This window comes from Triturus cristatus, chromosome 1_2 (assembly GCF_964204655.1).
Source record: "Triturus cristatus chromosome 1_2, aTriCri1.1, whole genome shotgun sequence".
Taxonomy (NCBI): domain Eukaryota; kingdom Metazoa; phylum Chordata; class Amphibia; order Caudata; family Salamandridae; genus Triturus; species Triturus cristatus.
This window is the reverse complement of record NC_140580.1, coordinates 465,323,259-465,395,347: the sequence shown is the minus strand read 5'-3', so window position 1 is coordinate 465,395,347 and position 72,089 is coordinate 465,323,259.

Sequence of the window (72,089 nt, the reverse complement as noted above, 5' to 3'; positions counted from 1 at the left end):
TAGCGTTGGGATCTATAAGGACAGGGATGCAAGAGGAGGGTGTGGTATTAATCTCACAGTGGCCGCTAAACATTTTAGGAACGTTCCTCGAGAAGTTGGAATAGCAGGGTTGCCAGTACTATACTGTACTGACTGGGAATATACGACAGATGCTTACACCAGTTCTGACTTGAAGTCGATAATGTTGTCAGTCAATTGATTTTGCTAAGCGATGAAGACCTAGTTTCCACCGCTGAGAAATGTTGAGTGCTAGGAGAGTGACTTGTGCTGGTGTATTTGAATTGAATGTGATATTGGTATGGGGACAGGTCCCAGCATTTAGCACATACCAGGTTTTGTTCCAGGTCAGTGTCACTAAGCGTCAGCTCTATCCTGTCAAACCTAGCATGAAGGCCTACAGATCTTTTGACATGTCGAATCAAGTGGATGACTTAGTTTTTAAGTGAATATTCCCTTTTGTCAATGACGTGAAATACCATATGTGAGATGTTTATCATCAGGATGAAGTCAAATGGAGCATGCCTGCTGGTACTTGTAAATTCAGAACGATTAGAATTGCTGCCACGAGTTGCAAAGATCATGAGGTTTGCGTGAATGATGCAGTCTTAAAGTGAAAGAGCTCTTGATGTCTCGTGTGTTGGCCCTAGGAGCACTTGTCCTGTACGTGTAAGATGAAGGGCGTCCTGTGGGCTGTGAAAGAGGGCCCACTTTAGGAGGACCAGTCTGCGTGTTAGGTACAGTAGTAGGAGAAGAGGATGAAACTTGCATGGGTCGATGTGGTCTTGCTTTGGAGGGGGGCTAGCAAAGGGAGATAGAGAAAGAAGAGGGAGACCTAGAGGGATTAAGGAGTGAGTCTTGAGGGGAAGATGAGGGAGGAGTAGGCCTGGGCGAAAATTTCGTTCCGTTCGCGGAAATTGCGATAATTTGACATTTTCGCGTTCCGCGGAGAGCGCGAAAATGTCAAAATTTCCGGTTTCCGCAGCTTGGCGATAATTTGTTTCTTGCTCGCGCTGTAAAATAATACATTCTCGCGCGCGATCGCCTTACCTGAATCCCTGCATTCGCCGACAAGTTTTCTTGATCCGGTCGCGTTCTCCATGAGATGTTGTATTGTTTTTAGCCATTTGCGCTGTCTCGCGACAGTTCGCACCCGCAGTGACGTCATGCGTCGCGCGATCATGTCTTTCTTCTCGCGATCATGCACCGCGAGAAAACGTCAAAACAAGATGGCCGCGCCCGCAAGCAACCACATGGGTAAGTTGGCGACCCGCAACCATGCAGAAAATCTCGCGAACATGCGGGAAAAAAACTTCCACATTTTCGCGATATTTCCGCTTGTTTGCGATAATTTTAAACATTTTCGCGATAATTTGCTAAAGTTAATTTTGCAAATTCCGCCCACCCCTAGGGAGGAGCCCTGTTACAAGGAAGGAGCTGGTTCACAGTGGCGATGAGAGAAGAAATAAGTGACCTAAAAGTAGGCACCTCCTCCTTAAGATCTAGGAGGAGGGAAGTAGGGTAAACTCGCACAGAGTTACAGGACCTCCGGTGATAGACTCAAAGGCACAACTCGGAGCACCATCAACATCAGGTGCAGTAATTATTACCTGCTCAGATGGAGGCTCGGACAGAGGGGTGTAGAGTTTTCTCCAAGGAAAGCCATAGTTGCGGGGTCCTGGGTTGCAGTTGCATGGGAGACTGGAGGACGTTTTGGACATGGGACAGTTTGTGCGATGGTGTGGGATTCACCCCGGCAATGCCTGAGCTGCGTTAACATTTCTGGAATCCTCTTCTGACTAGTGGTGAGAGGCTCAGCAGAGGGGCAGGGGGGAGAAGGACTAAGGGAGGGCATAACAGGTTTTAAAATCTCTTCACACTCAGTAAGTTGTCAATCCTATCTAAGATACAAACACCCCCAGCAGATTTGAGAGACTTCTTGGATTTCTTAATTTTAACCACCCGCATCTCTCTGCTCCATAGCATTCCTTTTCCCCATGGAAGCGTAAAGCAGTAACCAATGGACGGCAAATAAACAACTAGAAAAACTCTACATAGCCAATCTCTGTAAAAAGCTGATGATAGCCAACGCAGGGGCTGAGTAACAGGCACAGTACCTTAGGAAGACGCTAGCGAGGAATCCAAACCTCCTCCAGGCTCTCACGGGCATGGAAGGACCCTCCCTTGGCCTAGGCTTTGCCTGGGCCTGTCCCACGCAGCGGAACATCAGCGTGCCTTTTATGGTGATATGGAAACCCAAGCTGGTGAGCTGCAGGAGGGGATGGTGGGAATTGCAGTCCCCTGGGATGATGGTGATGACTGCCGCAGACCCCCCCAGTCATGTCGGTACCCTCAGCGATCACAGCAGGTAAGGGCAGAACAGCTCACAACAAACTGTTGTAAGATATCCTTTCTAAGAACAATGTCCACAGGGACCCCGGTAGTCAGGTGCAGCCTCCACAGTATGTAACTGCAGCATGCCCTTTTGGTGATGGAATCTGGCGCAGGTGAGTTGCAGAAGGAGATTGTGGGCATTGCAGTCCTCAGTGACAAAGGTGATACCTGCCGCGTCTCTCTCCCTGGTTGTGTTGGTGCCCTCAGTGGTCACAGCAGATACGGGCAGAACAGGTCGCAACAAACCACCATAAGGAATCTTCTCCCAGAACAATGTCCCCAAAGACTATGGTAGTCAGGCACAGCCCCCGCAGTACAGACTGCAGTGAGCCTTTTATGGTGAGGGAATCTGGCGCAGGTGAGTTGCAGGAGGGGATTGTGGGAATTACAATCCCCATTGACAAAAGTGATGATCGCTGCGGCTTTCATCATGGCCTTCCCCTGGTCATGTTGGTGCCATCACAGCAGGTATGGGCAGAACAGGTCACAACAAACCACCATAAGGAATACTCTCCCAGAACAATGTCCACAAAAACCACGGTAATAAATTATAAACATTACATAGACTGATATCAGTTTTATTTCAAAATAAATACCTTTCTATAAGACATTATAGGTACTGATCAGGAGGTTAATTCTAGAATAAGACCAATGTGGGGGTGACAAATGTAATATCTTTGGTCTTGAGCTTTTGCTGTCACCACTAATCATAGAAGTTTCATCTGTTAACTAAACGTTCCATAACATTGTGAAATTTTGGTTATGTGTATTTGGGGTCTAAGAAAAGATGTACATAATGATCCAACATGAAGTAACATCAGCTACTCTTATAATCAAGCTGATCTCCAGCATGGCCAGAAGATGTGGACCAATGAAAAATAGCGGATGGATGTATTCCAAGAAGAAATAATACAGACAAGCAGGGATATGGGTGGGGAGAATAAACTATATGAAAGCTGCGTGCCAACACAACTATGAATCATTACCGGACAAGGAGACCTGTGTGTAATACATTCAAAAATGCTCTCCAACTTGTGACTTCAAAGCTCATTTGCCAATCTGGAAGTTCCCAATTAAAAGATGTTTAATAAAAAAGCAAGTCAGGTTATTATTAAAGCGGCAAGCGGTGGCGCCTCACAAAGTCCCGCAAGTTATGCACATTACAAGTTCAATGTGGTGCTACTGGCAAAGGGAACACCTGCCACCCTTTATGGAGGACAACAATGTCCCACAAATTATACTCAAAGGCCTGTGCACACACGAAATTAGATGTGGACAATTAATACTGTAAAATTCTAGATCCAAATCTGACTGTATAGTATTCATACAGATCAATTCAAACACAATAATATGTAAGGAACACTCCAGATGATTCGTGTTCGTTGTGTTTATTGGAGATCTCAATGTCCAGCCGACACGTGTTTCGTCAGGGTCAACACCCACGACTTCTTCAAGGCTGGAATAATATACAATAATCGATTTCAAGCATACAAAAAGCTGTGTAATATACTGATGATGATTTAACATCAAAAGTGAAACACCCTCAGTGACAGCCCCAAGATATAAAAGAAGAAGGTAGCAAAAAAGAAACATGTTTTTCTTTTTTTTCCATTTTTTCAATAACATGTCATAGAGTCCCAGTGCAAAAATGAAGTGACAATATATAAAACATGAAAACATTACTCCAAGGGTACAGTACACTACATTAAACAGCAAAGTACATGTGTTAAATCAAGATTCTAACCTAATGGTATCCTCAATAATTCAGCCCTAAATTACTTTTTATTATTTAGAACCTAAGCATCCCAAGGGATTTTTCTGGTATGTTTAAGATATGAAATATCCAACTTTAAAGGTTTAGATTCAGGAGAGAAAAAAGGAGGATAGAAGGAAGGGAGAGAATTAGAGCCCAATCCTACCTTCGCGGCACGTAAAAAACTGCAATTCATGAAATTCTGTAAAGATACACAGAAAAGCAAAAGAGAAGGGGTAGTGTGTAATGTTGTAAGGTGCTGGGCTGTATGTACTTTCCCCCACAGACTCTCTGGAGACGTTCTACTTGCAATTAGAACTTTTATTATACTTATAAGATACCTAGGGAGAGAGCGCCGGGCAACACGCTCCGATCGCGTCCCTCGTTCGCGCCGCTATCCTCGCGCATGCGCTGTAGCGTCCGACGTCCGCTACGCGCCCCTGCGTCACTCCGTAGTGCGCGCGTCCACTAGACCGCGACACTACATATCTCCCCCTTTTCACACCACTCACACAAAGTCCCCGACCCGGAGGTCAGTCCATTTCAAAGTCTCTGAACCTGGATGGTCTCACCACTGCTCTTCCCCCCCGGGTGTGTCTTACCGGAGTGGAATGTCCTTCTCGGCTTCCCTCTGTGACCAGGCCTCCGTCTGTACCTTTCGGAGTGCCCGGACTCTCTTTCTCTTTTACCTCGCCCTCTTCTCTCGTGGTCTCCCCCACGGGTCTTCTCCCTGAGTTGTCTCTCTCTCTCTCTTGCTCACTGCCCATGTCCTCTCCGGGGCCTCCTTCGGATGAGTCTGTGTCCTTGATCACCCCCTCTGCCGGGGTTTCCCCTTCCGTGCACTCTCGGGGCCACTGTAAGATCTTATTGCATTTGGCCATGCGCTCGTGTGACCACACGTTACCGTCACTGAGCAGTGCCGCCCTGTCATACACCTCTTCTACTCTGAGGGGTGGGGAGTATTTGCTTTTTCCTTTCCGCTTAAGGACAGCCAGCTTCACTCTGACCCACTCCCCTTTTTCCAACGCCGTATCTTTTGTCTTCTTGTGGCGGTTGTAGTGCTCCGTGTAGATGTGTTGTGCCTTCTGCAGGTTGTGCTGCACCACTGCTGGAGACCATTTGCTGGTGATGGTCTTCTCCTGCCATGCCACATTGTCTTTGGTAAAGGGTTGCCTTCCCCGTAAGATCTGGAAGGGACTGTACCCCGTTCCGGTGGGGGTGATGCGGTATGCCCATATCGTGCTGAGCACCTCCTTTTCCCAGTCTTTACCTCTTGTGATGGCCGCCTGTATGGAGCCCATCAGCACCCTGTTAAACCTCTCTACTTGTCCATTGCTGGATGGGTGGTATATCGAGGTGTGTTTGAGTATTATGCCATTCCTGTTCGCAAACGTGACCCACTTGTCGGAGATGAACTGGGGGCCATTGTCACTGATAATGCTCCTGGGTATGCCTTCCCGAAGAAACATCGCCTTGAGGAAGCGTAGGATCTCGTCCGTGTCCATGACCTCGTTGATGTGCACTTCTGGCCATTTCGAGTATTTATCCACTAGTACACATAGATATTTGGGGATACCTTGGTCGTCCAGTATTGGTCCCAGGATGTCCACTGCTACCTCTTCCCACGGGTTGCTGGGGTTAGTAAATTTCCCTAGGGGTGGTCTCATCGGTTTGAGAGTCTTGTCTGCCCCTTGGCATTGCGCGCAGTCCTTCACGTGCCTCTCAACATGCGTGTCCATTCCTGGCCACCAGTAAGTTTGTTTTGTTCTGGCCTTTGTCTTCACTATTCCCAGGTGGCCTTCGTGAAGTATGGCTAGCAGGGTAGGTACGATGTTCTCCGGCGGCACCACCCTGTCACCCCTGTAGACGAATACTCCATCGTTGCCCACCGACAGCTCTTCTCTGACTTCGTAAAACTGCCTGATTTTTGGACCTTGTCTCCTCCTGTCCGGCCATCCCCGCACAATGCACGCCTTGATTTCCTCCATGTCGGCATCCACCTCATATGCGTCCTTCCAGTCCTGTCTGCTGATGGCCTTTTCCGGATCGTCCGTCAGAGCCACCATCTCGTCGTCGTCTTCCCTGTCGTTGGACGTGCTGTCCATCGCAGATGCCCTGCTGAGGTAGTCCGCTATTTTGTTCCTGGAGCCCGGGATGTACTCCACGTCGTACCTGTACTCCAGGAGTTTCAGTGTCATTTTCGCTATCCGGGGCGTGGCGCTGGCATGGCCATCAGATGTCAGTACTTTAACGAGAGGCTTGTGATCTGTCTTCACCTGGAATCGGGTCCCCCACAGGAACTGACGGTACTTCGCCATGGCCCACACTACCGCTAGCATCTCTTTCTCTATCACGCTGAACTTTTGTTCCGATGCTGTCAGCGTCCGGGACGCGAAGCTGATCGTCTCCGTTCCGCCTTCTGGTCTTTCCTGCATGAGCACGGCTCCCAGCCCCTTTTCACTCGCGTCCGTCATCAATATCGACCGCCCCTGGGGGTCGAATCCTTGCAGCGGGACTGCTCCGCCAATCTCCCGTTTCACGGTGTCGAACTCTTCTTGCGTCTCCTCCGTCCATCTGAACGCCGTCTTGTCCCTCGTGAGCTGCCTCATGTGGTGGGTCTTCGTGGCAAAGTGGTGGACGAATTTGCTGTAGTACTCTGCCATCCCTAGAAACGACCGTACTTCCTCCTTGGATGTGGGTGGCGGTGCTTCGCAGATGGCCTTTACGTTCCCTCTCTTCGGCGTTATTCCTTGTGCCCCTATCTCGTGTCCCAGGTAGGTGACGGATGTCATCCCAAAATGGCACTTCTCCCACTCTGCTGTGAGGCCCTTCTCCTCCAGGATCTTCAGTACTGCCGACAGTTTCCTGTCGTGGTCCTCCTGCTCCGTCCCCATCACTAAGATGTCGTCCTGAAAGTATTGCACTCCCTCGATGTCCTTGAATAGGCGGGCCATCAGCTTCTGGAACACCGCCGCTGCCGAGGCGAGACCGAAGGGCATGCGGCAGAATTGGTAGCAGCCGAACGGCGTGATGAACGATGTCAACTTTTTGCTCGTCGGATGTAGTGCTACTTGATGGTACGCCGATTGCAAGTCTATGGTGGAGAACCATTTCACTCCTTTCGTGCGGGCCAACATTTCCTCAATGCGTGGCAAGGGGAACCTCTCCACCACTATACACTTGTTCAACTCCCTGAGGTCCACACAGAGGCGCACTTTGCCTGACGGTTTCATGGCCACCACCAAGGGAGCCAACCACTCCGCGCTGTCAATGGGCTCAATGATTCCTCCTTCTTCCAAGCGGAGGAGCTCCTGTTGCACCGCTTCCCTGACGGCGATCGGGATGTTCCGTACCTTGTGCGCGACTGGCTGGGCGTTGTCTTTGAGGACGATTTTGTGGGAGAACTTCTCCAGCCTCCCTATCTTCCCGCCGAAGACCTTCGGGTGCCCGCTACGCCATTTTCCTGCCGTCGACTCCTCTCCGTCCAGTGTCGCCAGCACTTGGGTGTCCCCTCCTGCGTTCAGCTGTATTCCCAACACTCCTTGGTCCATCCAGCCCAGGACTGACGGTCCTTTCTCCGCGACGTACAGCTTGCAGATCGCACTCCTCTCCTTGAACTGGAACTTCATTGTCTTGAACCCTACCATCGGGATTGGGTCCCCTGTGTAGGTGACAGGTCGAATGTCGGGGGGTTCTAGGTGTGCGCCCCACGTGGGTCTGAACTTCTCGCTCCATACTGAACGTTGGATGATCGTGTAAGGCGATCCAGAGTCCGCCACGATGGTGATGGGTATGCCTCCTACTATCATGTCGCATTGGGGCTTGCGCGATCTTCTCTCCTCTATTCCCAGTACCTGGTCTTCAATACACAGGACTTCCTCGTCTTCTTCACGGCCTTCTGCTTCTTCCCCCTCGTCCTGTGCCACGAACTTTACCGCCTGCTGTCTTCCTTTCCTGCGGCAAACCTTTTCGTAATGGCCGACTAGGCCGCAGAACGCGCACTTGGCTCTGAATGCGGGACACCGTTTGTCGTGCGCTGCATGACTCGAGCTGCCGCACCTGTAGCACTTCATGGCCTCGCCTTTACCCTGTTTCCATGTCGGTCCGGGTCTTGGTTTCCCTGTGGCCGCTCCTCTGTACTCCCCCGTCGTTTGTTTCCCCCGCGCCTGGTGGTCCGCGTCGTCTACTTTGTTGACTGTGAGTCTGGGGGCCTGTTCTCTTTTGGCTGCTTCTGCACAGCGTTTTGTTAGCTCCGCTCTCTTCACTATGGCGATCACTTCATTCAGCGTTGCATCTCCACTCGCCCATAGTTTGTCCTGTACTGACTTGCTTGTCGTGTGCATGACGATCTGGTCCTTGATGAATTCGTCCTGCAGTCCGCCATACCTGCACGTCATCGCCAGCTTCCGCAGTGCCGCCACGTAGTCATCCACGGATTCTCCCGCTTCTTGCTTCCTCTGCTGGAAGTTATAGCGGTCGATGGAGGTGCACACTGCCGGTCGGTAGTGGTTGTCTAAATCTTCTATGGCGTGGGTGAACACGTCTGTGTCTCCTACTGGTCTGGTGATCGGTGTGAGATTTTGGAACACCCGTATTCCTTCGGGTCCTAGGTTGTGTAGAAGTATCCTCTTCCTCCTGGCGCTAGAGAACGCCTCCTCGTTCTCATCTTCTAGCGCTTCCAGGTAGTTTCTGAAGTACTCCCTCCAGTCTTCCCACTTCATTATGGGTTCTCCCGGGCGTGGTAGGAAAGGTATCGGCGTCGTCAGGGTCGCTGACTGTGCACTCATTTTGGCGTCCACTTTCTTCCTTGGGCTACCTGGTGCGTCCGTCCCCGCTCCCCTGCTTCGGGTACCTGGGACTGCGTTCGAGCCGGCTGCTCCGTCGTCCCCTGACTCCGCCAGGATCTCTTCTGCGGCTCCGCCGTCCGTCCGCGATATCCCCTACCACGTGGCTGGCTCCTCGTTGCCCACGTGCCACTCTCCGGCTTCTATCTGCCTCTGCCGCGCTCTCTCGGTGTGTAGGCGTCTGCTGTTTCGTCTCTCCAGTCTCTCACCGTGTATGGTGGTGTCTCTCCTGGCAGGCTTCTCTATGATGCAGGTTAGGGGGGGGGCACCTTCCGCCTGTTGCACCTGGGGTTCTTCTTGTCCCAGTCTCGTCGCCACTGTAATGTTGTAAGGTGCTGGGCTGTATGTACTTTCCCCCACAGACTCTCTGGAGACGTTCTACTTGCAATTAGAACTTTTATTATACTTATAAGATACCTAGGGAGAGAGCGCCGGGCAACACGCTCCGATCGCGTCCCTCGTTCGCGCCGCTATCCTCGCGCATGCGCTGTAGCGTCCGACGTCCGCTACGCGCCCCTGCGTCACTCCGTAGTGCGCGCGTCCACTAGACCGCGACACTACATAGTGAAATCATTATACAGATGCATGTCATGATGTGATTCTCAGAAGTGAAAATGCACCTAAGGGAGGACTTACCAAAATACCGGTAATCCTTCCAAAACGGTGCGAATAAATAGATCAAATCTAAATGAGGGTTGTCCATCAGATTCAAGGGCTGCAATGACGTAAAAGTAAAAGGCAAGGGTCAGGTTCTGTTGTCTACTCCAAATAAACAGCCACCAAATTTCAAAATTAGCATCTTCAAAAGTTGATATGCACAACACTAAATCTGAAACCACCATACTACAAAAAGCAATCTCTGTAAATATGTGCCAATGTCCAGAGGTTGAAAAACGCACTGTAATTCATGAAACCAAATACAATGAACCTCCAAACGGCTGATAAATCATGTAGCAAAGTACTAGCCAATAATTAAATCATCCAAGAGTGACAAAGTGTCAAGCCTATTACCGTGTGAAAGCTAGCAAGTCTGAAAACCACAAGCACCCAAATGATTATTACCTCATAATAATAAAAACTCGGGAAAGGAGAGCCGAGTATGGCGTCCAAAATTGCATTGAAAATAAACGAAAAACCGCAGTGAATTAAGCAGTAGCAAATTTAAAATAGTCAAACTCAATGTAACCTGACTTGAATTATAAACTCACCTCGTATATAAAAAATAATAGAGCAGTCCCGTATTTGCCCTCCATTCGTGACTGGCGGTGAATAAACCAGAAGTGAAAAAGCCTGCAAAGACCCGGCATTATCACTTGTGAAAACGCCATTACATGGCGTACGCGAATGACATCATGCTGTGCACGGCATGGAAATGAAAGACTAGTAAGTCAGATAATGTGTATCCAGTTGAAAAGAACATCTAAAACGGACCGAACAGAATTTAATAGTCTGTTTCACGGTCGCACCACCCTTCAGTACTAATTTTCTAAAAAATGTCTTCATGTGGACACATTCACCCGAATGTCAATATGTTAAATAGACCAAAATTATTAGGGGAGAAAAATCCCAAAAGGGAGCAAATCCAAGCGGAAGAGTTAACCATAAATACAGAGATGCTCCTTATACCGAACAAAGCCACCTCAAGGATATTGAGGTGTATTAACACATGAATACACTGAACTGTAGAGGCATATCGTGTCTGAGATTTCAGATAAATGAATCATTCTAAATAAAACTTTCCAGAACAAGCGAAAGGTGGGACGCATCACCACACAGAGGTGGTAATGTGTATGCAAATACTAATCAGGTCAATGCCAAATAACGAAAACCACAGAGACAGATTGAGAAAGATAAAGTGTGAGATTGTGAAGTGAATAATACACACAACACAACGATTAGTCACTAAACTGAGTAATCTAAGTATCATACTGATCAATAAAAATCAAGTCAAACAAGTTACAAGATAAATTGTGTGCATATGACCATAAAATACAGACTGAATAGCGCTGCATGTTAGGAATACATAAAGAGTTAGATTAACCGCTAATGCTTCTCACACAAACAATATGAGCAAGGGGTTTTATATCCCAAACATCATTTACAGTAGTTTAATTACCACAATGATACAGATACGTCCAGAAACCAACTCAGTTCCCCAGAAAGAATTGTAGCTCTTGATCAGTGTTGAGCCCAAGCTCAACCGATTTCAATTTCATGATCCAAGTGGCTTCAGTCCTGCGTAACAACAGTTCTTTATCACCACCCCGCATATTAGGTGGGATATGTTCAATAACAAAGAAACTGAATTGTTTGTAAGTTTGTTGTGCAGGACACAATGATGTGTGTATGACCATGGGATACCTGGCATCTACTTGTTTTAAGGCACGTGTATGTTCGCTAATGCGTTCTTTGAGCATGCGTATCGTGCTGCCAACATACTGTTTGTTGCACTTGCAAAAAATTATGTACACTACAAAGCGTGTTAGACAATTATTGTTCTGGTTGATCTTGAACTGCCGTCCATTCGGACCATAAAATGAAGTCACATTGTGCATGGCCCATCTACAAACCCCACAACTGCCACATTTATAGAAACCCAATGACTTCTTTGTCAGCCAATCATGGTCTACCTTGGTATTAGGTACCGTGGGGCTTAAAATCGATTTCAATGTTCTCCCCCTCCTATAAGTTATAAGAGGTCTGGAGGTCGTGAAAGTATCTAATGTTTTGTCCGCCCTCAGAATTTGCCAGTGTTTGTGCATACTCCTAAGTAACACTGAGGAGAATTGGGTGTAATCAGTCACAAGTCTTACTGGTTGTTTGGAAAGTTTCTTACTTTCCTTCACCTTAAAAGTTTCAATGCGTTGAATTTTCATGATTCGTTTCTGGGCATTCTTGAGACATCTCTCGTGATAGCCTCTATTCCTAAACCTGGATTTCATGGCATTTACACATAGATGAAACTCCTCATTTTGACTGCAATTCCTCCTGGCTCTTATGAACTCCCCATAGGGGATGGCCTCAATCTGGTGATTCGGGTGAGCACTGGAGGCATGCAATAAAGCGCTGCACGCCGTGGGTTTGCGATACAATTTGCTATGCAAAGTACCATCCTGGACATAAAATTCAGTGTCTAAGAACACTATACTGGATCGACTGTGATAGTGGGTGAACTCAACACCCAAAATGTTGGTATTCAAATAGAGATAAAATTTGTCTAGAGCCTCCTCAGTGCCAGACCACAGAAAGAGGCAATCATCTATGTATCGGCCCCAATACACAATGAACTGATTGAATTCGCTGCCTTTATCACTCCAAATCCATCTAGCTTCAAAGTAGCCCATGAAGATATTCGCAAAAGAAGGTGAAAATTTGGATCCCATGGCTACCCCGCAGATTTGCTTGTTCCATTGGCCCTCAAATAAACAGCAGTTGTTGTTCAAAATTAATTCTGACATCCGCAGAAGCATCTTGGAGTGAAATAAAAGGGTAGCAGGTTGCTTACTCAGATACCAATCCATTGCTTTGAGGCCTGTAGGTGGATCAATGTTAGTATAGAGTGAGACCACATCTAGTGTAGCTAGAATAATGTCATCCTGCCAGGTAAGATCGCTCAATAGACTAAGAATATGCTTGGTGTGTCTGATGTACGAAGGCAAGTTTTGAACTATCGGTTGTAAGAACAGATCTACATACTCCGCCAACCTCTCAGTGGGCCCACCAATGCTAGATACAATTGGTCTCCCAGGTGGAAACGGACGTTTTTTATGGATCTTCGGTAGTGTATATAGAACAGGAAATCTTGGCTTCTGTACTTTGAGGTACATATATCCATCCTCACTCAATAGACCCTCAGAGTGCCATTGTTTCAAATGATTATTAATAAGGATGGTAAGGGATCCAATAGGATTGGAGTTCAACGCCTGATAACAGGTAGTATCTCCTAGTTGGTTGAGGACTTGATCATGGTCTTTTTTGTTCATTAAAACAACTTTCCCCCCTTTATCCGCTTCCCTGATAATGATGGATTTTTCAGTGGATACATTTTTCAGGGCCAATCGTTCGTTGTGGGATAGATTGTCATGTTGAATAACCCCACGCAACTTGCGCTTAGATTCATATGTGTCAATGTCTTTCAAGACCAAGCTATAAAAAATATCAATCGTGTTGCCCCCTGGCAATACAGGGGTCCATCTAGATTTGGACTTGAGTCCACTTGATATGGAAAGATCTGCTTCAACATTCAGTTCACTGAGATGATGGAGTAGGTTATCTGGGGTATCGTCCTGCTCAGTGATAGAGAGTAGGAACTGCATATCATATATATCCTGAATACTGAGTATATCAGAGACACCACACATCGGGATGTTTTTAATATCTTTATTTGGCAATGGACTATTGCTGAACAATTTCTTCAATTTCAAATTTCTGATAAACTTAAACAGATCTATTTTAGCCTTACATGTATCACTATGTGCAGAGGGGCAAAAGCCTAATACTTTCTTTAGAACTGTAGACATATCATGTGTGAGGGTTATGGAAGAGAGGTTAATAATATCCACCCCCTCCCCCACAGATTCTACTAGTTCTTTTTGTCTCCCGATCTTAAATTCATCCTTGTTTCGGATGTGCCCTGCTCTCTTCCCCCTGCGAGTTTTCTTGGTGGTTCGTCCCGAGTGGTCTGTATTCTGTTGCCTCTCTTGATACGTTGCACTTCTAATAAAAAAGAGTTCTTTGATCTTGATATATTGGTAGTGCCTGGTGCACTCTCTAGATCACTGTCACTAGATGAGGGAGCACTAATGGATGTGGAAATGGAAGAGACAGAGATGTTATGACGTCTGCCTGGATTTTTATTCTCCTGATTAGTAGTTATAACCTAATCATATTTTTTGGCAAAAGTGAAAACTCTTCCTTCCCTATAGTCTATTTCATCTCTCTTAAGTTTCCTAGCCTTACGTTGTTTAATCTCCTCCTGATGTTTACTGAGTATGTCTGTTAGAATGACATAATTTTTTTCTGTTGCTTCTACAAGACCCAGTTCTTTAATCTCTAATTCCAATTTTTGGATCTCAATTTGGAGGGCAGCAACTTTACATTCTGCATTTTCGATCAATATCCTCATTAGGGTTTTAGAGTTAGAAATTAGTGCTCCCTCCCACAGTGTCAGAAGATTTTCATCCAATTCGTCATACGTTGGAAATATTTGTGCACGTAGACCTCTTGGTATCCTGTTCAATCTCAAATATTGTTTTAAAGTGACACCATCCCACCACTTATTATTTTCATTATTTTTTTATTTTTCTAGTCTGGTGAATTTATCCCTCAGCCCTTCATTACGGGGGATATTAGTATTCTTGATGCTGGCTGCCACTGTATCGCCTTTGGCGAGGTTCTGAAACAGTTCTTCCGCGACCTGATCTCTGTTCATTTTCAACAGATGTACATATAAGATTATTGAATCTAATCAAATGAGTTACTGCGTTGGAGCTGCCCCTACCGCTGGTCAAGATTACAAAAAAGCAAGTCAGGTTATTATTAAAGCGGTATGCGGTGGCGCCTCACAAAGTCCCGCAAGTTATGCACATTACAAGTTCAATGTGGTGCTACTGGCAAAGGGAAACCCTGCCACCCTTTATGGAGGACAACAATGTCCCACAGATTATACTCAAAGGCCTGTGCACACACGAAATTAGATGTGGACAATTAATACTGTCAAATTCTAGATCCAAATCTGACTGTATATTATTCATACAGATCAATTCAAACACAATAATATGTAAGGAACACTCCAGATGATTCGTGTTCGTTGTGTGACAAAAAAAAAAGAAAAACATGTTTCTTTTTTGCTACCTTCTTCTTTTATATCTTGGGGCTGTCACTGAGGGTGTTTCACTTTTGATGTTAAATCATCATCAGTATGTTACACAGCTTGTTGTATGCTTAAAATCGATTATTGTATATTATTCCAGCCTTGAAGAAGTCGTGGGTGTTGACCCTGACGAAACACGTGTCGGCTGGACATTGAGATCTCCAATAAACACAACGAACACGAATCATCTGGAGTGTTCCTTACTTATTATTGTGTTTGAATTGATCTGTATGAATAATATACAGTCAGATTTGGATCTAAAATTTGACAGTATTAATTTAATTGTCCACATCTAATTTCGTGCGTGCACAGGCCTTTGAGTATAAGATGGTTAATGTTCTTAATGTTCTTGTTTTCATACTTGATATTAACTAGTTTTCCAGAGTCCCCAAACACTTCCTTGCTGAATCATGCGATTCAAATGTTAACCCCTATTCTCTGCGCTCTTGGACTGAGATAATATTTAAGAGCGGGGTAGCAAATCTGACAAATATCGCTTTCACTTTCAGTGCAGGGTGTAGTCCAAAATATATAGGTTTCAGTGTGTGACTGTGACACCCACTGCTTTCATAAATAAATGTTTAATATATTTTCAATACACTTCTAGAACTGGACATGTCCAAATCATGTGTAAGAGATCAGTACCATTTTTCAACCTCTTGGACTATCCCTAGATATTATAGCACTAGAGTTGAGTTGAGAGGCCTGCCTATGAAACCATCTCATGTATTCTGTGCAACCCTTTTCACTTCAGTATCAAGTAGATATTGTCCAGCCTTAATACTAGAGCGGGTTTTAGCTTCCTAAAAGGTCAAAAATGTATGCATCATATATAAATCTCCATCACTTGATAGCCTACCACAATCCATCACACCAAATCAACCTTTCTTCAAGAGTTAGAAACAAGCAGAAGGCTCTCAAAGTCAACCTTCACCTAAAAAGGTGATTGCCTAACAAAAATATTCAAATAAAGCTGTGTCTTAACTTATTGCACATCATCATATACAATTGTGGTATATATGGTGTTGTCTCCCATATTATAAGTTTTGTTGAATTTAGTATGTAAATGCAATATTCAGTAACAACCATGAGTAAATGTAATTGTTAAGGTTGATAAAGCATATCAACCTTGATCAGTAATCACCGTCAACATTATTATATTAAGGAAACGTTTTAAAAGAAATATAACAAAAGTCTAGGTGCTTTTTATATACTTTCAGTCCATGTAAAATGCAGAAATGAAAACCGACCCAAGAGGGCACCACCTTCTGACCATGTAAAATGCAGCCATAGAACCAAGCTCTAGAAAACACTTCTTTTCATGTAGTTATATTATACACCTCCAAGCCACACATAATGCAGCCATAAAATCAGCTCCTAGAGGGTAGTGCATTCCCAGCTTTAGGACCAAATCTCTAGCTCAGGAGGGCTTCAAAAATTAAGTGACATTTCCAGAGGCTCAGGGATGCCTGGACCCAGAAAAGGTAACTCTTGCTGTGCAGTAACTCATTCAGCCCCCTCAGCACTTTCTAAATTCGGTGGTGGTGCCCCTGTCCTCCTGGGGCCACCACAAGGCAAAGAAAATCTGCAAATTGATATGCCCCACAGGGCACTATGGGGCACTCCAGTCAGTGAATATTTTATGAGCTGATCTCCTGCTGCTTTAGGGAGAGATGCTTTCCTTTTTCTTTTGTTGTTTTTGTTAACTTTGGGGTACCCAGTCCCACCCAGGCCCCCCGCATACCTTCATATGGAGGGGGCAGGCCAGGGAGTTTACAAAAAACAAATGATGGACGGAATGCTGACAATGCAGACATTCTCCCCCAGTCAAGAGATCTGGGTTAAATCCATCGTTCTTTTGCCCACTACACCACCCCAGTTTAGACATGGCCATATGCAAATCAGTCTTGACCCTGTGCCTCATGGGAACAGTCCAGCCCGAACTGCCAAGCCATGTCTGCCCTGGACCGGAATCACGCATCCTAGGACCGGTTTCCGGCTATCAGCCGTCATCAGCCAGGATAGCTTGACTCCAGTGGAGTAGTGAGCACGGGTCCCACGTCTGGGAATACCCATCCCAATTAGGGCTAAAAGCGTTACAAAAAACAAATGATGGACGGAATGCTGACAATGCAGACATTCTCCCCCAGTCAAGAGATCTGGGTTAAATCCATCGTTCTTTTGCCCACTACACCACCCCAGTTTAGACATGGCCATGCTCTCCATGCCACTGGAAATCAAGCAAGCCTGGCTGAAGACGGCTGAAATGCCAGAAACCGGTCCTAGGATGCTTGTTTCCAGTCCAGGGAGGACCTGGCTTGGCAGTTCGGGCTGGACTGTTCCCATGAGGCACAGGGTCAAGACTGATTTGCATATAGCTGGGTTCAAACTGGAACGGCATGGTGAGCAAAAAAACGATGGATTTAGGCCCAGATCTTTGTACTGGGGTGAATGTATGACATTGTTCTGCATTCTGTCCATCAAGTGTTGTTTTTGCATTTGTCACCCCGAGTGGAAAGGGTATGCCCAGACGTGGGTCCCTTGCTCTCCATGCCACTGGAAATCAAGCAAGCCTGGCTGAAGACGGCTGAAATGCCAGAAACCGGTCCTTGGATGCTTGTTTCCAGTCCAGGGAGGACCTGGCTTGGCAGTTCGGGCTGGACTGTTCCCATGAGGCACAGGGTCAAGACTGATTTGCATATAGCTGGGTTCAAACTGGAACGGCATGGTGAGCAAAAAAACGATGGATTTAGGCCCAGATCTTTGTACTGGGGTGAATGTATGACATTGTTCTGCATTCTGTCCATCAAGTGTTGTTTTTGCATTTGTCACCCCGAGTGGAAAGGGTATGCCCAGACGTGGGTCCCTTGCTCTCCATGCCACTGGAAATCAAGCAAGCCTGGCTGAAGACGGCTGAAATGCCAGAAACTGGTCCTAGGATGCTTGTTTCCAGTCCAGGGAGGACCTGGCTTGGCAGTTCGGGCTGGACTGTTCCCATGAGGCACAGGGTCAAGACTGATTTGCATATAGCTGGGTTCAAACTGGAATGGCATGGTGAGCAAAAAAACGATGGATTTAGGCCCAGATCTTTGTACTGGGGTGAATGTATGACATTGTTCTGCATTCTGTCCATCAAGTGTTGTTTTTGCATTTGTCACCCCGAGTGGAAAGGGTATGCCCAGACGTGGGTCCCTTGCTCTCCATGCCACTGGAAATCAAGCAAGCCTGGCTGAAGACGGCTGAAATACCAGAAACCGGTCCTGGGATGCTTGTTTCCAGTCCAGGGAGGACCTGGCTTGGCAGTTCGGGCTGGACTGTTCCCATGAGGCACAGGGTCAAGACTGATTTGCATATAGCTGGGTTCAAACTGGAACGGCATGGTGAGCAAAAAAACGATGGGTTTAGGCCCAGATCTTTGTACTGGGGTGAATGTATGACATTGTTCTGCATTCTGTCCATCAAGTGTTGTTTTTGCATTTGTCACCCCGAGTGGAAAGGGTATGCCCAGACGTGGGTCCCTTGCTCTCCATGCCACTGGAAATCAAGCAAGCCTGGCTGAAGACGGCTGAAATGCCAGGAACCGGTCCTAGGATGCTTGTTTCCAGTCCAGAGAGGACCTGGCTTGGCAGTTCGGGCCAGACTGTTCCCATGAGGCACAGGGTCAAGACTGATTTGCATATAGCTGGGTTCAAACTGGAACGGCATGGTGAGCAAAAAAACGATGGATTTAGGCCCAGATCTTTGTACTGGGGTGAATGTATGACATTGTTCTGCATTCTGTCCATCAAGTGTTGTTTTTACACAGGCCAGGGAGTTTACCCTTAGCTGCCCTGGCTGGCTCCCCACATATGCAGCATCTCCATCACTGCATGTGGGAGCCTGCAACTCTGCTCCCCTACCCACTCTTGCAGGGAGGGAGTTTGTCCGCACCAATAGACCTCTCTCCCACTTGTGCAAGAGATTTAAAGGGGGTGAAAGGTCCAAGAAGCTAGGCACCCCTGGTGAATCCTAGGGGGCTACATCACCTCTTAAACCCTGTGCCAACTGTTCTGCTCAGCATGTTGGGACAGTTGAAGATGGTGTTATCCAGGAGTCATTAGTCACATTTCCTCAGGTGCCCTCATTTCCACTCCTCGCTGACATCACTGCCAAGGTCTTTCCCACCAAAACCTCAAAGAGGAGCCCCATCCTGTGTTGGTTCCAGTTGTCTGGGCTTCTGTGGGTCTGACTTGTCCCCAACTCTGGTACAGTGTGACAGGTAATTAGCAGGTGCAGATTTTCATCCCACCCCTTCCTCCTCAGAAGCTGGCAGTAAACATGTGCAATCCATTTGTCATATGATTACTATGGATGAGACACATGTAGTGAGAGTCAACCACTGTATAAAGTGCAAAGCCAGATGATCTAAAACGCAAAAAATCTGGGCATACGTAATAGGCAGAACCCAGAGATCAGAGCTTCCCTTGAGATGGGTGGAAGGGCACCAGCTGCAAGTGCTTCATGAAAAATCTCAAGATGTCATGGAATGAGATGTTCCTTGAATTCCTTTAAGAATTCAACAGTTAAATCATCGTAGCAGGGTCCTTGCAACTGGTGAAACCAACTATAGCTGTGCCAAACTCTGTCTCTGTTGTAGGTTCCTGTAGGTAGGCTGGCTTGCTGTACTCCGCACATGCTAGTATTATGTCATTCAGGTAAGCCTTGATTTGGTCTGGAGAATGTTGAAGTTTAGATGAGTATAGATCAGGGTTGAGTCCATTGAATGCTTGAAATATTGACTCATTGTCAATATGGGGTCTACAGTCTGTGTCTGCAGTAAATGAGCAATAGTCCGAGGATGGACTCCCTTTCGTATCCAGTAGAGGGTACTACTAGGTCCCTCCCCTCCCATAGGAGTGCCCCTGTGCATCCTTGACTAATATGCTGCCTCACCGTCTGTCGCCTCCCTAAACTAGGTTAGCAGGCTATCCAAGATGGGCAAGTTGTCAAAGTCCATGGTCATTTCGTACCTAAGTTGTACAGCCACAATCCCAGTTTCTCTTGTCTGTAATCGCCTTCTAAGAGAATTAAAGGTTCCAAATTGGTAAGATGTAGAGATACCTCTTATGTATACATTAGATGTCTCCTATACTTTATAAAATGAGTCGACTGAACCCACATTAGTATGGAAGAATTCATTGATTTCAATTTATATCTCAGCTATGAAGACAAGGTTGGTCAGGGCAGCAGAGGGGAAGCACCAGGGTATATGAGTGTGCAGGGGACAGGGTAGTGTGATCGTCAGTGTCACCAAGGACTAATCAAACAATGTTCTGGGAAAATATTCCAAGGACTTCACCCATGGAACTGTTTCAAAGCATTGAATTCAAAAGTCAATAAAAAAAAACTTGAACTATGCGAGCAAAAGAATGAGTATGGTGTGCTGTCATTATGAATTTCATACTAGCTAACCACCAAATGATCAATGATATAGTTTTGAGAGCACGCAGAGCGTTAGGGTTACCAACATGCCGGGGGTTGGTACTGTCAAGTGCTGAGTTCAAAACTAAATCAAGGTTGTCGTCACAAATGATGTTACAATTATTTTGTGTTCTATAATATTGTGCAGTATCCTCGAAAACCTCTGGAGGGTCTACATTGGGTGCATAGGTATTGATAAGTGTGGGAGGGTTATTGTGCACTTCCCCAGAAAGATACATATATAACCTCACGGAATCTAAGTGTGTTTATTCTGCAGTAAAGCATGAAGTTCTCACTACCAGCATCACTATACCTGAAGTATATGAACTGTATGAGGCAAAGTACTTCGTCCATCCCATTTGTTCTCAAATGTATGGTTTTGTCACGTGGCCCTGAGTGTCGCCTGGAGAAAAGCAATCTCACCCCATGGCTCTTAATATAGACAAGGATCAATCTTGTTTTCCTGGGATTTCCCAGTCCTCTAACATTAATATCTTAAGTGTGCGTCATATCTGATTAAGGTGATCCACGAGCCACGCATGTTTCCAGTCACTAAAATATGGGTCATAGACTGTGCATGCATGTTGACCCCGCTGATTGGGGTAATTGACAGCAATAGGAAATCTAAACATTCAAACAGTACAACGAAATCTGAATCAACCCTTCCCTCTCCCCATCCACTCTGAGCACCCCAACAACCACTGATAAACCCCCAGTCAACCCAAGGAAATTAAATCAGTGCTTTGCACATAGGGTCGAGGACTAGTGTTGACAACCCTGGCCCAGTCTTAAAGAATAAAATATGCCTTAGTGGTACAACCAGTCTGCAAATTGAAACATAGTGTTCTGCGCTTTAGTATCCTTGACTCATCACCTGCTTCACAGGAAGTCTTTGCAGATAATAATGTGCTTGATGAGGACCAGGCAGCGGTAATAAATGAAAGCAACTCTATAGAGTGTGTGGCTCCTCGGGCTTATGAACTGTCAGAAGCCCAAACAACAGACTTTTTCACTCTGTTCCATTGGGATATCAAGCAGCCTTTTACCCTCAAAAGGTGCAGGGAGTATCACAGTGCTAATATAGTAATGGTCTGGCCATGGTGAGTCCCAGGGGGCACCAGGTGGCAGTCTAGACCAAGCAATCTATAGGCTCTTTTGACTGTAAAACATTGAGAGGCGTTGTCTCTACCCAATGCCTTCCTCACCATATGCTGAGCAAATGCCTCCATCTTACCCATATTTAACCATCCTAATTATACATATTGTTGAACCTATCCATGTCCTCATTCTTAGTAGCTTTTCTAAAGGCCTCCATAGTAAGTTTGACAACCCTGACCTTTAGCTCCTCTGTGTCTTCTTCTACTACTGAGATTCTGTGTTCCACCTCATCATGGTGGTCATCGTGTTTATCTATGAGTGTCTTTGATGATTAAGGCGCATATTTAGGGCTTCCAACTTACTATCAATTTGTTATAGACTGTTGCGCATTTCCAGAAGCCCTGTACATATGTCTACCTCCTCACCCTCCTCCAGGGTCCTAGTGGAACCCTCTACACCAGTGCACCAGTGCTAGAAAGTCATTTAATTCCTCGACATGTATGAAAAGGGAGTCGGTATTGCTCTGGGTCTGTTTTTCCCATGTTCTCCATGGGCGTTGTGATGCGATGATATCAATGGGATATGCAAGGTTGCGCCTTGAGGACATTGGCTGCAGTTAGGAGTTCGTATAGCCGATGGCGATATGCTCTGCAGTCAGTTTTTGTTGCGCGGTACAACTTCAGTGTTGGGTATAAGCACGTACTGTTTTCAATATGGAGAGTTAGAGCGATAATGAAGTGTCTCAGATGCACTTGCCAGGAATGCACATGATACCCGTAGGTAGCAAGCGTTGTGGTATAAATCAGAGGGGAAACAGGGATCACACAAACTGTTCCGCCGCCGGGACAACATCCCCCTCCCAGCTGGCAAGCAACAGTTAGCCGCTCTCCTTCTCAGCCGCTCTGTCACATCCCTCAGCCGAGCCTCAGGGCTACTCACATCACAGCGAGCTTGTCAAGTCACTTCCAGGTGCCGCCACCCCTTATTTTGTTCTCATCATAGTTCAGGATAGCATTGCCCAAACTAGGGGGCCAGTGCCCTAGACAGCAGCCGTCAGAAGGCCAGAGCCAGTCGCCAGTTGACTCACAGGGCTGCAGTCTTGGCTGCAATGCATGTACAACCAATCACCATACCAAGCCTTCGATCAACCATTCCCTTCACTTCATTTGATGAGTCTCAAATATGCTTCATCGTTGCCTTGGGGGTCAGACACATGAAGAATTGGAGTATGATGCACTCTCATTAGTGATTCAGGATGATTCTTTATGGATTCTTTGGGCCAGGGTGTGGAACCCCTATGTTTGGCGGCCATCTGAGTCAATCTCCGGCCCCCGCCCCCTTTTATTCTTATACTTACTCGTGGTCCTGGTACATGGGCTGGATTAGTTATATTCACAAAGGTTATCCAAAAAAGTGAGTTAGTGACTCAGATTCATTGCAAGAGTTCTTATTAATCCCTGATGTTCACCTTTAAAGAATTTTCAGAAAGTAAATTTGGCCGGAGGAAATACCTCCATATCACTTTGCTATTTTTCCCAAAGATGGTTTTACTCCTCTTTTGAGTTTTGATTGTCAGAATGGGGAATAACTTGCTGTTCGTTCCCTATTTCTCTGAACAAACTCCTCTAGGTGGTATCTAAAGGGATTTTGTGACAGTAAATACACAGGGCAGCAAGCACTATGCACCCTATTGAGATTAGGAAATCAGGCACAAATACCATTTGTGTCCAATTTCTTCCAGCATTGGGAATGAGGTTGTTAGTATTAATGTTCACTTTGTTGGTATTTCATTTAATTGGGGGATGTATGTTCAATCTGACTAATCACTCTATAGCAATGTGTGTTCAGTTTGCTTTTCTGTTATATGTGTTCCATTTCATAGTTCATGTTGCATTTAATTATTCTTTCGGATGCCAATTTGCCAATCCCACTGTCTGAATTCTGACAAATCTATGCCATTGTCCCGGGTTGAAAGATGTAATGGGAACTTGGGTCTCAGGGTGTAGAAAAAGCCCTTTTCAATATTTGTGTGTTGATACTCCGTGAAAACTTGATTTTGCACGGGTAACTTCATATTTTTTATATCATCTCAATTGGAAATTCCCATTTGTTCGCTACAAAACCGATTTTAAGATTGTGCATTTCTAAATCTGTAAACGTAGTTAAGCAAGCATGAATGCACACTTTGCCACGTGTATACATGGGGGCAGATTTACAAGCCCATTGCGTGACTTTTGCGCTGCAGTTGCGTCACTTTTTTGACGCAACAGCGGCGCAATCAATGCTTCACATACCTGCATCAGGTATAATGTATGCAGGGTGGGCGTTCCCACGCAGGAAGGCCTCGTAAAAGTGACTCAGTGAAATCTACAAGATTTCACTGCGCCACTTTTAGGACGCCACTGCGTCAAAACCTTACGCCTGCTTCAAGCAGGCGTAAGTAGTGATGCAGTGTAGTGGGAAAAGGCCTCAACACGCATTGATGGAGTTGCGTCGTGCTTGCGACACGACTCCAGCAAATGCGTGACTTTTCCGCCAACAGATGCGTCAGAATTTCTGACGCATCTGTCAATCCTTGCGCCATAGTGCGCCGTATTGTAAATACAGCGCATCTATGGTGGTGCAAGGGTTTCTAAGGGTGGCGCAGGGAAAGTGATGCATTTGTACAGATGCGTCACTTTCTTGTAAATCTGCCCCATGGTGTTTTCCATTTGCTACTCTGAAAAGTTTATACAAAGAATAACTTTTTCATTTAAATGCAGACTAAGTCTCCATTCCCTACATACATTTGTAAACTGAGCCCTCAGTTACAATCTTGGTGTCTACCATGCCAACAACAACAGAAATTAATTATGAATTATGTCAAAGAAACAACAAAATATTTGCTCTCTTTGGACTTTGGAGAAAACCTGTATTACCTTGATGGAAGGACTCCTTTGTGTGTCAAATGCCAAGCACTGTTTTCGCATAACTGGTACTACTTGAAAAGGTTTTATCAGTGTATAATGTAGCTCTTCAGTCTTCTATGAACTTATCTTCAAAGGTTCTTCAACAAATGTAAACAGCAACAGGGTTTATCTAGAATCCTGCACAGGTTCAACAGAAAGGGTGATTCCTGATGGCAATGAAAAGTTACACTGAATGCTTTTCACTTTGATTTGTCCCAATTTGGGAATATATTATTAACTCTAGGTGTTGCTCTTGCACTTTGAGCTCTCTATTGAGCTGCACAAGATTGTAAGAAATTAGATTATTTGCTGAAGAGGGTGAGAACGCACTTTAAAAAATAGACAAAATCTTTGTCATGGTGAAACACAAAAGTCACTAAAAAAAAGTATGCTTAATCCTCTCGTAACGTGGCAAAAAGCAGCCAGGCTTAATTTAGAGACAACGTGGATAGTTGTTTCTGCTGCACACAAACAGTAATAAACTGAAAACATAATTCAAGAAGAATCAATATTTTCATAAACAAAATGACAGTAAAGTGTGAAAAATCCAATCAGCAGAATTGGAGTTATGAGTTTTTATGATTTAGGTAACAGTAATTCCAAAGGGCCTGAAGCACAGACTTCTGGTATCAGGTCACACTGGACTGAGATGAAGTCACAAGTTCAGTCTGACCACAATGGAGTGTAAACTAGATACAGTACCCAGTTTGTCCTGCTGGGGTTTACCTTGACCATTTTGGTGGGGTGTTAGTGCGGGGTTGCTTTGCATATCTCTGCTTCGCTCAGTATCAGATCCGTTGGAGCTTTCAGCTGCACAGTGAAGCCCTGCATCAATTGGTGTCGGGTCTGTTGAGGCTTCCAGTGAAACGGCGAGGCACTGCATCACTCGGATTCGGTGAGGTGTTCAGCAGCATGACAAGGCTCTGCAGGCTATGTGTCACTTTGTGTAAGATCCAGTGAAGGCTTCAGTGAGGAGCGATGTCGCTTTGTGGGGCTTTGCATTTATTCAAGTCAGATCTGGTGAAACGTTCAGTTAGGCAGTGACAAGTACACCCTGGCTCCAGCAAAGGGTCCATGACATTGAGAACTGCACTTGGGTGTCAGGACTCACTCCCACAGAGGCCAGAAGAGGGGACCAGGTTATGTCCAGTTTGTACTGAGCAGCTGCAAAACAGGAAATGCCTTTGGAACCTCATTGTGTCCTTGTAGCACAAATTGGAGATCAGCAAACTGACACTTGGAGTCACTTCTGGGGTCCTAGTTTCAAGGTAAGCAGGTCCAATCTTTCTTTTTCTCACTGCAGAGCAGTTTTTTTTTAATCTTCCTAGGTCAATGAGTGGTCTGATGAGAGGATCTGGGGTTGCCACTTTTATGCCCAGTGCCAGTATCTTGGTGAGAGAGACACCATTTTTCTAACCCTAAACTGGCTCTGGTCATTTCCCATGGGATTAGTTTCAGCTTTTCTAGAGACAAAGAGCATGCAGGCCCAGGTATGAGCTGCACCTGCCAGTGACAGGGTAAGCTTCTGAAGTCAGGAAGGGCTAAGTCCAGCCCCAAGGTTACCCTTTGAAGTGTAATCAGGACAGACGCACAACCCCTCTCCAGGCATCCTGTCATAAAGCGCCATTCCCCTCTACACCCATGTCCCTTTGTCCACTGTCTGGGCCCAATACACATTCCCCAGTGGGGGAGCCATCCCCAGCCCCACAGCAACACAAACATGCCCTAGAAATCTTAGGCAGGTAAATGCCAACTTTCTAAAAGTTGCATTTACAAAACAATAATTTAAAATATGACTTAACCATTAAAGAGAATTGGGGTGTCTAGCATTTAATTACATTTGAAGGCAGGATGGAACTCTGAACGGTGCTGTAACTAAGGGCTTGGTAGATAATATAGACGTCACTTTCTACCAGAGTGCTTCCAAACTCATCCAGATAAAGACACTGCCCTCCAACTACAGCAATGGACTAAGATCTGTTTGAAAGGCATGATCCTTCAAATATTAGAATACAGTCTCTTTGAGTAGGTATGAGCTCCTGCCTTCTTCTGCCACACTAATGTTCATTGTGTTTGGAATCACATTATTAAAATCTTTGTAAATATGCATTGTGTATCATGCTGAGCAGCAGATCTCTATACAGTGAACCTTTGCTTTGCAGGGTAGTTGAGAAACTGAGTTGGTGCATGTGTAACACTATGACATGGTTTCCAGGTTGTGGCCAGGTTGCAGCATCCAAGATGTGATGGAGAAAAACTGTGGTAACAATCAAGTGGAGTCAATAAACTGTACAGGTGTGTTTTTATTTGAGACATATTTACAAATTAAAGCACAGGAACATAAGGCGTTTACGCAAAATCACGTCACTTTTTACCCAGTCACAAAAATCACAAGTTGAAACAGAAGGGCACTGGTCCCAAAATTAGCATCATAGCCACTAGGCTACATTTCCTCACACAGTGACTTAAAAAGATGTGTTTTCTTTAGAATTGCCTCCAAACCTTGGAGAATGTGCTGAGAACACTGTTCTCATACCGTAGGACAACAATTGTGCTACTTTATACTGTACCCTTCTAGGAGTAGCTTTATAATAGGATATCTTTCATCTGCTATGGTATTCTACTAAAATATGTATCTGAACAGAAACCATATGGGATATGACATGCAGAGCTTTTCTCATAACTGTGCATATACTCTGCATGACAAAAATGTGTACCCCTGCCCTGACTATCCAGCTGTACTAATGCTGATTTTTTTTTTCATAGGCGAACACTGATCATGTGTGTGTGCCATGATATAGGCCTATCTCATATAGCAATCTTGTTGGACCAGAAGGGGCACCCAAAGCACTACCCTCATAGTGTTGGAAAGCTACCACTTTCCCCATGAATTAAGTGGCATAAACACAGTGGTGGAAGCATACCATGTAGTGTTCAGTAGTAGTGAAGAAGAACTTTTTGCCCTGTTTCACTGGAATGAGGCCAACAAGCTCACTTGCCTTTTTGAAGGTTCCGCTGCTGTGTGCTTAACTCACCCTTTGCCTACATCAGGTAAGATATGGAGTGCTGCCAAGTGCATCAGGAGGGACTGTGCTTTGATTGTATGTGTGCCTGGGATGTGTACAGTACAAGGATTGAGCAGTACTGTACAGTGCATCTGTCTTGAATGTATGTAGGCCTGAGAGGAATACATTACATGAGAGATGTAGCGCTGTGCAGTGCATAAGCAGGGATAGCATGTGCTGAGTGTATGTGTGCTTGGTCAAGTTCAATGCATGGAGGGTGAACTGCTGTGAAGCGCTGCGTAATGAGTGTGTCTGTTGATAGTGTGTGTGTGTGTAAAGAGCACACGGCTGCTCTTTCAGTCAGTGATAGATCACAAGGAAGGGGCCTGGTCACATCTCTGGAAGGGGGATGGGGCTGTTAAGAGAATCATAAAGTGTAGGGCTGAGGGTCTAAGATTAACACTTTGATGCAAATATCACTGTGACTGACTTCCAGGTTGTGAACTTTAGTCACTCTCATGAATTGTGCTGTGAACACTCAGCTTCGGAGTTGTGCCTGCTGTGTCAGACATATTTCATGAAGGACGTGGAAAAGAAGAAGTTCCCACTTCAAAAGAAGTAAAACACCAACATACAACTTCAAATACCCAGATAATAAATCATATTTGGTGTCTGGAAAAGGACTATAAGCAGGGGAGGTTGAGTCCCCAAAAATGTGTCATTTGCCAAGCAGCCAGATTGGCTGACAAAGCTCCGCAAGGCTTCTGCCTGAGACCAGGCCTGAGGGCCAAGGCCTGCTAGTCTCCCTGCTGGATGAGGGGATATCAGTCAGGCAAGCCAAGACCCCCTGTCCTGGAGCCTGCGGCACCAGCGCCTGTCTGCTTGCCAAGACTAGTGTGCCCTGTGAGGAAGAGGAATCCTTGAGAGAACATGTTCACATGGAACTCATTTTCAACATCAATATATGGGAATCAGAGATATTTCTGTGTAGAATGAATCATGAACCAACACAATTAAATATTTTGAAGGAGCAATAATAACTCAGCCAGTATGTAACACAGTTCTGCCGAACCAGGTTTAGTCAAAACAAATATCAGTGCTAACAATCAATTATGTTGCGTATAGTGAAAAGAAAGCGATAACAGACCCCAAGTGTGTAGTCAACCGGTGTCCGATACTCTCAGATGCTGGAATGCGCATCTAGGATTATCGCATGCGCTATCCAGAGCAATTTGGCTCTTACGTTTTTTAATAAACCCAGTTGGGATGAACCATGTTACATAATGGTTGAGTTATTATTGCTCCTTCGAAATGTTACATTGCGTTACTTCATGATTCAGTCTGCACAGAAATATCTGTGGATTCCCATATATTGATGTTAAAAATGAGTTTCATGTGAATGTTTTCTCTCAAGGATTACTTGATACCCCTGTTTACATGGGCATAAGGGTTGCTCTTGTTGGTTTGTTTAAATATTCTGTGAGGAAGGAGCCCATTGGAGGGAGCAAGGTCCAATGGGGAGCCCTACCATAAGAACTCCCTGTGTGAGGTGTGAGGATTCAGCTGTGCACCAATTGGGCTGTCACCAGAGTGTAGGACTGTTTTCAGTGACCCACACATGCCAAGAGAGGGCTGCCGTAGGCTGAGCGCTGTGTTAAGTGCTGTACTGGTCTGCTACACCCATACCTACGTGCTGCAGTGACCCCATATGTCAGAGGGGACACCAGTAAAGTTACCACTTCAAGGTGTGACAAGACCTGTGAGTGACCATCTGGGATGGGTAGCTTGTGCTAGGAGAGTGTAATCAGTATAGTCACATGTCATGTCAAAGGATTTGGGACACCGCTCGTGGAAGAGATTGAGGCTTCGATCAGAGGGTTAGATCTGCACTGCAAGGGAACTATTCCCGACTCACCACTGTGGACTGCCGGAAACACCTTGGATGACATTCCACCCTTGCTGGCTCCAGTCAGAAGCTTAAGAAATTATTCCCTTCCCCCGTTGAGCAAAGTCAACTTACCGCATCTTCGCGAGCAGGGAGCGGCTCTAACATCTGAGAGACCTCTGACAGCGCTGCTCAGGAGTGAGAGCCTGTGCCACCAGGTGCTGCCACGTGGGCTGCAAAGCCAAAATCACACAAATGATGGACAGAATGCAGAACAAATCAGACATTCACCCCCAGTCACAGATCTGGGTTAAATCCATCGTTTTTTTGCTCACCAAGTAACCCCAGTTTGGACACAGCCATATACAAATCAGTCTTGACTCTGCTCTCAATGGGAATAGTCCAGGCCGAACTGCTAGGCCAGGTCCTCCCTGAACCAGACAATAAGCATCCTGGGACCGGTTTCGGGGTATCACCCCTCATCAGCCAGGCTACCTTGAATCCATTGATATAGTGAGCATGAGACCCAAGTCTGGGCATACACTTCCCACTTAGGGCGATAAAGCAAAAAAAGCAAAGATGGACGGAATTCAGAACAAATCAAAAATTCACCTAACATCACAGATCTGAGTTAAATCCACCTTTTTTTTGCTTACCATGCCACCCCAGTTTGGACCCAGCCATATGCAAATCAGTCTTGGCTCTGCTTCCCATGGGAACAGTCCAGCCCAAACTGACAGACCAGGTCCTCCCTAGACTGGAAAACAAGCATCCTGGGACTGGTTTCGGGGTATCGCCCCTCATCCGCTGGACTAGCTTGAATCCAGTGGTATAGTGATCACAGGACTCACGTTTGGGCATAACCTTCCCACTTAGAACAACAAAGCAAAAAGCACACAAATGATGGACGGAAAGCAGAACAAATCAAACATTCACCCCAGTCATAAATCTGGGTTATATCCATCATTTTTTTGCTCAACGTGCCACCCCAGTTTGGACCCAGCCATATGCAAATCAGTCTTGACCCTACTCCCCATGGGAACAGTCCAGCTCGAACTGCCTGGCCGAAAAACAAGCTTCCTGGGAGCGGTTTGAGGGAGTCAACCTTCATCAGCCAAGCTAGCTTAAATCAAGTGGCATAGTGAGCCCAGGACCCACATCTGGGCATACCCTACCCACTTAGGGCGACAAAGCAAAGAAAACACACAAATGATGGATAAAATGCAGAACAAATCAAACATTAACCCCCAGCCACAGATCCGGGTTAAATCCATAATTTCTTTTTCACCATGCCCCCTCAGTTTGGAACCAGTGATATGCAAATCAGTCTTGACCATGCTCTCAATGGAAACAGTCCATCCCGAACTGCCAGGGCAGGTTTTCCCTGGACCCGAAAACTGGCATCCTGGACTGGTTTAGGGGTATCACTAACAGGAAGCAGCCCAATTTCTCCAAACTACGCAGGACTTGCAAGTGCACGCTGAAGGCATCCACCGCATCACTGAACTCTTCTATCCTGCGAGAGCAAGTAAGTTGTGAAGTTGCAAGTTGGGCCCCGGGGGACTTGCTGCTAACAGTGCTGCTGCACCATAGCCACTTTTGACTAAATTCTGAAAGAGTCACAGGGGGAACTCTTGAGAGTGGACTAATATTTCACATTCCATGATGCAACCACCAGTAAATGGGTGATAACTCTGAACACATTTCATGAAGCAGGGTGGGACAGGGATTTGCCTGACAGCTACTAGAGCCCTAACCTCAGGGGGGATTGTGTTGTTGATTCCGAAAGTCATACTTTGTTGCATGTGTAGAGTTAGAAATAAAATACTACTTTTCTTGTAAAGCAATTAGTTGGCTGGACATTGATATATTGCTCGAATTGTTTGCATTTTAAGTTATGAGTCTTGTTCACTGACCTGAATCTATATCTCACCCTCCCCTGAGGGAGCCTTGACTACTCGACCACAGTTACCACAGAAAGTCAAGTGCTGGAGGGGTACTTGGCCCAGTTGAGTGTGAACCATAGTAGGTTGGCCATGGGACATCAGAAGTAAAAGGACTCCTCCACAATGGTTGTGCCCAGTAACCCCTGCATGCTCTATGGCCCTCTGAAAGGGGTTCTAACAGAAGTGTATACCAGGCCTTCACATTTAACGAGTAAAATGCACAGTCCCTTATTTGTTTGAATAGCTTCATGTTGGCTAACTGACCTCTTGTCGTTAGTGTCACCTTCATCTAGTCCTGGCTTGTTTAACGAAAAGCGCTCTGCATTATGGGACTTCGAGTTTCTTCTATTCACATTATTGCTAGAGGCCCACAAATCCCAGCAATCAGGGTGATGGAAGTTCATAAACAGAAGGAGATGACTGTGACACAGGTGACATGGGGACTATAGGCTCCTCTCTAGGGACATAAGATACCATATAAATACCTACATAGCTCAAAAAGTTGCTGCGACAGAATATATTACTGGGAACAGAATGCAACTTACCAATGGAATTCTCACGAATTCGAATCCCAAGAAGCAACTAATCATTAATTAAGTTGAACATACGGGCCTCCAAAAAGAGAAACAGTATGTGTGATCTCCAAATTAAAGAAAGAGCTGATTGTCTGCAAGTAAGAAGCTCTTGGGTGCTCTGGTGTTGTCGTAGTGAGGAAAAGTGGTCAGAAGAAGCACAAGACCATTGCTCCTGTTGTGCGTAATCTCATTATCCCAAGGGCGTAGGTCCCCATGCCTCAGCTTGACATAAGCACATTTCAGACTCAGACCTTCGTTCGGGATCAAGGGAAGGGAATTAGGGAGCCGAGAAGAATAATTGGCCAGGTATTATTTAATCACTGAAATTAACTGTTCATAAATTATAACTTCATATTTACTTCAGGAATATCAAAAATCTTGATATTTCTGAAGTAAATATTAAGTTATAAGATTCAAGAGAAATCCAAACCTTGGTAATTCATTCTAAAATCACCTGGCCTATCTCCTTACCTAACACAGTCTACCATTTCGTAGGCAAAAACGTATCCTTTTTTAGGTCTCGCGACCTGCGTTGAACTACGCAGCAGTGCTCGCGCAGGCGAGAGTCCTATTGTCCAGGGTTCAGAAATGGACCCTGGAATCGCAAGAGCTATGGAAATAAACAAACATTGTGGAGCGCAAAATGAATTATCAAGTGCTAAACCACTAACAAGGGGGTGTGGCCTTGGGTGAAACAGGGGTCTCCACGGGCGTGTCTAATGGCCAAAGGGTGAGCGGCTAGACTCTGGTGACTGGAGGTCTGGCGAGCGCCCAGTGAGCACTGCTCTCCTAAAGTGTGGAACTCCCAGGCCTGCGCACATCTGCTCGGCTCTCCAAGCCTCTCCACGCCTCTCCACCTCCCTTCCAAGCTCCCACCGCTCTGTGGTGGCAGACGCACGTTTCCGCTCCACGTCCTCCGAGGAAGCGGCAGGGCGCCAGTGCCAGCCTTGGGGCACTGACCAGAGGAGAGCCGCAGGGCACCTCACGCATCCCAAGCCCTCTTCGGATGGAGCTGCCGGGGGCAGGGGGATAGCTGGACTCAGGGGCAACATACGTCAAAAGCACCCGGCATCCGAGTGCACTCTGTGCGGAATTGAACTCTAGGCAAGCTGGGCTTGGAGCCAGGGATAAGTACGGAAGTAGTGAGAATGGGGTAACCCTTAACGTTACATAACCCACTACCCTACGTTACACTGTGCTTTATACTGCCATTACACTATAGCGCAGAGCGCCCAGCGTCGGGCCTGTGAATCCCTTTCCTGGTGTAATGCGTGAAAGTAATCTGAGACTTCACGAAGTGTCCGAATCTGCCCCTGGAGCAATCTTGCCGCTCCCCCTTATCTGCAACGGGTGCAGACGAGGACAGATGGGTTAATGCACGTGCACCAGGGCACTTCACTTGGGTTTACAAATTTCACCTGCTTTTGCCCAGTTTCCCTCGGTTTGTATTGGTTCTATTGCTATCTGGTTGTGTCAGTGTAGATAACTGGCATCTCCTGTCGATACATCACTGTTAGTGTACGCCATCACCAGACGTCACGCCCACCCGCTGTACTTTGGATACGCTAAGTTTCTTACAGGTGCCCCCTCAGAGGGTCTGCATCTTGAATCGAGTTACGGGAGCCCTGGTGGGGTGAGGGGCGCGGGTGTAGGAAGTGCTGCAGCTTTCGAAGCCTCTCCCCCTCCCAGATTCCCCAAGCCGGAGAGACGCTCCTAATTCCACTGAGCGCTGAACGTTATCCTTATGTGCGCCAATGCAATAGGTCTCGCATTATTAAAGTTTGAGTTGTTGGCATTGCTGACAATAATGCAACACCAATAGCAGCTCAAAGGTTCAGTAATGTGAGACCTATTGCATTGCAATTGTTTTTGTTGTTGTTTTTTTTATATAGCACGAACTTGAGTGAAAGGTGTGTATTTATGTTGCATTGAGTAGAGAGTAATTAAGTGATGTGCAATTATGTAGTACTGAGTGATATGTGGAGTGTATTTATGTTGTATTGAATACAGTGTAATTATGTGATGTGTAATCACACAACAACACACAACCACACAACCACACATACACAACCACACCCACAACCACACACACAACCACACACACAACCACACACACACACAACCACACACACAACCACACACACACAACCACACACACAACCACACACACAACCACACACACAGCCACAAACACAACACACACACACACACAACCACACACACAACCACAACCACACATACAACCACACACACAACCACACACATAACCACCACAACCACACAAACAGCCAAAACCACACACACAACCACAACCACACACAACCACAATCACACACACAACCACACACACAACCACACATAGAACCACACACACACTCAACCACACACACAACCACACACACACACCCACACACACAACCACACACACACAACCAATCACACACACAACCACACACACAACCACAAACACAACCACACACACACATACAACCACACACAACCACATACACAACCACACACACAACCACACACACAACCACAACCACACACACAACCACACACACAACCACACACAACCACACAGACACACAACCACACACACACACAACCAAACATACAACCACACACACAACCACACAAACACACACAATCACACACACAAACACACACACAACTACACACACACAACCACACACAGCCACACACACAACTACACACACAATCACAAACACAACACACACACAACCTCACCCAGCCACCCAACCACACTCACACACAACCACACACACAACCACACACAAAACCATAAGCACACAACCACAAACACACACACACAACCATACACACACAGCCACCCACACAACCACACACACACACACAACCACACACAACTACACACACAACCACACACAAAACTACACACACAACCACACACGTCTCATTATCCATTTCTACCTTTTTGGAAGAAGATGTTGCACTCAAATGATGTACTTGACGATCGTTTAATTAATTCTCCCTTCCCTTATTTTATTCCCTTAAGATTAAATGTAAAGAAAATTGTTATTTGTTCATTGTAAAGTGCATTAACCCCATTTCACAGGTAGAGTGACACTATATAAAATGTAAAATTAAAATAATTGCACTGGCTGACTACTACTAGTTTTTGGCTCCCCAAACACCAAAAGCAGCCTGGTCTTCATGTGATTTACAGAAAGGTAATTCCCCGAAGTGCAGCAGGATCTCTGTCTGGAATCGCCTCACTGTCCTTTAAATGTAAGACCCCTTTCGCACTAATCCTTTTTGGTGAAATGTTCTTTTCTCTCTTGGTTGTGCAATGCAACATAAATACACACCTTTCACTCAAGTTTGTGCTATCTTAACATTTTTTTTTTTAAAACAATTGCAATGCAATAGGTCTCACATTACTGAATCTTGGAGCTGCTATTGGTGTTGCATTATTGTTAGCAATGCCAACAGCTCAAACTTTAATAATGCGAGACCCATTGCATTGAAAATGCTTGTTATTTATTACAGTGCACATTTTCCTGGCATGCGGAAACCTATGCCGACAGTAAATACGTTAAAAGTCACAGTTTAAAGAACGGAGACAGTTTGTGCAACTGTGGATCAGCAAATAACTTAAATGTGCTAAAGTGTTTGATCGTGCGTGGGTGGCGTGGAGTTGGGATGTCTGTGTCCCGTACGCCAGTACGTCACACGCTTGAGATGATACCTAAATGTTTATTTATACTGTATTTGTCAGCAGTAACCGCCGCTGAAACATTGCGAGGACGGTTGGGATTCTGGGCTGCTCCATTAAATTTGAATTCAAATTAATGAATCATGACACGAAATTACCACGAAGAAAGGCAATTTTCTCCTTGGAAGATAAGAGAACATCTAACGTCACCGAGCAAGTTATTTGGAAATGCGCAGTTTTAATTGGAGCTTTATCATGCGATAATATCGACCGTAAAATGCCTCAAACATCTGAGGATTCTTAAATGTTTTAGAAAAACGCCACACACAAGACTATTTGTAGCAGCAGAAAATGTACAGCAGGAACGCACCTGCTGCCATGCCATGTTTTTTCATTCGGGAGGGCAAGACACAATTTCCATTCCTTACTGTACAATAACATCTTACATTCAGGCTCAGAATGGAAACCAAACCTTGTGATTAGATTCTAAAGACGGTTATATTTTGCTTTTGTGAACAGGCTTTCTGCAAGCAGAAAATAGATGGGCTGTGCCTCAAGTTAAAATTGAGCAAATGGAAGGCAGAAAATGTGTGAGTTTAGAGGCTTATAAATAATGTATAGTAGTTGTCATCCATATTATGCACCTTGCCCACTGGGAAGCTATGGTACAATGTCGATATGTCTATGTATTCTTCAATGTGATGAGAGTGATACAGCTCACTCTGAGTTTGACAAAAGGCCTCATTCTTTCAAAAAACGAATCATACCTCTATGAATATCAAACTAATGTATTCTATTGTTCCACGGGGTTAATGAAATATCCTTTATTGAAATCAATTGACTAAAGTTTAAAATTCTTGTAAATCCATTTTGACTTCACCTTCTTTTGCAAGAAAATGTATGTAGATCCCTTTATTCGACCATCTTCGTTTGACCAGCATGTTGTCAATCCTCTCAATGTGTTTCAAACCATGTAAGTGGTCTTTGGTCATGGGAAAACAATAATTTTAAATTAAATTCTGAGAAAAAAGAAATACAGTAAAATCCACCATTCTATAGTGAACACTGACACAGGGAAGACAATTAAAGTAAATGAAAAAATGTAGGGTCATGCATTGGTATTGTCGCTATTGCTTTTATAAATAATGTTTTGCGTGTTAGCAGTATCCCATGACGAGGCACTTGAATATCACTGAAAAAGCACTACATTTCGCCAGTCCTAAAATGGGTTCTGTTGACCTCTGATCCACCAACTCCAACATGGTGGATTCATGGCCACTACTCTACCCACATGACTGCTGGATCACAGTTGTGCCTAGTAGTACTTACAGTAAGGTAAGTGCACTGGACAACCCAATATACCCTTGAGGGCTCGGGCAAATATGAATAAACAGGTAGAAAGGTCCCTTCAAGGGATTTGTTTGGTAAATAATTTGTATAATTTCGATTCTTAATTAAAGGTAGGGCAGTTATATACCTACAAATGTATTAATTATCACTTTTTCAATACTTTAATCAGCTTAACCTAAACACTCAAGTGGTCGTGAAACAGTTGGTTCGACGTCCAGACGTGCATGCAAGACTCAAACCTTCAGAACAGCCAGATTAATTCGCTGACATCTTCACGACCACTTGAGTGTTTAACGGTGTCGGTAAACAGACACAAGAGTAGTTTTGCCACACAGAGGCTCTTTTGAGATTTAAATAACCTACAGATTAAGACGGGAGCTTTTTGACAATCAACTGAATTTCTTTTACTACAATATACTGATTAGTTACGAATTTAGGACGTCCCGCTTGATTTTCAGTGGATAAAATAACCCGCAGTGATTTGAGGGGTCAACCTTGTAAATAAAATTGTCCTGAGGATGGTCTTGGTAAAGAAAACCTAAAGACCGAAACGTCGACAATCACACTGTTTTCCAGAGAAATGGCTATATATTGTTGTGAAAAAGTGTTGGATCAATTTGAAAGTGAAGGCATCAAATATTGAAATATTTCCTTTCACTGTATTTAATTGTTGTAATTTGAAGTACCCTTTTTTGAACTAGAAATATAAATTCAATTTTTATATATACACCCGCTTGTTTCTCCTCCTTTTGGTTTATTGAATTTATTGTATTCAGGTTAATATGTGATGATTCACTCACACCTTATTCAATCCTGATTCTGAAAACTAAGCTGATTTAAGTATTGAAAAAGTGATAATTAATAAATGTGTAGGTATATAACTGCCCTACCTTTAATTAAGAATCGAAATTATACAAATTATTTACCAAACAAATCCCTTGAAGGCACCTTTCTACCTGTTTAGTAGTACTTACAGCAGTGCATGTTAAATGGTAGTATCTCATCCACACTGGCCTCTTTCACATTCCACAGTCTTCCCACTCCTTATTTAATGTTCTACATGACCTCCTGAGTAAACATTGTACAGCAATCTCCTTTTGGTCACACACTAACCTCATTGCAGACGTGGATGGCTACACCTTACTAGTCCCATCAGTGTATCCAAATGTCATTGGTCGTCCCCCATGGACTTATTTTCTAATCGCTTTGTTTGCACCGAGGGTTTGGTGAGCCTGAAAGACCTTATTTGTGTGTATCGTCTTATTTCCATTCCATCAGCACTTTTAGTAGCATTGTATGATTTTATTTTGCACACCACTCACCCTGCACAGACTTAGTAATTCCCGGCTGGTAGGAGGGCTAGGAAGGTTCTACATATGAAAATAGCATCTCCTTAAATTGTTCTTATAACTGTCTTGGGTAATGTGTGCCAAGTCCAATCAATCAACCAATCAAGTGTATTCCTAAAGTGCAACAACCATCTAAGGCCAGATGTAGGTGGCCAAATAGCGATCAGTAACACTGAATTAGCAGAATTTCAGCGTTAGCGATCGCTAAAAAAGCATGTGAAATGTAAGAGCATAAACACCGAATCGCCAAATAAGGAATCAGTAAAAATAATGGAAATCAACTACTGATTCCTTATTTAGCGAATATGCCACACCGACTCACTATTTAGCTACACGCAAAATAAGGAATCAGTAAAAACAATTGCAAACATAGGTACATAAAATCGCTATTACCGAATCCTTAGGAAATCGCTAATTAAGAGTCACGAATTACCATGGACTCAAACAAGGTGGTCGTCCATGAGAGGTACAGGCTACACTCAAACACTTTCCTGGACCTGATACAGGACCTGCACCCATTCCTGGAGCACCAGACAACAAGGGCGCTCGAAATACCTACTCATGTACAGGTACTCTGTTGCCTGCACCTCCTGGCACCTGGCATTTACCAAGGGGTAATAGCTGCTGCAGGTGGAGTCTCACAGAGTTGCCTATTGTGTTTTCTCAATACATTCCTGGATGCCATGTTGCCAAGGATGCCACACTACATCCAATTGCCCAGCACACAGGCAGAACTGTAGAAGACCAAGATGTACTTTTACCAGAAGGCCCAGTTCCCACATGTCATAGGTTGCATTGACGGGACACATATACCAATCTGCCCCCCTGCTGCGACAGAGTACATCTACCGCAATCGCAAATCCACACATTCTATAAATGTACAGGTTATATGTGATGCCTCTTCCATCATCACTGACATAGTTGCAAAATTCCCAGGGAGCACGCATGATTCATACATATTCAGGAACAGTGGGATCTATACCCGCCTTGTTGTGGGTGAATTTGGAGAAGGCTACCTGCTAGGTAAATGCACGTGACACCCCCTGAAGTATACACCTGTTGCTACGATTGTTGACTGTGAATAACTTACTTTCTTCTCACACTTAGGTGACAGCGCCTATGCCGTGCGATCTTTCATCCTGACTCCGTACCTGCACCCATCCACCCCAAGTGAAAGGTGATATAATGTTGCACATAGATCTACACGCAATCTGGTTGAGCGGACATTTGGACTCCTCAAAACCCGGTTCCACTGCCTCCACAAAAGTGGAGGTGCACGGCAGTATTGGTGCCTGGTCTGCTGCAAAATCATAGCGGCATGTGCCATGCTGCATAACCTTGCCACTAAGAGGGGGACACCTGTGGAAATCAGTGAATATGAGGAGGAGGATGAGGAGGAGGAAGGTAGACAGCCACAGCACAGCGCTGCAGGCGGCGCAGCTGCAGCAGATGGGAGACAGAGATGGTCAGAGATAACACAAAATTATTTCTGAGTAAGCAATGAGACAAAGCCAGTTAATGCAATCGTGTAAGGGTGTTTAATTGACCTTACATCAGGCAATTGTACAGCACACCGTAACACCAATGATGGTCTCACAGTGCCTGATCAAGCACAACATGGCATAGTCACTCCCCCATGCAAAATCACTAGTCCCATCATTGTGTCCAATGGGTTACGTCACCCACCACACAATGGAATGTGATAGCAGTGCTTATCTCCTGCGCCCACGCGCACCACTGCTGCGTTCAGCAGGCACACTGTCCTCACCAGTGCTGTGTCCTGCGGCCGAACCTTGCCTGACACTGTGCCCCCTGTTCTCTGGCAAGGGGGGTGTTATGCTGCTGCGACTGGTTGCCTCCTCACCCTCAGCCCCATCTCCTGTACCGGTGGCCATAATTTGGTTTGTCTGAAGCACCTCTAAAGCACTGGTGACTGTTACCAGGCCCTGAGTGACTTCACGGCTGCACTTTGCCATTTCCAGTTGCATGGCCACTGAGCGACGACTGAGCACATGGGTTGCATTGCACAGCCTGTTGACAGACTTGGTGTGCCCTTCAAGTTTTTGCCTGTTTCTGCGCCTTGCAGCATGGTTACTATCAATTCTGCTGCATAGCAGCCTCACTGCATCCGAGATCTCCTTCATGCCCTCTGCCACAGTATTGTTGAGGCAGTATATGGCCTCCTCTATGTTGTTAATCTTTCTGTTGTTTGCCACCATCTGACGTTGAATGGCCATCATTGGCTTTCCCTGCAGGCACTGCACTTTGAACATCTGCCCCTCCAGACCAGAGAGGACACTGGACTCATCAGCATCAGGACTCTGTACCCTTTGTCGACGTCTACGGGCACCTGTGCTGCCATCCTCCACGGGGGACTGTGTCAAAGATGCCTGTGTGTCATCGTCCGGCGTGGTCTGTTGTGCTCCCTGGCTGGCATCCTCTGTGCCATCTATCTCCTGGAGGCTAGGCTCTGTATACTTCCTTGATCGTGCTGGTGGTGGTGGTGGTGGGGATGGTGGTGTGGTGTCAGCAGGTGATATGACTTCCTCCTCAATTATGTTTTCCTCCCTGGAACCCCCTTCTGCAGCCTGGGGCGATGTTCTACCTGTGGATACAGAATGTACTATTACTCACTTGTCTGCCAGCATTTGTCTGCAAATAAATTTCATGACTGACAATCTAGCAATCTGTCCTCTGCTAATTCATCTATTGATGAGTGTGACATGCCTATGCTTTTTTGGGACTGACAGATTTGCTAATAGTTGAAAGGGAGTACATCTCCCATGATGCAGTGCTGATTTTAGACAAAACATGTTCTGGAGTGGGATTCTTGCAGGGGAATTGGGGTTATCGAGGGGAGACAGCATGCTGTGCATGCATCTTACCTTGTCTGTTAGATGCTGTTGCTGAGCTGTCCACGTCACCGATGCCACTGACGCTCTCCGGCTGGAGGGTGGACTCAACCATTTGCTCTAGGGGAGTCGGAGCAGGCGCAGCTGAGGTTCCCCCGCCTGTCTTCCTGGCTTGTTTCAGCCGGTCAGCCACCCTCTCCATGGCACGTTCCTTCAGATCATACCCTCGCTTCTTTAGGTCATCTGTTGAGCGATGTGTGACGTCAATCGCATTGATCTTCTGCTGGATCCCCAGCCACACCCTCCTTTTTTGTGCCTCAGGGACGTGAAGAGATTTCTTACCAAAGAGCTGGTCATGATCTTTGACAACCTCCTCTATGAGGATCTCCAACTCCCTCTCATTAAACTTGTGCTTGCGCTTTCTTTCGCCAGCATACTTCCCCTCCTCCTGTGAGGCCATGGTGCAGTTCCTCTGTGTTAACTAGGTGGTAGCTGTGCAGCTCCTGTGCTCTTGCTCCTGCTCCCTGCCTCTCCAACAGCTTCAGGATCAGTGCAGCTGCATGGGTGTGGCCACTTCCTGGTTGTGATGTCATCAGGAGGCACATGATTGGCTGAATCTGGATTTTGCGATTTTTCAAACTCCCGGAATCGCTAATTACCGAACCGGTAATAACGATTTGATAATGTGGATTCGGTATTTGTAATGAAGATTTTTACCGATTCCTACATCGGAAATAGCGAGTTCTTAATAGCGATTCGGTAAAAATCACTATTAAGGACTTATTTCAGTTTTACCTACATAGCGCCCTAAGTTGGTTGTTGTCTGGTTCGAGACTTACTCTGAGCTTAAGGTACAATAATCACCAATTAAAAATAGAAGTAAACGAATGAAGTCACTAAGATGCAAACCCAGCGCATAAAATGTCAAAAACTGTTACCTATCTACTGAGATATAAACATTTAATAAGACTAGATCAGGGGTACTCATAGTACGGCCCGCGGGCCGCCAGCGGCCCGGCAAGCCTTCCCTGGCAGCCCGCGGACCTTGCAGACATCGTACCTGTGCAAGCACCACCGGTTGCAGCAGCGCGGAGCTATGGGGGCCGGGCGATTCTTTTAAAAGCCAAGTCACTTGTTAATGAGGCTTTGTTGTATTTCACCTCTTCTTAGCGCCCCTGCATCTCCCCTCTGAATGAGTGGAGATGCAGGGGCGCTAAGAAGAGATGAAATACAACAAAGCCTCATTAACAAGTGACTTGGCCTTTAAAAGACCTTTGAAGTACTTGGCTGCGGCGGCTGTTTGTGTTCCAGGGAAGCTGACTCAGCGCCGGGTGAGTTGACGGACAGGGGGGGGGGGGGGGCAGCAGCTAGTGAGAGCAGCCGGTGAGTTTAAAGCGGGAGGAAGACAGAGTGCGACAGAGGGAGGGAGAGGGGGAAGACAGAGCAGGAGACAGGGAGGGAGAGACAGCGAGAGAGAGACAGACATGTTGGGAGAGGGAGGGAGACAGAGGGAGGGAGGGGGACAGAGGGAGAACAGATGGAGAGGGAGGGAGACAGAGAGGGACGGAGACAGAGAGAAAGGGAGACAAACTGATTGAGAGAGAGGGAGAGAGATAGAGAGAGGGAGACAGGGAGAGAGAGAGAGAAGGAGAGAGAGGGAGAGGGAGGGAGAGAGAGGGAGGGAGACAGAGAGGGAGGGAGAGAGAGAGAGAGGGAAGGAGGGAGACAGGGGGAGGGAGGGAGACAGAGAGGGAGGGAGACAAACACAGTGAGTGAGGGAGAGAGAGAGAGATAGAGGAAGAGAGAGAGGGAGAGGGAGGGAGGGAGGGAGGGAGGGAGACAGGGAGAGGGAGGGAGACAGGGAGAGGGAGGGAGAGAGAAGGAGACAGAGGGCGAGAGGGCGAGAGGGCGAGAGGGAGACAGAGGGAGGGAGACAGAGAGAGAGGGAGACACAGAGGGAGGGAGACAGAGGGAGGGAGATAGAGGGAGGGAGACAAGAGGGAGGGAGACAAGAGGGAGGGATGGAGGGAGGACTGAGACAGAGAGAGGGAGGGAGACAGAGTGAGTGAGACAGAGAGAGACAGAGACTGAGGGAGGGAGAGAGAGAGAAAGGGAGACAGAGGGAGATAAAGAGAGAGAAATAGATATAGAGAGAGGGAGAGTGATAGAGGGAGAGTGATAGAGGGAGAGTGATAGAGGGAGGGAGGGAGACAGAGCTAGATAGATAGATAGATAGATAGATAGATAGATAGATAGATAGATAGATAGATAGATAGATAGATAGATAGATAGATAGATAGATAGATAGATAGATAGATAGATAGATAGATAGATAGATAGATAGATAGATAGATAGATAGATAGATAGATATGTGTGAATGCCGGGTCTGGTGGCTCAGTGGACGAAGGCATCTGCTGTAGGGGCCTGTGTTCAACCTCATGGTCACAGTTTTTTTTTGTTGCTCTAGCCCGCCCCCTCCCCCACTGCCCCGGCCCCCACCGGTGCAGGCCCTCGGCCACAAACCACACTGTAAATTTGGCCCCCGAGAGAAAGTTTGTGAGTACCCCTGGACTAGATACATTTATCATAAAGATATAGATTCCATTGTGACTCCTACTTAGTCAGTTGTGAAAAAGTCAGAACAATATCGGTGTTTCTCTATGGATCTTGTTAAATAAATCTGGACAAATACCTGACACACTCATTACTAAGGGCAGTTGTGCAGTTGTTTCATGTTTGCCTCGGAGAACACAGTAATTTTTAACATAACATTTTTTTGCAATCCCTTCCGGTGCAGTTTCTCCCAAACTGTCAACAAATTGTACACTTCATGAGTGTCAATAAACACATATTCAGTCAAAGGCCAGCAGGCACGAAGAGCAGATAAAAGTTCAAAGTAAGAAAAGGCAGGAGAAGCACTATGTGAAGGTGTTATTATGTTTTATGGCATTTTTAGATTTTTTTTTCTGTTGCTATATTTTCTTTCTTTTCAGCTGGTAAATCTAGCTTAATGAGAAGGAGCAGAGTTTCATAGTCTTGGATCGCTAGAGCCTGTGTTAGGGAGCCCTTTTGAAATGAAAATGGGTTGAGAGGGTTAAAGCACTAAAGAAATCCACGAAGTGTTAATTTTTTAGACTGACTCTTGAGCATAATTGTTATGGAGATCTTCATCAAAGTTTTTATCCTTTTGGACAGGAAACCGTTGTCACTGGTGAAGCTGGACACCAATCACGAAACGCACAGGATTGGCCTGGGTAGATTTTGGATCCTGCAAATCAAACATGGCTCTTCGAGCTGATGACCTTATACCCACTGCTAACAATGCACCTTCTGTGGGTGCCTGAATCTTCATCACTCGTGTAGAACTATGGGGCACTCTTTTAATGGGTAGCGCCTGAGCTTCAAGGAGCATGACTCTGCAGCTTCGATCATATTATTCCATGTTCATATAGCCATGGACTTTTATGCTATGAGTAGTCTAGGCACATTTTTAATAGGAGAGCAATGATTTGATGTTGAATAACATGATCTGATGATATTACCTTATAATCATACATCCACTTTTGTATCATTAGCTGGATGTATATTACTGAAAAATGGCACAATCACAGTATGATGATCCTTTTATGGCTTTTGGTATATATTAGCTGATCATTAATTGTATTTTGTGAACTGCCATGTATTTGCGATTAGAAACTGTGTTTCTTCCTTGATAATTTTAATTTCTAAAGTAAATTGATTATCGGGACCGCCTCTTTAAATATGACTGCTAAAATGTCATTCATTCACAAAGTAACAAGGAAGAACATTTCTCTGTTTAAATTATGCACTAAGGTTACAAATTGGCGAACCAAATAAGTTAATTTTGTTGAGCCCACGGCTTGTCAGCCCAACTGCTTCAATGACTGCTTTGTCAATTCTGGAATAAAATCTCCCTTATATTGGATCTGGCGGCATCTTACTACGAGGATGTCTTATGACATATGAGCCTTCTCCTCTAATAGTGGTGGAACATACCCCAACAAGCCTGCTTGTTTCAGGAGACAATGTGTGAATATTTCTACATTTATTTATATATATGTACTATGTCCAACACAGTCCACCAGTGGCTCCATAACTGCAGCCAGGCCCTGTGTCCAAGCTCCTGTGGACCATCACCCCTGGTGGCAAAGAGCCGAAGGCGGTGCACAGCAGGGAATTTGAGACCATGCTCAGTGCCCAAGCCCCTTGTGGGTGGCCAAACCCCCTCGAGAGCGGCCAAACCTCCTTGTTGACCAAACCCCTTGGTCGTGAAACACCCTCATGGACACACATTGCAGATTTTCCATGTATCTATTTATTTGTGGCACTGCTGTACTCCATTAGTACCATCACAAAAGAGGCACATCAAGGTTCTGAGGACAGTGTAAGCTTAACTTTTTAAATACTTGCATAGTCCCATGGTAATGCCTGGTACTCTTGCGGGAACTCAAGGCGGGGCCTTGCTGAATCTCGTGGTACCATTGTGGGTCCCCACTGGAGTCTTGCTGTGTCCCACTGGAGTCTTTTGGGACCCTCTCACAATTTCTTTTTTATTTTGGCCCCAAGAAGGGTCCCTCTAGGTCCCACTACAAGTGTCAATGGTAAGGGTGGGCGTAGTGGGTGTAGTGGGGCTACGTGAAGCAGCATGTAGTGTGCCCAAATCTACGCACACTACGCGCTTCCCGTAGCCCCACTACGTGCCACCCACCTCCCGCCCGCCCTCCTTTTAAATAATATCAGCAATGTAAAATAAATTAACGTAAAGCGACTTACCGTAAGCGCGGCGTCTCCGGGGCTCCCTCTTCTTCGTTTCTAATTTCTTCTGACAAATGCGCATGCGCGGACGCCCGCGCATGCGCATTTCTCGCAAGAAATGCGCATGCGCGGGTGTCCGCGCATGCGCATTTGCCAGAAGAAATTAGAAACGAGAAAGAGGGAGCCCCGGAGACGCCGCGCTTACGGTAAGTCGCTTTACTTTAATTTATTTTTCATTGCTGATATTATTAAAAGGAGGGCAGGCGGGAGGTGGGTGGCAGGTGGCAGGCAGCTACGCTTCGCCCTCGGCGTGTGCGTAGCGCTGCCCTGCTTCGCCTACTTTGGAAAGTGCGAAGCAGGCAGCGCTACGTACACTACGTGGGCGAAGCGTAGTGCTACGCCCGGGGTTAGTCAATGGGTCAGGGTATCCCTTTTCTGCTGGCTCATTCATTATTGTTTTTTTAAAACACAGGACATGTGGACCTTGTTCAGGAGACCTAAAATATTGGGCACAACATTTCTGTTGATATTGCTGCCAGTCAATCAGATTGCCTAATGGCTGGTCCTGCAGCACCCAAGGTGTTGACTTGAAAAAAGCCCTTTCGACCAATTAGATCGCTGTATTTTTTAAATTTGAGATACTCTTGCGTGACCAACTGGCCAGATATAACTATATTTTAAAGCTTAATTACCCAAAAATGGCAGAACAGATTTACACCAAATCACAAAACTCATGCGTTCTGAGCTTTCTATCAAATGTGGTGTAATTCTGATCAGTCATTTTTTCTGTACCACTTTCCTATGGAATATTGCATATTAAAAATGTTTTTGGGACCCCCCTTTCCTTGGCTTCTTCCTCACGAACCACACTGAACCGCTCTGGCAAGGGGCTGAGGTGGGCTTTTTTTTTTGTAAAGGCTTGTGAAGATTCGTCAAATGGTGCCAAAGTTTTTAGCAAAACAATAACTGCTCAAAAACTCCACAATAAAAACTGTCATTCGAGCTGAGCAGATCTGGAGTACTGGTGGTGTTTTAGAGTGTTCAACGTGAAGAAATCTATCTCCACCAAAACCTGGGAACTACCCAGGGTTCCCTGCTTCCTTCGTTGAATGCTTTATTTGGCACACTAAACCTTAAAGGGCATTGTTTTGATTTGTTATGGTTGCTTCCCTGTGCTTGAACAAAAAGACATCAGGGGTTGATTTAATTTATTCCAGTTTGGCTTGGATGGTAAAATACCAAACCAAAGCTGTAATACTGTGCCTTGAATGATAAAAGTATTTTGTCATTCTTTAGCATGGTGTGGATGGCATTTGCTAATCCTATGCTTAATAACTTTACTATAAAAATGGCAAAATACTTTCTTGTTCAGTGTGGCTGGTACTGCGCTAATCGTATGTTTAAAAGCTGTCCTAGAAAGACAGACATTTGAGGTGAGAAAATTTGGAATTTATGTGCTGCTTTGGGCCTGAACAGACATTGTTTTCTGAGATTAGTGTACATGCAAAATAAAAGTAGGACAATATTGTGGATATGAAATTATGTACATATGTTCTCTTGAGATTTTGCTTGTTTCTCTCAATTAATCACCTATGTTTCTTTGTCCTTCTCTGTGTGTTATTCCAGTGCTTTGGTCAGTTTGACACTTGTACATATGCTTATATTTCACTTTCTCTCTGCTTTGTGTTGTATCTCTGGCTTTCAATTTCACTATTATTTGTGTTTCCAGTCTCTCTGCCATTCCCTTTGTGCTTCTATTGTCCTCTTTGTTCTCTATTTTTCATACCAGCCAGTGCTATTCAATGCAGGGTGAGGGGAAGCATAAGTGGTGCTACTCCTCTTTTCTCCTTCTGCTTTCCCTGATCTTTCATGCTGTGTCTATGGAAGGAGGCGGCAGCCATCTGGTTTCACTTTACCAGTATCTAGGTGCAAGTTAAGGCTGACTGTGGTACCGATCAGATACAGAAGCCAAGTTTGAACCAGTCAGAAGCTTTACCTTCAGAAGTAGTCTCTGGAATGGAAGTCAAAAATCCTCAGCATGGCAATGCAGTATGCTGTGGTCAAAGCAGGCCCCACATTATAGGAGAACTGCTGGGCGGGGTCTCGATGAAGCTATTGTCTTTTGGTGGGAAAGCTCAGAAAGATTTGAATTTCATGGAAAGATAACATCTCTAGCTGGCCAGATACTTTTGTTGTTTTTGCCCAGCAACAACTTCTACGTTTGGGCTTAGTCACTTTTTTTGGAGCTCAGATTCTTCCAATTGGGCAAAGCTGCAGGTTGCAGCCAAAGAGAGCTTCCTTTATGAGGCCAGATATCTTCTCCGTAAGGTGTTGCTGAATAAGATTTACTGCTGTGGGAAAGCTCTGAGCAGGAGCCACCTGAATCTTTGACCCAGCAGCAATGCACCTTCATCAGATCAGTTTTACAGGTTCTTGATGCCAAAGTCTAACTTCCAGGTTTCAGGAGGAGTACACTTTGACACCAGCCAAGTGTCCATGACCTTGGTGACAGCAGTTGGGGGACAAGACACTCCAGCAGAGGCCAGCAACAGGGTCCAGGGCAGATCCAGTTTGAACTGATCAGTTAGGCAGTTGCAGGAAAGGTCTCTTACAACATGATGTTTCCTTGTAGTTTGAGCAGGACGCCAGCCTTATGACTCTAAATTTAATGATTTCTACTTACCTTGGTTGAGCATGATGGACTGGCTTCCTGCCGTCTCCTGCTTGTCTCTCTCTGCCCCACCAGGTGCGAGTCCTGCCACGTCTCAACATTTCAGCTGCACATTTTGCTTCCTTCCTTGCATTGGTTTTGGTTCATGCAAGGAATTCTGGGATGAGTTGTTCCTGCATTCACACTCTCTGACAAAGCTGCATGTAGGTGAAAACTTACGGTCTTTATGGTTTCGTAAAAGGTGCTTTAGCTATTTGGTTGTTTTACTATTATGCACATAATTATTCCCAAAGAATTGTATGGAAATCATTTATGTATTTACTATTTTTAATCACCTAATGTTTATATTACGTTCCCAATACAAGGTGGCCGAAACAATTCTGAATCATGTCACAGTCTGTCTACTGAAGATGGTCCTTTTCAACAATTCATTTCTTATATTCTCAGATTTTCCATAACAGTACATTAAGAAGCCCCTGTTTTAGTGGTATTTGTTTTCAAATATTACTTCCCAGTGCTTTCCTACAGGGCAGCCAGCCTTGTTACAGTGAGCTTTTGGAAAATGTTTACTGTAAGGAGATATGCAAAATTAAACTTTTAGATGTCCTACTTTTATATCATGCACCCTGCATTATTATCAGTTAGACCTCCTTAAGTGTGACCAGTTAATAGTTAAAAGGAAAGTTTAGGCCTGGCAAAAGGGTTTATTTTGTCAGCCTGTAATATGTAGTTTAAATTGCACAGCCAGGCTTCAAATGGCAAGGTTGCAGTAATGTTTGCACTGACACTGTAGTGGATGGTACAATGGGTGCTGCAGTCCACTTGTGCTGTTTAACTAACAGGGCCTGGATAAATGTTTTTACCATATACTCAGGACTTATCGGTAAGTAAAATATGCCAGGTAGGATTTGGCCACTTTCATCATGTTAAAAGGAGTAGCACAGGCACTTTACTGTTAGTTAGCAGGGGCAAAGTCTACAGAGTTCTACATCCATCAAAAATAGTCAAGGCAGAAATCTGGGGGTACACCGCGCAAAAAATGGTCCTTTCCAACAATGAATTTCCTACATTTCCAGATTTTTCATACCAGTACCTTAATTAACCCCTTTTCTAATGATCATTTTTAGTCTCCTGTTTATCCTTGTTGCTCTAACAGCTTTATATTGATCATACCGTAGATTTTTGGAAAGTGGAATGCATAGTGCACTTTGTGGAATTCAGTAATTTTATTCAGTTTGCCTGTTGATGTTGTATTCTAATTTTGTCTGCTGATGTTTTGTTTTTTTTAACCCCTTCGCTGCCAGGCCTTTTCCCCCTCCTGTGCCAGACCTTTTTTTGGCTATTTGGGGTAGTGCACGCTTAGGCCCCTGTAACTTTTTGACCGCATTAGGTAGCCACGCCAAATTTGCGTCCTTTTCTTCCAACATCATGGGGATTCTAAAGGTACTCAGGGTTTGTGGATTCCCCTGGAGGGGTCACAGAAAAGAGCCAAAATACAGCAAAATTTCGTTTTTTTTTGGAAAAATTGGAAAAACGGGCTGCAAATGAAAGCATCTGGGTTTTTCCCTGCAAATGTTATCAAAAAGGGTTTGTGGGGTTGAAATCACCATTTTCCCAGCTTTTCGGGGATACCTGACTTTTGTCAGAAACCCAACATTTTTTACACAGTTTTGGCATTTCTCTGGGACATAGCCTATTTTTGCTATTTTTTGTGCTTTTGACCTCCTTCCAGTTAATGGCAGAAATGGGTACAAAAGCAATAATGGATCCTGGAAAGCTATACATACATTTTCGAAAAGAAGACATCATTCTGAATTCAGCAAGGGGTCATTTTTGTAGATCCATCAAGGTTTTTTTATAGAAACAAACAGTTAAATGTAGGATAAATTGAAATTTAGTTGAAAAAAACAGCCTTTTGTGTCAACGTTTTCACCTGTAACTTCTTCTAATTATGACAGCTCTTTGGAAGCAATATACCGTTGCATTTGCTGGACATTACTGGTTGTGGGGATATATAGGACTTGTAGGTTCACCAAGAACGCGACGAACCCAGAGCCAAAAACTGAGTAGTAACTTGCAATGGTTTTTTATTATGTACCGGGTATATAGTAATTATTCTGTAAAAAAGTGTACATGGAAAAATCGGTATGAAAGACACCTATGTATTTCTGAAATGGGAACAAAATATAGAGTTTAGAAACAGTAGATATTTGCACATTTCTGAAATTGGGAATACTCATACTAGCATGAGAATTAATAGTCATTTTTTAGAATGACTTCTTTTTTACACAATATCTTTCATTTGGAAAGCAGAAATGATTGGAAAGTCAATAGATAATAACAGTTCCTTTACAAATCTCAATTACCCTAAGTCTCCCGATAGAAATGGTACCTCACTTGTGTGGGTAGGCATAGTGCCCACGACAGGAAACGGCGCAAAACGCAACGTGGTCACACCTCAATTTCGCAGTGAAAATGTACCCTTTTTTGGAAAAATTACTAGCTGTAGTTTTTGAACCCTAGCTCTGCGGGCACCTTGGGAAACCTAGCAAACCTATACATTTTTGAAAACTAGACACCCAGGGGAATCCAGGATGGGGTGACTTGAGTGCCTCCCACCAGGGTCTGTTACCCAGAATCCCTTGCAAACCTAAAAAATTGTCAAAAAAAACACATTTTCCCCACATTTCTGTCGTGGAAAGTTCCGGAATCTGCGTGGGTCCACAAATTTCCACCCACCCCGCGTTCCCCAAAGTCTTACGAGAAAAACGGTACCTCACTTGTGTGGGTCGGCCTAGTGCCCGTGAAAGGAAACGGCGCAAAACACAACCTGGTCACACCTCAATTTCGCAGTGAAAAATGACCATTTTTTGGAAAAATGACTAGCTGTAGTTTTTGAACCCTAGCTCTGCGGGCACCTTGGGAAACCTAACAAACCTATACATTTTTGAAAACTAGACACCCAGGGGAATCCAGGATGGGGTGAATTGACTGCCTCCCACCAGGGTCTGTTACCCAGAATCCCTTGCAAACCTAAATAATTGTAAAAAAAACCAAATTTTCCATACATTTCTGTCGTGGAAAGTTCCGGAATCTGCGTGGATCCACAAATTTCCACCCACCCCGTGTTCCCCAAAGTCTTACGAGAAAAACGGTACCTCACTTGTGTGGGTCGGCCTAGTGCCCGCGACAGGAAACGGCGCAAAACGCAACCTGGTCACACCTCAATTTCGCAGTGAAAAATGACCCTTTTTTGGAAAAATGACTAGCTGTAGTTTTTGAACCCTAGCTCTGCGGGCACCTTGGGAAACCTAGCAAACCTATAATTTTTTGAAAACTAGACACCCAGGGGAATCCAGGATGGGGTGACTTGACTGCCTCCCACCAGGGTCTGTTACCCAGAATCCCTTGCAAACCTAAAAAATTGTCCAAAAAAAACACATTTTCCCCACATTTCTGTCGTGGAAAGTTCCGGAATCTGCATGGGTCCACAAATTTCCACCCACCCCGCTTTCCCCAAAGTCTTACGAGAAAAATGGTACCTCACTTGTGTGGGTCGGCCTAGTGCCCGCGACAGGAAACGGCGCAAAACGCAACCTGGTCACACCTCGATTTCGCAGTGAAAAATGACCCTTTTTTGGAAAAATGACTAGCTGTAGTTTTTGAACCCTAGCTCTGTGGGCACCTTGGGAAACCTAGCAAACCTATACATTTTTGAAAACTAGACACTCAGGGGAATCCAGGATGGGGTGACTTGACTGCCTCCCACCAGGGTCTGTTACCCAGAATCCATTGCAAACCTAAACAATTGTCAAAAGAAACACATTTTCCCCACATTTCTGTCGTGGAAAGTTCCGGAATCTGCGTGGATTCACAAATTTCCACACACCCCGCGTTCCCCAAAGTCTTACGAGAAAAATAGTACCTCACTTGTGTGGGTCGGCCTAGTGCCCGCGACAGGAAACGGCGCAAAACGCAAGCTGGTTACACCTCAATTTCGCAGTGAAAAATGACCCTTTTTTGGAAAAATGACTAGCTGTAGTTTTTAAACCCTAGCTCTGCGGGCACCCTGGGAAACCTAGCAAACCTATACATTTTTGAAAACTAGACAACCAGGGCAATCCAGGATGGGGTGAATTGACTGCCTCCCACCAGGGTCTGTTACCCAGAATCCCTTGCAAACCTAAAAAATTGTCAAAAAAAACAAATTTTCCCCACATTTCTGTCGTGGAAAGTTCCGGAATCTGCGTGGCTCCACAAATTTCCACCCACCCCGCGTTCCCCAAAGTCTTATGAGAAAAACAGTACCTCACTTGTGTGGGTCGGCCTAGTGCCCGCGACAGGAAACGGCGCAAAACGCAACCTGGTCACACCTCAATTTCGCAGTGAAAAATGACCCTTTTTTGGAAAAATGACTAGCTGTAGTTTTTGAACCCTACCTCTGCGGGCACCTTGGGAAACCTAGCAAACCTATACATTTTTGAAAACTAGACACCCCGGGGAATCCAGGATGGGGTGACTTGACTGCCTCCCACCAGGGTCTGTTACCCAGAATCCCTTGCAAACCTAAAACATTGTCAAAAAAAACCACATTTTCCCCACATTTCTGTCGTGGAAAGTTCCGGAATCTGCGTGGATCTACAAATTTCCACCCACCCCGTGTTCCCCAAAGTCTTACGAGAAAAACGGTACCTCACTTGTGTGGGTCGGCCTAGTGCCCGCGACAGGAAACGGCGCAAAACGCAACCTGGTCACACCTCAATTTCGCAGTGAAAAATGACCCTTTTTTGGCAAAATGACTAGCTGTAGTTTTTGAACCCTAGCTCTGCGGTCACCTTGGGAAACCTAGCAAACCAATACATTTTTAAAAACTAGACACCCAGGGGAATCTAGGATGGGGTGACTTGACTGCCTCCCACCAGGGTCTGTTTCCCAGAATCCCTTGCAAACCTAAAAAATTATCAAAAAAACCACATTTTCCCCACATTTCTGTCGTGGAAAGTCCCGGAATCTGCGTGGCTCCACAAATTTCCACCCACCCCGCGTTCCCCAAAGTCTTAAGAGAAAAATGGTACCTCACTTGTGTGGGTCTGCCTAGTGCCCGCGACAGGAAACGGCGCAAAACATAGTGAGGTGACATCAAAATTGCCTATCTCAAAACCACCTGATTTTGCAAGGGGGGTCACCTGGGTTTTTGGCCCGGTGCACGGCGGCCATCTAGGGAAGCCTACCAAACCCATACATTTCCGAAAACTAGACACCCGGGGGCTTCCAGGGAGGTATGGCTTTTGTGGATCTCCCAACGTTTCCTTACCCAGAATCCCCTGCAAACCTAAATTTTAGCTGAAAAAATCACTTTTTTCACACTTTTTTGTGTGGGAAAGTTGTGGCATCACCGGGCTCACTCAAATTTCCCACCTCCCAGCGTTCCCCTGGGTCTCCCGGTAAAAATGGTGCCTCACTTGTGTGGGAGGGCCAAGTACCCGCGACAGGCAAGGGCCCAAAACGTAGTGATGCGACATCAACATTGCCTATCTCAAAACCACCTGGTTTTGCAAGGGGGTCTCTTGGGTTTTTGGCCCGGTGCACGGTGGCCATCTAGGGAAACCTACCAAACCCATACATTTCTGAAAACTACACACCCGGGGGCTTCCAGGGAGGTATGGCTTGCATGGATCCCTCAATGTTTCCTTACCCAGAATCCCCTGCAAACCTCAATTTTAGCTGAAAAAATCACTTTTTTCACACTTTTTTGTGTGGGAAAGTTGTGGCATCACCGGGCTCACTCAAATTTCACACCTCCCAGCGTTCCCCTGGGTCTTCCGGTAAAAATGGTGCCTCACTTGTGTGGGAGGCCCAAGTACCCGCGACAGGCAAGGGCCCAAAACGTAGTGATGCGACATCAACATTGCCTATCTCAAAACCACCTGGTTTTGCAAGGGGGGTCTCTTGGGTTTTTGGCCCGGTGCACGGCGGCCATCTAGGGAAACCTACCAAACCCATAAATTTCTGAAAACTAGACACCCGGGGGCTTCAAGGAAGGTATGGCTTGCGTGGCTCCCCCAACGTTTCCTTACCCAGAATCCCCTGCAAACCTCAATTTTAGCTTAAAAAAATCACTTTTTTCACACTTTTTTGGGTGGGAAAGTTGTGGCATCACCGGGCTCACTCAAATTTCACACCTCCCAGCGTTCCCTTGGGTCTCCCGGTAAAAATGGTGCCTCACTTGTGTGGGAGGCCCAAGTACCCGCGACAGGCAAGGGCCCAAAACGTAGTGATGCGACATCAACATTGCCTATCTCAAAACCACCTGGTTTTGCAAGGGGGGTCTCTTGGGTTTTTGGCCCGGTGCACGGCGGCCATCTAGGGAAACCTACCAAACCCATACATTTCTGAAAACTAGATACCTGGGGGCTTCCAGGGAGGTATGGCTTGCATGGATCCCCCAACGTTTCCTTACCCAGAATCCCCTGCAAACCTCAATTTTAGCTTAAAAAAATCACTTTTTTCACACTTTTTTGGGTGGGAAAGTTGTGGAATCACCGGGCTCACTCAAATTTCGCACCTCCCAGTGTTCCCCTGGGTCTCCCGGTAAAAATGGTCCCTCACTTGTGTGGGAGGCCCAAGTACCCGCGACAGGCAAGGGCCCAAAACGTAGTGATGCGACATTTGGGCTAGGCAATTTTGATGTCACCACACTACGTTTTGGGCCCTTGCCTGTCGCGGGTACTTGGGCCTCCCACACAAGTGAGGCACCATTTTTACTGGGAGACCCAGGGGAACGCTGGGAGGTGTGAAATTTGAGTGAGCCCGGTGATGCCACAACTTTCCCACACAAAAAAGTGTGAAAAAAGTGATTTTTTCTGCTAAAATTGAGGTTTGCAGGGGATTCTGGGTAAGGAAACGTTGGGGGATCCACGCAAGCCATACCTCCCTAGAAGCCCCCGGGTGTCTAGTTTTCAGAAATGTATGGGTTTGGTAGGTTTCCCTAGATGGCCGCCGTGCACCGGGCCAAAATCCCAAGAGACCCCCCTTGCAAAACCAGGTGGTTTTGAGATAGGCAATGTTGATGTCGCATCACTACGTTTTGGGCTCTTGCCTGTCGCGGGTACTTGGGCCTCCTACACAAGAGAGGCACCATTTTTACCGGGAGAACCAGGGGAACGATGGGAGGTGGGAAATTTGAGTGAGCTTGGTGATGCCACAACTTTCCCACACAAAAAAGTGTGAAAAAAGTAATTTTTTCAGCTAAAATTGAGGTTTGCAGGGGATTCTGGGTAAGGAAACGTTGGGGGATCCACGCAAGCCATACCTCCCTGGAAGCCCCCGGGTGTCTAGTTTTCAGAAATGTATGGGTTTGGTAGGTTTCCTTAGATGGCCGCCGTGCACCGGGCCAAAAACCCAAGAGACCCCCCTTGCAAAACCAGGTGGTTTTGAGATAGGCAATGTTGATGTCGCATCACTACGTTTTGGGCCCTTGCCTGTCACGGGTACTTGGGCCTCCCACACAAGTGAGGCACCATTTTTACCAGGAGACCCAGGGGAACGCTGGGAGGTGTGAAATTTGAGTGAGCCCAGTGATGCCACAACTTTCCCACACAAAAAAGTGTGAAAAAAGTGATTTTTTCAGCTAAAATTGAGGTTTGCAGGGGATTCTGGGTAAGGAAATGTTGGGGGATCCATGCAAGCCATACCTCCCTAGAAGCCCCCGGGTGTCTAGTTTTCAGAAATGTATGGGTTTGGTAGGTTTCCCTAGATGGCCGCCGTGCACCGGGCCAAAATCCCAAGAGACCCCCCTTGCAAAACCAGGTGGTTTTGAGATAGGCAATGTTGATGTCGCATCACTATGTTTTGGTCCCTTGCCTGTCGCGGGTACTTGGCCCTCCCACACAAGTGAGGCACCATTTTTACCGGGAGACCCAGGGGAACGCTGGGAGGTGGGAAATTTGAGTGAGCCCAGTGATGCCACAACTTTCCCACACAAAAAAGTGTGAAAAAAGTGATTTTTTCAGCTAAAATTGAGGTTTGCAGGGGATTCTGGGTAAGGAAACGTTGGGGGATCCACGCAAGCCATACCTCCCTGAAGGCTCCCGGGTGTCTAGTTTTCAGAAATGTATGGGTTTGGTAGGTTTCCTTAGATGGCCGCCGTGCACCGGGCCAAAAACCCAAGAGACCCCCCTTGCAAAACCAGGTGGTTTTGAGATAGGCAATGTTGATGTCGCATCACTACGTTTTGGGCCCTTGCCTGTCGCGGGTACTTGGGCCTTCCACACAAGTGAGGCACCATTTTTACCGGGAGACCCAGGGGAACACTGGGAGGTGGGAAATTTGAGTGAGCCCGGTGATGCCACAACTTTCCCATACAAAAAAGTGTGAAAAAAGTGATTTTTTCAGCTAAAATTGAGGTTTGCAGGGGATTCTGGGTAAGGAAACGTTGGGGGATCCACGAAAGCCATACCTCCCTGGAAGCCCCCGGGTGTCTAGTTTTCAGAAATGTATGGGTTTGGTAGGTTTCCCTAGATGGCCGCCGTGCACTGGGCCAAAAACCCAAGAGACCCCCTTGCAAAACCAGGTGGTTTTTAGATAGGCAATGTTGATGTCGCATCAATACGTTTTGGGCCCTTGCCTGTCGCGGGTACTTGGGCCTCCCACACAAGTGAGGCACAATTTTTACCGGGAGACCCAGGGGAACGCTGGGAGGTGTGAAATTTGAGTGAGCCCGGTGATGCCACAACTTTCCCACACAAAAAAGTGTGAAAAAAGTGATTTTTTCAGCTAAAATTGAGGTTTGCAGAGGATTCTGGGTAGGGAAACGTTGGGGGATCCACGCAAGCCATACCTCCCTGGAAGCCCCCGGGTGTCTAGTTTTCAGAAATGTATGGGTTTGGTAGGTTTCCCTAGATGGCCGCCGTGCACTGGGCCAAAAACCCAAGAGACCCCCCTTGCAAAACCAGGTGGTTTTGAGATAGGCAATGTTGATGTCGCATCACTACGTTTTGGGCCCTTGCCTGTCGCGGGTACTTGGGCCTCCCACACAAGTGAGGCACCATTTTTACTGGGAGACCCAGGGAAACACTGGGAGGTGGGAAATTTGAGTGAGCCCGGTGATGCCACTACTTTCCCACACAAAAAAGTGTGAAATAAATGATTTTTTCAGCTAAAATTAAGGTTTGCAGGGGATTCTGGGTAAGGAAACTTTAGGGGATCCACGCAAGCTATACCTCCCTGGAAGCCCCCAGGTGTCTAGTTTTCAGAAATGTATGGGTTTGGTAGGTTTCCCTTGATGGCCGCCGTGCACCGTGCCAAAAACCCAAGAGACCCCCCTTGCAAAACCAGGTGATTTTGAGATAGGCAATGTTGATGTCGCATCACTACGTTTTGGGCCCTTGCCTGTCGCGGGTACTTGGGCCTCCCACACAAGTGAGGCACCATTTTTACCGGGATACCCAGGGGAACGATGGGAGGTGGGAAATTTGAGTGAGCTTGGTGATGCCACAACTTTCCCACACAAAAAAGTGTGAAAAAAGTGATGTTTTCAGCTAAAATTGAGGTTTGCAGGGGATTCTGGGTAAGGAAACGTTAGGGGATCCACGCAAGCCATACCTCCCTGGAAGCCCCCGGGTGTCTAGTTTTCAGAAATGTATGGGTTTGGTAGGTTTCCCTAGATGGCCGCCGTGCACTGGGCCAAAAACCCAAGAGACCCCCTTGCAAAACCAGGTGGTTTTTAGATAGGCAATGTTGATGTCGCATCAATACGTTTTGGGCCCTTGCCTGTCGCGGGTACTTGGGCCTCCCACACAAGTGAGGCACCATTTTTACCGGGAGACCCAGGGGAACACTGGGAGGTGGGAAATTTGAGTGAGCCCGGTGATGCCACAACTTTCCCATACAAAAAAGTGTGAAAAAAGTGATTTTTTTCAGCTAAAATTGAGGTTTGCAGGGGATTTTGGGTAAGGAAACGTTGGGGGATCCACGCAAGCCATACCTCCCTGGAAGCCCCCGGGTGTCTAGTTTTCAGAAATGTATGGGTTTGGTAGGTTTCCCTAGATGGCCGCCGTGCACTGGGCCAAAAACCCAAGAGACCCCCTTGCAAAACCAGGTGGTTTTTAGATAGGCAATGTTGATGTCGCATCAATACGTTTTGGGCCCTTGCCTGTCGCGGGTACTTGGGCCTCCCACACAAGTGAGGCACAATTTTTACCGGGAGACCCAGGGGAACGCTGGGAGGTGTGAAATTTGAGTGAGCCCGGTGATGCCACAACTTTCCCACACAAAAAAGTGTGAAAAAAGTGATTTTTTCAGCTAAAATTGAGGTTTGCAGGGGATTCTGGGTAAGGAAACGTTGGGGGATCCACGCAAGCCATACCTCCCTGGAAGCCCCCGGGTGTCTAGTTTTCAGAAATGTATGGGTTTGGTAGGTTTCCCTAGATGGCCACCGTGCACTGGGCCAAAAACCCAAGAGACCCCCCTTGCAAAACCAGGTGGTTTTGAGATAGGCAATGTTGATGTCGCATCACTACGTTTTGGGCCCTTGCCTGTCGCGGGTACTTGGGCCTCCCACACAAGTGAGGCACCATTTTTACTGGGAGACCCAGGGAAACACTGGGAGGTGGGAAATTTGAGTGAGCCTGGTGATGCCACTACTTTCCCACACAAAAAAGTGTGAAATAAGTGATTTTTTCAGCTACAATTAAGGTTTGCAGGGGATTCTGGGTAAGGAAACTTTAGGGGATCCACGCAAGCCATACCTCCCTGGAAGCCCCCAGGTGTCTAGTTTTCAGAAATGTATGGGTTTGGTAGGTTTCCCTAGATGGCCGCCATGCACCGGGCCAAAAACCCAAGAGACCCCCCCTGCAAAACCAGGTGGTTTTGAGATAGGCAATGTTGATGTCGCATCACTACGTTTTGGGCCCTTGCCTGTCGCGGGTACTTGGGCCTCCCACACAAGTGAGGCACCATTTTTACCGGGATACCCAGGGGAACGATGGGAGGTGGGAAATTTGAGTGAGCTTGGTGATGCCACAACTTTCCCACACAAAAAAGTGTGAAAAAAGTGATGTTTTCAGCTAAAATTGAGGTTTGCAGGGGATTCTAGGTAAGGAAACGTTAGGGGATCCACGCAAGCCATACCTCCCTGGAAGCCCCCGGGTGTCTAGTTTTCAGAAATGAATGGGTTTGGTAGGTTTCCCTAGATGGCCGCCATGCACCGGGCCAAAAACCCAAGAGACCCCCCCTGCAAAACCAGGTGGTTTTGAGATAGGCAATGTTGATGTTGCATCACTACGTTTTGGGCCCTTGCCTGTCGCGGGTACTTGGGCCTCCCACACAAGTGAGGCACCATTTTTACTGGGAGACCCAGGGGAATGCTGGGAGGTGTGAAATTTGAGTGAGCCCAGTGATGCCACAACTTTCCCACACAAAAAAGTGTGAAAAAAGTGATTTTTTCAGCTAAAATTGAGGTTTGCAGGGGATTCTGGGTAAGGAAACGTTGGGGGATTCACGCAAGCCATACCTCCCTAGAAGCCCCCGGGTGTCTAGTTTTCAGAAATGTATGGGTTTGGTAGGTTTCCCTTGGTGGCCGCCGTGCACCGGGCCAAAAACCCAAGAGACCCCCCTTGCAAAACCAGGTGGTTTTGAGATAGGCAATGTTGATGTCGCATCACTACGTTTTGGGCCCTTGCCTGTCGCGGGTACTTGGGCCTCCCACACAAGTGAGGCACCATTTTTACCGGGAGACCCAGGGGAACTCTGGGAGGTGAGAAATTTGAGTGAGCCCGGTGATGCCACAACTTTCCCACACAAAAAAGTGTGAAAAAAGTGATTTGTTCAGCTAAAATTGAGGTTTGCAGGGGATTCTGGGTAAGGAAACATTGGGGGATCCACGCAAGCCATACCTCCCTGGAAGCCCCCGGGTGTCTAGTTTTCAGAAATGTATGGGTTTGGTAGGTTTCCCTAGATGGCCGCCGAGCACGGCCAAAAAGACAGTTGACCCCCTTGCAAAACCAGAACGTTTTGACATTGTTTCTACAACGTGAGAATTTCGGCACAATATTGCATGGACAATGTGACAGATATTTTGAGGTTTGCAGGACATTGAGGATAAAAAACCTTTTTGGAATTCACAAGAGAGACATCACCATGAACTCCCATGGGTTTACGACAATATCTACAGTTGGTGGGTTATTTTTACATGGAACATACACCTTGGCAGAGAAACTAAAAAGACAAAGAATCCTGCACAGCCATCTATTCCTCAAACGCACACACATACTGGTTGGATTTGGCACGAGGGCGAGTGATGGTTCAGTATATTAAATTTTATTAACAAGAGATTTCACAAAAATGAAATGCACTGTCAATAATTCAATGGAGAAAAAACTGAACCAATGACTCGCAGCTCGTGAGCTGTAAAGCCACGGCAAGGCACCAACCGCTTTACAGGCCATTCACACACCTTTCATACGTGATACACACAAGACCATTCGCACCACCAGGCACAAAAACAACACATTACAAAATTCACAAAAGGGACAAGGTACACCCTGCTTCAGAAAGGCACATATTACTGCACAGCCATCTAATCCTCAAGCACACACACATACTGGTTGGATTTGGCACGAGGGTGAGTGATGGTTCAGAATATACAATTGTATTAGCAAGTGATTTCACAAAAATGAAATGCACTGTTAATAATTGAAAGGGCGAGAAACTGAACCATTGACTCACAGCTCGTGAGCTGTAAAGCCACGACAAGGCACCAACCTCTTTACAGGCCATTCATACACCTTTCATACGCGTGAGACATACAAAACCATTCACACCGCCAGCCGCGGGCCCATCATATAACAAAACTCACACCAGCACACAGCGCCATTCAAGGGCCCATCACTTTCACACGCCCACATTCCTGACACAGCAACTACACAAGCAGATGGATTGCGTAGAGTGGCACTCAGCTAGCAGTGTGTGTAGTGACCAGCAGCAAGTTACTACTCACACACAGCCAGCCGAGCGCCAGTCCACGCACACCGCTAGCTAAACACCAGTCCATGCACACCGCTAGCCGAGCGCCAGTCCAGGCACACCACCAGCCAATCGCCAGTCCACGCACACCGCCAGCCAAGCACTAGTCCGCGCACACCGCCAGCCAAGCACCAGTCCACGCACACCGCCAGCCAAGCACCAGTCCACGCACACCACCAGCCAAGCACCAGTCCATGCACACCGCCAGCCAAGCACCATTCCACGTACACCGCCAAAGAAGACAGAAAATAGACAAAAATAAAAACACAAACAAATCACAAATAGATACAAATCTACAAACACAAAATCAGAAACTAAACACATTGCACTAACGCCAACCTTGAAACAGAATCAAATTTTTCAAAGAATACAAACCAATCAGTAAACTTTACCACTCATGAATGCTCCCAAAAATTATTTTGCGTATGGTACGCTCTAAAACAAGCAGGGACACACAGCCCAGGTTTAGATGGACAGTCGGGGCAGTATATACGAATCTCCTTCCGCGTACCTCTTCGCCAACAGACTCTGCATCTCCTAGTGGGAAAATCTTTTGCCGGTGTGGGAGGGATGAAATCAGGAAAGTGGCGATCTTTCAATCGAACCACATCCTCCACCACTCCAAATCTAGGAACACTTGCCTGTTCCACAACAACAAGGCTAGCTATCACAGAGTGCTGAAACTGAAGAAATGTCAACTTTGACGCAGGAAACACTCCTTGAACACAATAAAAGCATTGAACATTGCTAATTCGAAGAAATGGATGGACAACTTCTTATACCAAACACAAGCCTTCCGAATAGCAGAGAAAGGTTCCAACCTCTGATCTACTCTGTCAACACCACCCATGTGCTTATTGTAGTCTAGAATGCACACAGGTTTGCGCACTTCAGCAACCTGACCCCAAACAGCCACAGGTGAAGTACTCTCATCATGGATGGTAGTCAGCATGTACACATCCCTCCTGTCCACAAATTTTACAGCTAGTAGTTCATCACTACGCAAGGAACTGCACTGCCCCCTCTGAAGTTTTTTGCAAACAAGCTCTTTCGGATAAGCTTTACGGTTAGAGCGGATTGTGCCACATGCAAAAGTGTCCACTTTATACAATTCCTTAAATAATTGCACAGCAGTATAGAAGTTATCAAGGTATAAATGGCGGCCTCTGTTAAACAGTCTTCTAGCAAGATCCCAACATTTTTTCTCTGCAACTCCAAAAGTGGACGGACAACCTGGGGGGTCAATAGTAGAATCTCTACCAGTGTACACACGAAAATTAAAAACATATCCTGTCCTACTCTCAGACAACATATACAGCTTAATTCCATAGCGTGCCCTCTTGCTAGGGATGTACTGCCTAAAAAACAAACGGCCCTTGAACAAGACGAAAGACTCATCAATAGATATTTCTTTCCCTGGAGTATAGATCTCAGAAAATCGATCTACAAAGTGATCAAGACCTTGCCGAATCTTAAAAAGACGGTCACAGTCAGGGTGATCTCGTGGCAACGCCATAGAATTATCAACAAAATGCAGCATACGTAGCAAAAGTAAATACCGATTACGAGTCATAACTGCAGGAAATATGGCAGTTGCCAACAAGGGGCTAGTAGACCAATATGAAGCCAAGGTTGGCTTCCTTACCACACCCATCAATAAAGTCAAACCCAAAAACTTCTTAATCTCTTCCAGATATGTGGGAGTCCACCGGGTAGCTCTAGACTGGGGCCTAAGTTTGTCGCTATTGTTCCTCAAAAACTGTTCAGCATACAAATTCGTCTGCTCAACAATCTCACCCAAAAATACATCATCCGTAAACAACTGAAAAAACTGTATAGGCAAAAAGTTTTCACAATTCACTGTACACACTGCATCACCGCTAAAGGCAGGCAACACCGGCTGCACCATGTTTGGATCAACCCAAAGTCCAGCACTTCCAGTAGGAAGCCTAGCAGCCTCAGACTGCAATCCAGATGCCTCCTGCACCATCGGCACAGCAGTTTCCTCCTCTAAGACAGGCACTTCATCCGCACTGAGAGTTGCTTCATCCACACCAAGAGTACCTTCATCTGCACTGAGAGTACCTTCATCATCCGATGATTCCATGTTGAGTGAAAACTCACTGCCAGAATCTTCCCCTCCCTCCTCTCCCTCAGACGCACTGTCAGTCTCATAATCATGCTCAGAGGAAGATTCAAGTAGCATACCGACCACCTGTTGAGCAGTCATTCTACGGCTAGCCATATTGCTTACTAATAAAGGTAACTTGTCAAACAAGTCAACAACAACAAACTCTTTGTAAAATAAGTAATAAACAAAAAGCACCTTTATCAAAAACTCAAATATACTCCAAAACAATACCACTTACTTGCCAGAGGCAGCTAAACTACTCACCACCACCAACTCTGTACAGACACAGTATGGATCAACAATATCCCACTAAAAAAGAAAGAGAAAAGCAATTACACATAAGACTATGCAAAACACATCGCAAAGAATTTCATGCTCAAATCACTAACTAAATATGCCCCCATTATGACATTACTTACAAAAAAATTCATTCAGACATTATATTATTACTCATTTGGTGTAAATACAACAACAAAAAATTTCTTACCAACACAATGCAACTACACAAAACTGCAGAACAGCCACTGTCGAAAAGCTTTAGACTAGAATAAAAAGAAGATAAAAAACTTTATTGTAACATATGCATATAATGCTCTAGACCATCACGTACTGCGCAAAATTTATTGCTTGAACCTCCCACTTTCAAAAAGGAAAGATCGATGGCCCAATCCTTTACAAGCAACGCGGCGAGAATCTGGAACTGAGCCTCAGCTCCGGACCACCCCCTCCCTCTTCCCAGTCCTTCAAAACTGACCTCAAAGTTCTCCTCCTGCAAAGACACTTCCAAACTTAATTCACACCCTCTCTATTGTGTGAAGGAAGTCTTTACATTATAGGAAATTCTGTTCTACATGCCCGTAGAAGTGCCTACCCAGTGTGTTCCTGTGTTTTGCGTGTCTGCCATTTATTGCACTTTTATACCTCTACTTGTACTTTGTACTCTTTTGTAAGTTGACACCACTACAGTACACCTGCTTGTGCTAAGACATCAAGCCTTCTAAGGTCTAGTGGGGCCTTCTACGGTCTAGCATGGGAATGTGCTCCCTCAGTACAGTGGTGTGGTGGACTGGTCATGAATGCTGAACCCGGTTCCCCATTTCCAAATTCAACAGCTCCGGCCATAGTGCCACATCCCCACTGAACGCCATACTTGCCCACTGAGAGAAACTCGCACTGCCTTCAGCTATAACCTAATTGTGCCCGCTATAAACACTTGGATGTGGCTCAATTCAAATTATGCACTTGATAAGAGTAATACGCTGCCTAAAAAAAAAAAAAAACACTCCTAGGGAATGAAAAGCATGTGAAATGTAAGCAGAAACAACATGGTTACCTAAACGATCTCTCACTAACTATTCAGAAATCAGCGAGTGGTTTCACCTGAAAAGTTATGGACATGACTAGAGGGCCCTGAAGGGAACCGTTTCACTGTCCATTGCTTACATCCTTACAAAACATAAGCAGTATGGTAGACCACATCCATAAACACAGAATCATGGTGCACATTGTGTTTTCCAATTCACCCATCAACCAGGTATTGCAGTACCTCCAGAAATGGTACACTCTCCCACCCTGGAAACAACAATGCTGTTCAAAGGAAGACGAGAAAACGAAAGTAGCACTACACTGGCAAACTCTGATGCTGGTGTACTTGGATGCAAATAAAATCAATCTGGCCACTTTGCAACCCCTCTGTCTTACTTTATTTCGCCCCCCCCTGGGAACAACAATGCTGTTCAAAGTTAGACGAGAAAACGAAAGTAGCACTTCACTGGCAAACTCTATTGCTGGTGTACTTGGATGCAAATAAAAACAATCTGGCCACTTTGCAACCCCTCTGTCTTACTTTATTTCGCCCCCCCGGGAACAAAAATGCTGTTCAAAGTTAGACGAGAAACGAAAGTAGCACTTCACTGGCAAACTCTGATGCTGGTGTACTTGGATGCAAATAAAATCAATCTGGCCACTTTGCAACCCCTCTGTCTTACTTTATTTGGCCCCCCCTGGGAACAACAATACTGTTCAAAGGAAGACGAGAAAACGAAAGTAGCACTTCACTGGCAAACTCTGATGCTGGTGTACTTGGATGCAAATAAAATCAATCTGGCCACTTTGCAAACCCTCTGTCTTACTTTATTTCGCCCCCCCCTGGGAACAACAATACTGTTCAAAGGAAGACGAGAAAACAAAAGTAGCACTTCACTGGCAAACTCTGATGCTGGTGTACTTGGATGCAAATAAAATCAATCTGGCCACTTTGCAACCCCTCTGTCTTACTTTATTACGCCCCCCCTGGGAACAACAATACTGTTCAAAGGAAGACGAGAAAACGAAAGTAGCACTTCACTGGCAAACTCTGATGCTGGTGTACTTGGATGCAAATAAAATCAATCTGGCCACTTTGCAACCCCTCTGTCTTACTTCATTTCGCCCCCCCTGGGAACAACAATACTGTTCAAAGGAAGACGAGAAAACGAAAGTAGCACTTCACTGGCAAACTCTGATCCTGGTGTACTTGGATGCAAATAAAATCAATCTGGCCACTTTGCAACCCCTCTGTCTTACTTTATTTTGCCCCCCCTGGGAACAACAATACTGTTCAAAGGAAGATGAGAAAACGAAAGTAGCACTTCACTGGCAAACTCTGATGCTGGTGTACTTGGATGCAAATAAAATCAATCTGGCCACTTTGCAACCCCTCTGTCTTACTTTATTTTGCCCCCCCCCGAGAACAAAAATACTGTTCAAAGGAAGACGAGAAAACGAAAGTAGCACTTCACTCGCAAACTCTGATGCTGGTGTACTTGGATGCAAATAAAATCAATCTGGCCACTTTGCAACCCCTCTGTCTTACTTTATTTCGCCCCCCCCTGGGAACAACAATACTGTTCAAAGGAAGACGAGAAAACGAAAGTAGCACTTCACAGGCAAACTCTGATGCTGGTGTACTTGGATGCAAATAAAATCAATCTGGCCACTTTGCAACCCCTCTGTCTTACTTTATTTCGCCCCCCCCTGGGAACAACAATACTGTTCAAAGGAAGACGAGAAAACGAAAGTAGCACTTCACTGGCAAACTCTGATGCTGGTGTACTTGGATACAAATAAAATCAATCTGGCCACTTTGCAACCCCTCTGTCTTACTTTATTACGCCCCCCCTGGGAACAACAATACTGTTCAAAGGAAGACGAGAAAACGAAAGTAGCACTTCACTGGCAAACTCTGATGCTGGTGTACTTGGATGCAAATAAAATCAATCTGGCCACTTTGCAACCCCTCTGTCTTACTTCATTTCGCCCCCCCTGGGAACAACAATACTGTTCAAAGGAAGACGAGAAAACGAAAGTAGCACTTCACTGGCAAACTCTGATGCTGGTGTACTTGGATGCAAATAAAATCAATCTGGCCACTTTGCAACCCCTCTGTCTTACTTCATTTCGCCCCCCCTGGGAACAACAATACTGTTCAAAGGAAGACGAGAAAACGAAAGTAGCACTTCACTGGCAAACTCTGATCCTGGTGTACTTGGATGCAAATAAAATCAATCTGGCCACTTTGCAACCCCTCTGTCTTACTTTATTTTGCCCCCCCTGGGAACAACAATACTGTTCAAAGGAAGATGAGAAAACGAAAGTAGCACTTCACTGGCAAACTCTGATGCTGGTGTACTTGGATGCAAATAAAATCAATCTGGCCACTTTGCAACCCCTCTGTCTTACTTTATTTTGCCCCCCCCCGAGAACAAAAATACTGTTCAAAGGAAGACGAGAAAACGAAAGTAGCACTTCACTCGCAAACTCTGATGCTGGTGTACTTGGATGCAAATAAAATCAATCTGGCCACTTTGCAACCCCTCTGTCTTACTTTATTTCGCCCCCCCCTGGGAACAACAATACTGTTCAAAGGAAGACGAGAAAACGAAAGTAGCACTTCACTGGCAAACTCTGATGCTGGTGTACTTGGATGCAAATAAAATCAATCTGGCCACTTTGCAACCCCTCTGTCTTACTTTATTTCGCCCCCCCCTGGGAACAACAATACTGTTCAAAGGAAGACGAGAAAACGAAAGTAGCACTTCACTGGCAAACTCTGATGCTGGTGTACTTGGATACAAATAAAATCAATCTGGCCACTTTGCAACCCCTCTGTCTTACTTTATTACGCCCCCCCTGGGAACAACAATACTGTTCAAAGGAAGACGAGAAAACGAAAGTAGCACTTCACTGGCAAACTCTGATGCTGGTGTACTTGGATGCAAATAAAATCAATCTGGCCACTTTGCAACCCCTCTGTCTTACTTCATTTCGCCCCCCCTGGGAACAACAATACTGTTCAAAGGAAGACGAGAAAACGAAAGTAGCACTTCACTGGCAAACTCTGATGCTGGTGTACTTGGATGCAAATAAAATCAATCTGGCCACTTTGCAACCCCTCTGTCTTACTTTATTTTGCCCCCCCTGGGAACAACAATACTGTTCAAAGGAAGATGAGAAAACGAAAGTAGCACTTCACTGGCAAACTCTGATGCTGGTGTACTTGGATGCAAATAAAATCAATCTGGCCACTTTGCAACCCCTCTGTCTTACTTTATTTCGCCCCCCCTGAGAACAAAAATACTGTTCAAAGGAAGACGAGAAAACGAAAGTAGCACTTCACTCGCAAACTCTGATGCTGGTGTACTTGGATGCAAATAAAATCAATCTGGCCACTTTGCAACCCCTCTGTCTTACTTTATTTCGCCCCCCCTGGGAACAACAATGCTGTTCAAAGTTAGACGAGAAAACGAAAGTAGCACTTCACTGGCAAACTCTGATGCTGGTGTACTTGGATGCAAATAAAATCAATCTGGCCACTTTGCAACCCCTCTGTCTTACTTTATTTCGCCCCCCCCTTGGTACAACAATGCTGTTCAAAGTTAGACGACAAAACGAAAGTAGTACTTCACTGGCAAACTCTGATGCTGGTGTACTTGGATGCAAATAAAATCAATCTGGCCACTTTGCAACCCTTCTGTCTTACTTTATTTCGCCCCCCCCTGGGAACAACAATGCTGTTCAAAGTTAGACGAGAAAACGAAAGTAGCACTTCACTGGCAAACTCTGATGCTGGTGTACTTGGATGCAAATAAAATCAATCTGGCCACTTTGCAACCCCTCTGTCTTACTTTATTTCGCCCCCCCTTGGTACAACAATGCTGTTCAAAGTTAGACGAGAAAACGAAAGTAGCACTTCACTGGCAAACTCTGATGCTGGTGTACTTGGATGCAAATAAAATCAATCTGGCCACTTTGCAACCCCTCTGTCTTACTTTATTTCGCCCCCCCTGGGAACAACAATGCTGTTCAAAGTTAGACGAGAAAACTAAAGTAGCACTTCACTGGCAAACTCTGTTGCTGATGTACTTGGATGCAAATAAAATCAATCTGGCCACTTTGCAACCCCTCTGTCTTACTTTATTTCGCCCCCCCTGGGAACAACAATACTGTTCAAAGGAAGACGAGAAAGCGAAAGTAGCACTTCACTGGCAAACTCTGATGCTGGTGTACTTGGAAGCAAATAAAATCAATCTGGCCACTTTGCAACCCCTCTGTCTTACTTTATTTCGCCCCCCCTGGGAACAACAATGCTGTTCAAAGTTAGACGAGTAAACGAAAGTAGCACTTCACTGGCAAACTCTGATGCTGGTGTACTTGGAAGCAAATAAAATCAATCTGGCCACTTTGCAACCCCTCTGTCTTACTTTATTTCGCCCCCCCGGGAACAACAATGCTGTTCAAAGTTAGACGAGTAAACGAAAGTAGCACTTCACTGGCAAACTCTGTGATGCTGGTGTATTTGTATACAAAAAAAAAAATCAGGGCACTTTGCAACCCCTCTGTCTTATTTCATTTCACCCCCCTACGCTAGCAGCACCCACCGATCGCAATATAGCCCCCCTCCCCAGCCCCAAAACTGACCTTTACTCTCCGACGCGCAGGAAGCAAATGGCTTCCTGCGCCTCGGAGAGCAAAGGGGAAGCCTCCGATGACGTCAGCGCGCCTCGCGCGCTGATGTCATTGATGACGCGGGCGGGGGGGCGGGGGGAGGCAGGGGAAGGTCTTCCCCTGCCTCCCCAGTAAAAAAAAAAAGATCGACCAATCACGGGGGGGAGCGCCAGCGCTTCCCCCAAGGGTGGGTCTCATGACGAGATGATCTCTTCATGGGCACAGCGCGACTGTGCTCCATGACGAGACCATCTCGTCATGGGCACAGAAGGGGTTAAAGGGCTTTATATTTACTTACATCAGATATTCTTAATTAAATAGCACATACTTCTATGTTAGGCATAATTTGATTGACTTTCCTGTAATCACACAATATTCAGCTAAGTACAAGTGCTGGAACCCAAAAGTCTGCCAGTTAGCCACTGGGCCAAATCTTTCCCATTTGGCACAATGTGGTAATAACATCGTGTACAGTACAATCTACTGCTGATAACTTCAAATATTAGACACCAAACGTTTGGTGGATCCGACACATAGACGATAAAGAAGCAGAATACAATAACAACACTTGTCTGACATGACTTCACAAATCACCACAAGATTGGACATACCTCGATGCCTTCATAGGATTACAAGCTTTTGGCCAGCAATCTAATCCATAGATGAGATATGACCAAGCAGAATACTCCCAATCCAGGAAATGGTGTTCTTTGACAACATCGTATTAACCACGAAGAATAATTTGCTAGTTAATTGGGGATTCGTTCAGTCGGCACCAGTGATATATGACCACTGGTACGTTGTTGGTGTTTTTTTCCTCTTGTGTCTGACATCCCTCAAAGAGGAGTTGTATGCATGTTTGATATGTGTTTCTGTGCAAGCTATTGGTGATCTATAGTGGTATTGTTTTACTACTGAGCCTCATTTAAATGTAAATGCTCTTGATTTAAAGGTAGTTTAGGGAACATTAAAGTCATACAAAATTATTACGCTGATCCTAGAGACGAATTGAAATAGTCTCCCTTTCAATTTCATACATATCGTGTTTGTTTGTGAGGACAAGGAAATACATTATCTGCAATTTTTGCCCGAGCCTATCATTGTTTTTTTTATTGTTTTGGTTGAAACTCAGGGTGTGTGAAATTCCCATATTTAGTTTTTGCGTAATTACACAAACATTTTAGAAAATTTACTCAAAATGACAAATAACTATGCAAAATCTAAAAGGAGCAATGACATGATGGATAACAACCCTGTGTATGGCGGGGACACAAATTATAGTTATTTCAGATAAATATAACTGGTGAGTTTCAGAGTTTTTTTTTAGTTTGAAACATTGTATATATTGTATATCTGTATCAGTAAATGTTCACCGCCATGTTTATTCACTATGAATAAACACGGCGGTGAACATTTACTGATACAGAGTCTTGCATTCCTGAGAGCGTGCAGATTTGGGGGTTTTTCAAGTGAGATTTCAACAGCCGGTGTACTCCGCCGGTGTGCACGCCACTCTCCATGGGTCCGTTGGAGTCCAGAAGGAGTGCTTCTTTGTTGGATATATATATATATATAAATATTTATATGAAGTACTACTGTTTAAAATCCCAAGGGGCATATTCTCAAGGAGCTATCGCAGAGTTAACGGCACTTTATCGCAGCCAAAGTTGCGAAAAATGATTGCCCCATTCACAAGCTGGAGTTAACAGCCTCAGTTCACCCATGATAGCAGCCACAAAAAACATCGCCACAGATGACCCCGGCAACTATCGCTAATGAGATGCAGAGTAGGCGTTCACGAGCAAAAAGCCGCGACAACACCACTCCACAACAATCTCTTTTTTGTGTTTAAATTTTTTATTAGCATTTCAGAATCATTAAACAAAAACAAGAAAACTCAAATACAAGTAATAAGGGTAAGGATCATATGATAGAGATTAAAAAGTAAATTCATATATAAAACAATATTTAATATTATGCTATCTAGGACAATAAATATATATAACAATATATAAAGGAAAGAGTAAAAAAGCATACACAATCAAGTTTTAAAAACGAAATGATAACAAATACAAACATGTTAAGAAAGTAAAAAAGGATTCCATATCTGTGAAAATAACTCTAGTTGATCTTGAATATTATATATAATCCTTTCATGCGAAGCATTTTGAATCATAGCAGATAACCAGGACTCTTGAGATGGTGGAGTCGAAGATTTCCATTGTCTTAATATACAGATTTTAGCAGTTGCAAGCGCGGTATGTAGGAAACGAGATTGTGGTTTAGAAAGAGTGGGAACATTTCTGAAATCATGTAATATAATATTAGCTGTGGAGAGGGGTAAATGCAGTGAGATAGACTTATGTAAGGTCTGACCTATTTAAGACCAATAATGTTTAACCAATGGACACGTGCAAAGAATATGAACAATATCACATCCAGAAGCATTACATCTCCAACAATTGGAATGCGGT